General features: G+C 39.2%; 1 protein-coding gene across 1 annotated transcript; it reads left to right on the top strand.

The window, feature by feature from the left end:
• The first annotated feature begins 18265 nt into the window (after nt 1-18265).
• Nucleotides 18266-66171, top strand: pdlim4 (PDZ and LIM domain 4). Its single transcript, XM_042431881.1, has 7 exons — nt 18266-18521; nt 29000-29151; nt 41102-41186; nt 54471-54754; nt 56208-56365; nt 61489-61627; nt 63568-66171. Exons 1-7 carry the CDS (start codon nt 18420-18422, stop codon nt 63770-63772), a joined length of 1125 nt encoding a protein of 374 aa, XP_042287815.1. The 5' UTR covers nt 18266-18419; the 3' UTR covers nt 63773-66171.
• Nucleotides 66172-72089: the final 5918 nt, after the last annotated feature.

Genomic DNA, 72089 nt, shown 5'->3' with positions numbered 1-72089 from the left:
TGTAACTAAATTCAGATCAAATGGTGTAAAAATGTTATCTTAAAAAAAGTTTCTAATGCTGCTGCTGTTAGCACAATTTAGCCAAAGTAGCTAAAATTAGAGTGAAAAGTGTGAAAAGCTCAGTGTTTCTAGTGAGCTAGCATACAAAGTGCAGTAAACAGAAGTAATTTAAATCAAATCAATATTTGATGTGACCACACTTGGTACACGTGTGCACCGTTTTTCAAGGTACTCACCAAGTAGGTTTTTCGAGGCATCTTGAAGAACTTGTCACAGTTTTTCTCTGGATTTAGACTGTCTCAGTTGCCTCTCTCTCTCGATGTAAACCAAGATTAACTCGGAGATCAAGGCTCTGTAGGCACTCTGCCATCTGTTGCAGGATTCCTTGTTCTTCTTGTTACAGAAGATAGTTCTTTAAGATTGTAGTTGTATGTTTGGGATCTTGTCATGTGGTGGAATGAATTTGGGACAATCAGATGGTATTGTGTGAACAATCTAAACATCTTAAGTAAAACTTTTGCACAATACTGTGTGTGTGTGTGTGTGTGTGTGTGTGTGTGTGTGTGTGTGTGTGTGTGTGTGTGTGTGTGTGTGTATATATATATATATATATATATATATATATAAATAATGCATATTATTTACCAGTAACAGTAAAGAAAATGGGAATTATGTCTCAGAGAAATACTGTATATTTTTGTAACTTACATAAAGCATGTATTCTACTGCAACCAACCTGTTATGCAGGTATTTTTGTTGTAAATTGTGGATATGTTCAATGATTCATTCGAGTAAATGCTCTCACAGGAAACAACACCCTATCACTCTCGTGATATTTTTACTTTACCCCGTTTTTCAGGGGCGTAACATGCCCACTTCTGTTCAAGAAAGGTCTCCAAGTGGATAAGTTATATAAGGATAGAAATGATATTACTTGCATGCAGTCCCTTACATTTATATTTTGGTTCCGGGCGCTGCTTTACTCTCACTAATGTATATCACTCACAGCATTCTTCATGTATCTAAACGCTTTGTCCTCCTTTTCTCTGTTGTTGCAAATTTTAGACAAACATGTCAGTAACAAGGATCTGGATGCACCCATGGTTGGAGAATATGATTGAGTCCAACACCATCTCTGGTCTGAGTTGGGTGGACAAGGTGAGTGGCTTATTTCCTCCTAAATGGACTGGTACAAATGAATGTTATGTATGCCAGTATATTAAAATGAGTACAGAAAAAGAACCTTTCAATGTATATGTCGTGGGGATGGAGCACCTCATCATCAGATAGCAAAAACAAGATTTTTTGATGTTTAGTTGCTCCTTCGCTGACCTGACTGGCACAATATTTGCATGTTACTCTTAGAGTAGCTTGTTTTTAAGCGCCAGTTGGGATGGATTTTGGTTTTGTACATAAAAGTGCTGGGTCTGGAAAACATTTGGCAACTATTGCAGCCTTTTAAACCAAACACTTTCTAGCACTGTAAACACGTGAAAAATAGACACAAAGACTCATTTGTAACTTGCGCTTGGTCTCTATATCCCAGATATATTTTAATATACTTTATCTGAAGATGGGAAATGGGCAAAACATGTCAAAAACATACATACTGTGGTTCAAAATAAAAAAAGCTCATTCAGTGTGGGTGTTCTTTACTACAGTGGCTACTGCGACTGTACAATGCAAATCATATTTTTGCAGGACGTTACTGTTAACAGTAGCCTACGAGTTAGATACTCAGTTTGAATGGCAACCCCGTCTTGCAATATTTGACAACTTTTGCTCATTTTATTCTATGATAAATGTGCAGCCACCCTCACTCCAACTCAGTATTTCTTTTTTTATTTTTCAGGACAAAAAAACGTTCTCCATTCCCTGGAAGCATGTAGCTCATCACGGCTGGGAGATGGACAAGGACATTTGTCTGTTCAAACAATGGGCCATCCACACAGGTGAGCAAGTGTGAATACACACCTGAACTCTGCACATGAAGCAGAAAATTATTTTTGGGTGAAAAGTGTATGAAACTGAACAAAATGCATTCTGCAGGGAAATACGTTGAGGGCCAGACCTGTGACTTCAAGACCCGTCAGTGGAGATCGGGCCTGATAGTTCTCCAGGCATCTTTTCCCACAAATTTGAAGTTTCACCTGTAGACAGCTTGTATTTATATATTGCAGTATTCATTCCAAAATGTTATAACTTAAATTTAATAGCTCTAGATCACTAATTCAGATCAAGTAAACTGATCTTCATTTGTAAAAGTGTTTGGCTGCCTGTTTAAGAATGTCACTTCTTGAAATGTTTAGTATCTCAGGTGAGAACATCTGCTTATATACTTACTAGAGGTTTGCATTCTTCTTAAACATGCTGACCGTGGATTTGCTGCTTGATGACCTGCCGCAGTACACAACTTTGGGCTTAGACTTCACAAATCCCACAGACCACCTCTGGAACAGCTTTTACCAACAGATCACTTACAGGCTTTGAGCAGTCCAGGACAGGACGGGACAGTGCTCACTTTTGACTTTTAACTTCCTTCCTATCATCTGAGCCCCCTTCTCATTTAGTCACCCACCATCATACCTACAGTATACCCTCCCACATGTGTATTTGATGCTTAGTAGCATTCCGAAGAGATTTCTTCATCTCCCTTAATCTTTGCATGAATTTATGAAGAGAAGTTATGAAGTGCAAAAAAAGGAGCTCATATGCTGTTCATTATCTGTTTTTGGCTGGTTTAAGGCATTCTGATGCTTAGTTTTTTTCTTTTTTTTTTAACAGGATGATTTTTTTTAACAAGCAGATTTCAGGATGAGTGCAGAAATCTGCTTTTTTTTTTCTTTTCAGTCAGGGTATTTACATTACCATACTCCTCCTTCAGTGCACTCAACATTTGACAGTTAATGTGTAGTTTAGAATAACTCAACTTTAGAAATCTCTCAAATTTGGTGAAAGCTCTACTTCAAAACCTTATATGTAATTGCAACAGTATTCTGTACATAGTTGTTTTTGTTTGTGTGTTCTTTTATCAAATAAAAAAGTAAATTGTAAAAATGTGAATGAATTAGATTCTTTGTTATTAACACAAAGGGTTTTGAGTTTACATGTGCAGAGATGGATGACCTTAGTGCTCTGTTGTAATGAAAGCAGTGACTTTGATCAGATGTTAAAACTACATATTGTCAAAAATAAACCCTATAGTGTCCTTGAGCAAGGCACTAAACCGCTGATGCCTACTTTAACCAAAGAGGTCACATATTGAAAGAGGACTTCCACCCACTTGCAAAATAAGTGGCTGAAAAAGTCCAGTTAGGGTCACCAGTTAAGGTGACCTCCACCTATACATCATGTATTATGATCTGACGACACTGAAGCCAACACACTCTTCTTTCAGAGGTCTGGCCCCAAGTTGGTTTATAGCACAAACAACAGTCGCCACGTGGGAGAAGACTGAGGACCTTTAAAAACACAACCCTGGAGGCTGAGTCTCCAGAGGGTTACTTTTGGTCCAGAGAGGACCGTGGTAGTTGTGGACTTCATACCGCACAAGGACTGTAAACCTCCCTCCTGTCTGCTGTTTCACTAGTTCCCACAGCAATAAAAGATGTGAATGAGAAAGGCAGATTAGCAGACACTGCCTGGCTGAGATCTTTACTTTCTCTCTTTCACTGTTAGTAAGGGATGGATGATGCTCCATGACCGAGTTGGCTCTACTGCCTCGCTCCAGTGTTCATTATTAATGTTTTTATCCAGGTACATTGGTATTTAATTTCTATTTGATTTTCCAATTTTAATTTTTGCTTTCCCACATTATAAATATTTTTCTTTAATTGATTGATAATGTGAGAATTGTGAAGTCCTATAGTTCCATAAAGTAAGTGTGATTTAGGGCTACACGACTAAACTTGACTGACAGCTTGGCAGTTAAAAAGTTCCCAGTCGAGAAGCAGGTCAAATCATCCTCATTGTGTAAATTATGAGCCCACCAAATCCACAAAAACATAGTTTTGCGTGACCTTGGGTTTGTAGTGCTGCTGCTGCCTGTCAAATTACATTGACATCCAGTGCACTTTGTTCTCATTTGGAAAGGGTGGTTGACTGGTAACAGCACAGGGAGGCATAGAAAAATACACTCCCTCAGACATGTGCTGAAGCAATCAAGGAGCTGAGGGAGGATGGCAACCTTTCAAAGAGGAGCTTAGGCTGGGAGAGAGAGAGCGCAGGCCCCCAGGTCGTCTTCCCATTTCATACTAAATTGCACTTGATCACTTCAGGCCAAAAACCGCATGCATCCTAAGACCGCAGCCTGTTAAAGGAAGTGAAGCTGGTTCCTGGGAGAATGACATTGACAGACACAGAAGAGAAAGAGGAAGACAAAACCTGTAAACCGCGCCAATCAGATATGACAGTGTAGATTCAGTTAGATAGATTCCCGGTACTTTCTACAGTCTGAAGATAGGAATCCTTCAAAACAAAAATTGAAAGTAGCTTGTTTTGCTGTTGCTCAACTTGCCGGGAAATTCTTAAAACATCCAGACTAGACATGATGTCATTGGCATCAGCAGAACTGTCAACTAGCTTAAGAAATAACCCCCCAACTGCAAAACACCTGTAATTGAATTAGTCTTCAAGGTACAGGGAGTGAGGATTCAATTACATGATTATGTCTCAGTCGAAGAATGGTGACTGTAATGGGCCCACAGTGGCCCGATTGTTGAAGTTCAGCTACTGAGAGTGTTCAGTCTGTGTGGGCTTTTTGTTCTTTCATGTCTATTTCTGTCACTGATGTATGTATGAAGCACTTTTGTGATTAACCCATTTTGTAAAAAAAAAAAAAAAAAAAAAAGTTCATTGGAAATAAATTTGACTTGACTTGAGTTGACCTAAATTTGAGAAATTTCATCTCTTCTGGGGACTGGTGTAATGAAAACATGTTGTTACTCTTGGCAGGTGAGGATCCACCACAAAACCCAAACTCAGCTGACCCATTTTAGCTCCTGACCATGACTGACAAAATGCTGACCTATTCAATCGAAAGAAAGGAAATCCTGCGCAATCTGAACTCCATCCGATTTTTATTAACATCTTTTTTGTCTGATATAAATCAGTCAAACACTAAATCCGTGCCATAAAAACTTTGTTTCACTGAGGGATAAACTCAATGATGGACCCTGACAGGGGTATGCGGCATAAAAGAGAAGCAACACGCGATAGTCTGGAAGTCATTATGCAAAGAAGGTTAAACTCTCTCTCGCTTAGTCCCCCCTAAAGCCACTGAAGTCCCTGAAGCCCCCGGAAGGCTGTAAACACGTTCTGAGAGCATTCTTCAGGGATGTCTCAGAAATGTTCAGCTCCCCTCATCCAAACAATGCACACACACAAACACACACTCTGCAAACTCGTACAGCACATGCACACACACACTCTGAACCTTCTAAAATGTCTGAGTGCTTCAGTGAAGTGACATGATAATATACAGCTGGTAATAGTGAAAAGATAAGGGGATGAAGTAAATCTGTTTTTCATTCTGTTTGGGTGCTTTTCTGCTAAATACCTTGAAAGAAGAGTTCTAGACAGTAATTTTCTATAATTAATTTATTCCAAACACATTTTTGGAGCGGTCACTTCTGTTGAGAAACTGTAGTCGGACTATTCATCAAACAATTTTTTTCAGGTAAAACTGCAGTATTTGTGTTCTTCCAGGGATGACATAATGATACCATGCTCCTCTGAAAACAGTATATCACAAAAATGTCAAATTACCTTCAGAACTCGTAACTGAGGCATCAAAATAAAGGTAGGATGCCCAACTGTGCCTGGCAGAAATCATTTGTCCTTCTTGCAAAATGTAACACTGGACACTTTTTTTTTTTTTTTAAAGGTTAAGCCAATGATTCACCTTAAAGGTGTGTATGACATTTTTCATATTGCTGTTGAAGCCATTGGAGGAGTTAACCATCTTAACTGCAGCCTGGTTTAGTTCAGCTAATGCTTTTTGGGGCAAAAGAAGGAAGGCAGGTAAACAACCTTTCAAGAAATAAAATGAAACAAAAGCCAGACACCAGGCCATTTCCTGCAAGTGTGTGAGTGGGTGGTTGTAGAAGTTTGTATGAGTAGGTGGGGGTGCATGTGTATGTGTGTTTGTGTGTAATGTTTGGTAGGCCCTTTCATGTTTCTTTCTCATAAGCGCTGTTTGACATTCCTGTACAGGGCTAGACCAAAGTATTTTTAAAGGATAAGGGGAGAAACTGAGGGTGGCAACAGGAGGGATAGGGAATAGAAAAGAAAAAATAAAGCACTTTTTATGCAATCAAATTTATATCAACCTCTTTCACTTTAACTTTTGTCTTCCAAAACCTCACAAATGCTTTCTCTTTTCTTTTTAATGTTTTAGTTGGGAGGTTCTTAACAGGAAGCCAAAATGTCTTAGTTGTGACATTCTAGTCTGTCTAAACAAGAACTCCCAGAGTGTTTTAATTGTTTTGCTTGACAGTGTGTGTTGTCTCCTTGTTAGTGTGTGTGTGTGTGTGTGTGTGTGTGTGTGTCTGTGTTTGGTGATGGGGGTGTTTAACAGCAGCTGCTGACCAGTAGCTGTAATTCATCCCATGTTCCAGTGCTCCTCAGAGAGAAACAGTGATCTTACGATCTGGACACTGCCCCTGCTAAATGTACTGGTGACTGCACGTAAGTTAAAATCAGAGTTATTTAGGAGTCTTATGGGAAATGCTCGTACTTCAGCCTGGTCTCCACTCCAGGCCCAAAAAAGGTTAAGCCAGAGTTCAGTTACAAACTGTGTGTCACACAGACATGGACACATAACCACTAACAGCCACAAAAAAGTGATGCACTGAGCCAATTTAAACTGATTTATTGTCATTGTCAATATACATACTTTTTAACATTTGCAATTAAGTTTCTATGTCCATCTCATACAGGTCCAATTAAAAAACATAATTATACATTTCAGATCAATATCACTGCAAAACTGTAATCAGTTGCTCAACTGGATTTCATGCAAAACCATTTCCACAGATTACAGAGATAAAGTAGATAAAACAACATCAACATCACTGTAGTCCAGGTAAGACGAGTCTATAGCCAGCTGCTTGAAGCAGCTAAATGGAATTCAGCCATCATTCATTTTATTATTTACACCTTTGCTTTTCCTACTGAGACATCAGAATGTCTTCTGTAAACAAACAAACACTACTGAAATGTTTAACTTGATGATGGGGCTAGATGAAAAGTTGAGAGATCATCAAAGTTATTACAATTCATCCTGTTTGTCTTAGTCTATCCAATATTTGTCCAGATATCTTTTGATCAAAGTGGTTGACCGACCGACCAACTGCCATCCCCAAAGCAATGCTGATAGCGTGGCCCAAAATAAACAGAAAATATACTTTTTTTTAAAACCAAAAGTTCAATCAGGGTCCCTGGTCAGTCTTTAACAAATTGCTCAAGTGTAGAGGTTTCAGAAATTACATTTCCAAAGCAACAGAAACCAGTAATTAAATAATTCAAATGTTTACGTTTGAGGTCACGGTTGGATGATGAAGTTGATTCTATGCTATAGAATCCTCCTGTCATGACCAAGAACATCATGACTCACTTCTGTACTCCACGGCTGTAAGAATTGCTTCAGCTAGCTGGCCATTTATGTCTGTGCCCCAGGGGTAACACAACCCTTCTTTGTGTGTGTGTGTGTGTGTGTGTGTGTGTGTGTGTGTGGACACTGGCCTTGCCCTAACACTGAAGCAGTAGCATACCTCTGTGACTGTGAAAGTCTCTCTGTTAAGTCTACCATATAATTGCTTGTCTCAAATTCAGGACCAGACTTGTCAAACAAGCCCATTGACGCTGATGTTTTGCTTTGTTGTGTGTGCATTTGAAGTGCAGTTGTTTGGAGTAATCAGTTTGGGAGTGGGCCAACAAACTATACATTTCAAAACATCAAATTTGATGGTCATGAAATGTGAACTAAAGAGGAATCTTGGCTCAAATGACTTTAAAAGATGCAGGAATATTTGAGGCTTCAGGTAGCCGGGTGAATGATATACCAGATTTCCAAGGGTCAACACTAGCTCAAAGCTAACCCATCTGCTAATTGGGAATGCAAAATTCCCAAATCCTGGACAATTAAAACTAAATATCAAAGCAAAGCTAGCCTTTATTTGGACAAAACACAGCTGACACTCATTGGACCTCATTTGATCCAATCTAGGGTTAGAAGAGGTGATGTCAAAGGTGTCTAACAAAGACACTTTTTGTCAAAGATGTTGTATCAGGAACCATCTTAAAATGGGAGTTTCCTGAGGTATCTACTCCACGTCAGTGGGAGAAAGAGTGAGACATCTCCCCTCCCTCCATTGCCTCTCCAGTATTGATCAAGTATGGTAAAAACTGAATGAATTCTAATTTGCTGGAACTACAAGAACCGTTCACTTGGTGGGCCTTGGACCTCACTTAAGGTATCCCTAAGGTAAGTTACAAAGATTTCAAGTACTATAATATGGTTAAAAGAATACTGAATCTATTCCTTCCCCCTTGAATTAGATTAAGCAGGAACACAAAAGATCAAATTTCTCTCTTAACAAACTCTGAATCTGAATGTTTAAAAATAACATCTAAACTTGATCATCCTGCTAGAATCCCTCTTTGTTTCTGCACTCTCTTCAGCAGCATATTTCCTGGTATGGCTGAAATGAACTCTGATGGACTTATCAGGGACTTCCCCATCGGTTTATGATGTGTGTAATTTTTTATCTGCACTTCACAACACCTGTTCCTCTTTTGACGTCTCTGAGTCAAAGATATTGTTGTTTGGTGGTTTGTGCTCATCCTTTGAAGTACGGCAAAGTGAAACCTGAGGTTCACTGAGGTGGTTTTGAAAAGATTTAAAGCAGGGGAACACACTTTTTCACAGCAGAAAGAAAACACTCTTCCATTTATATGGCTTATTTTCTTTATTTTGAGGTAAACACTGCACAACACTGTGTGCTTCTGTACACACGTTACAAGCCTCCCTCTTTTACAGGCAAACGAGAATCCCCAGTATACACTACAAAGCTACAGAGTGAGTTTGGAACATTCCTATAACCAACATAGAAGTTTCCAATTACTAACCACAATTAGCAGACAGAGGGATCACAGAGCATTGAGCTTGTTAAATCCCTTAAGACCCATTTACTAGCAAGGATTATGAACAAACTGCTACTGTTAGCCTCACGCAGTGACACTTCTACAGTATGCAATCATAGACATAGCAAAACATAGCATAACAAAAAAGTCCTGCATTCAAAATTTTATTCAAAGGTTCATTCACAAAATGAATGGAAAATATAAAATGTATAACAATAAAATGTAATATTCTCTCAATTACCCATGAAGATATTTTCAGGTTTTATTTGTCCAGGTTTTGAGATGTTTGTCTCCGCATTTTTTTTGGTCAGAACCGAAAATTAATGGAATTTCATTTTTGTGCTAACAGCTTTGAAAATTACTGTGGACAGTTTTCATTGGAACTCTTTTCTTCCTCCCCAAAAATAGTCCCAACATAAACAGATGATGATTATTCAGACTAACAGGGACATTGATTCTTGAAAGAGATGCTAAACAAGCCTTTTATGAGAATGAAAGAATTAGCAGCATGGTGTCATTCATGTGTAAGATGCATGAATGTTGTATTTGGCTCAATTTGGATTGTTTAATGTTCAACCATGCATATTTCACTGGTATAGAGGTGAAAATAATCAAGTATTATACTAAAATTGTACTTTATTAAAGTAAATGAGATAATGCATTGTGTTACTTTCTACATCTGCTATGGTAGGTGAACACCATTGCATGATTTGTGTGATCAATATTGTACCAAAACTAACCATGATCTGATTTCCACTAAGTACTTTGGTTTGGTTTAATTTATAATTCATGCACTTGGCTTTAATACAGGATAACATGCAAACGTTTAATCAAAATACATAGAAAACATACATCCTAATGTTGTGATGACACAAGTTTGTTTATTTCACATTTGGGTCTTTGTTTTGATTACACTTATTATATGTTTTTGCTGTATAATATTTTATAAATTATATTTATGTTATATGTGTATGTATAATAGATGTGTATACAATTATACTCAACATTAGAAGGCATTCCACATGTTGATATAGACAGACAGGGCAGAGACAGTCCTGCCAGCTGGCATCAGTAGTAGCGGCCTTCAACCCTGTGGTATTGTGCATCAACTGTAAATACGAACAAAGCAGTGAATGTGCTGAACTCAGTTGTCAACAGCTGGCATGTGTACACGTGGGAAACATTTGTGTGTTCTTCACGGGTCAGAAACTTCCAGCACAGGACAAAGAATGCATTGTTACAGTGTTGATCTAGTGTAATATCTGTGTGTGGGGCATTTAGTAATGATTCGTTTAGATCTGAATCAAGATCAGATGATTCCACAGTTCGAAGCCTCGAGCATCATTTCCCTTCATTTCAGTTCTCTCTACCTCCACCAGCAAGGGTTCAGTTCCTGATATTAATTTGTTGGTTTTTTATTTTCCTCTGTAAAGCAAACAAAGATCAGTACTTTCAAATATTTTGTTCATGAGGCAGTCATCTTCCACATGGAACCACAATTTTAATCAATTATTTGTCTGGAACATGAACTCTAACAGCAAGATGTAAAATGTTATCACATTGTTGCTAGATTGTTACCAGAAAGCTACAATATTTAGGTAAATTAAACCTGAGCCAGTTGCACAAACACAGACTTAGATTAGACAAATAGCGGCAAACTTAAAGGATAGGTTCACAATTTTTCAAGTCTGTCTTGAAACAACAGTCGGGTGCCCATATGAACATTCAAACTGGTTTTGCTTGCTCTAATCATTCCTCCTGTTCATAATGACCATTTTAACATGGGGTTCTATGGGGATTGACTCGTTTTTGGGGCCAGCCTCAAGTGGCAATTTGAGGAACTGCAGTTTTTGCCACTTCCGCTTCATTTTTCAACCCCGGAGGTTGCTGCTTGTTTGGAGAACAATCAAGAAACTTCCATGTTCTCATGTGAACCTGGAGTCATCACAACTGCTAACTGTAATTGTGACCAATTTCAGCGGTTTCAGTGGTTCCGAGACAGTATGTCTCCCATGGTTGAAACAACAAACACGACATCCTCGAGTCTAACAATCTGTTGTGCAACCAGGATGATGGATGATTGATTCAATTTAACGGTGCCCACATGAATTCCTAATGCCACTCCTGTTTCTGTGGTCCTTTCCAGTGCATGCTCTTGTCACATGGATTGTTTACAAGAGAGTATAGTACTGCTTGAGTAGTGGTTTAAAGCCTAGTCACAGCATCATATTGGCTCATTCGGCTATAATGATTGGGGTGGTGTCAATTATGGTTTTTGTTTGTAACACTGGAGGGAAGTTATCTATAGCTCTTTTAGGTTTTGGGTGGACAGTTTGGTGGAAATGATTTGATGATTCATCCTGGTAAGTTTAATAAGATTATCCATGTGTGAGAGAAAGAGAGACAGAGAGAAAGAGAAAGATAGAAAGGGCGGAGAGTCGTGAGAAAAAAAGGAATACATACACAAGTACCAGTCTAGATGCATTCCTGGTGCATCAAGATGCATCCTGGACAGAGTGAATGGCATATTGAGATGACATGCTGCAACATTTCTTTGAGCATTTTTAATCTGAAGTTAATGTTCTATTTCTAGCTTTTCCAGACAGAGGTCTGCCTTTATCTTGGATTGTTTTGCAATTTCAGTCAGATACTTAGTAGGAAAAGACCTTACTGACAGTTATAGTGTGGGAACATGACAAAAATTCTAATTCAACAATTCTTTTCTGTACTACTACTCATGAATCAATCACTTTGTGTTCAGGCACCAAATCATATATAATAATCTCATTAAACACAATCATATTAAAATATTTTGTCATTTAACTCATCCAACTAGGCACTTAGCCTCTCTTATGTTCATGTCAGCACACTGCTATATATATATATTCTTGTTGGATTGTCTGCCAGTATGTCATATTAATGGGCTACACTTGAAGATCCATTCACATCTGTCTGTTACTCCAATGACAGTAATGCCTGAGCAGCACATTAAATATTCATTGCTAGCATCTGGTCAATGTACATGTGTTTCTGTGTGTGAGCCCAGGAAACAGAACTAACAGCTAAAACTAACAGCAGAAACAACTTAAACTATCACTTTTTTGGGGGGGGGTTATAACATTTAAATTTTATCAAGCCGTGAAGTCATGTATAATTAAGGACGTGGCTGCATTGAGTGACAGGTTGCTAACTGTTAGGTGGCTTGTTTCAGCAGGCAGGCTTCATTCGGCCCACCTCAGCCCTACCTCTTTGCCCATTTTGGATTAGCCGCGAGTTAGACAGAATCAGGCACTGCCAAGATGGTGATGTCCGAAGCCGCCCACTTTGAGCTTCAAAACTGCTCTTCAGAAACCAATAGATGATGTCACAGTGGCTACGTCCATATTTTTTACAGTCTTTGGTAATATCTACAGATATGTCTACAACATTCAAGTATCTCTTGGCAGCAACCAGCACCATCTTGATTCTTCCGCTGTATTTCAGCAGCACAATTTAGGACCGTGACAATGAATGCCAAAAATCTTTTCGTTTCCTTGCAGATATTCTGATCAGCTCCATTCCTTTTCTGCTCTGGTTCTGCCACCATCTTGTTGTTTCTGTCCATTCTCTTAGTAGCTTCAGCATACGACAATCCCTTTTCTGTTCTCATCTTATTCACTTTCCTGTACTTGATTCTTTTTGGACACTGTGCTGATCCCATATCGTGATTTCCTTCTCAGTGCAGGCACTTAACTTGCTCTTTCGCACTTTACACATCTCCACATTACAGTTGTCCTCCCCACACCTCCCACATCTTCTGACTCCTCTACATACTGCAGCAACATGTCCATATTCTTGACTACAGAAACATCTGAGAGTAGCTCTCTCATATGGCCTCACCCTGTAACACACATAATCAAGGTACACTCAAAACTTAAACACATAAAATTACTGTCCTCTTTCTCCCTTTCTTGGAATCGAGTCATTCCCACAAGAAACTGTGAACGGTTGTCTGTCATGGCTACCACCAACTCCTATCAGTGATGATAAGCTCTGCCAATGGTGCCTCCTCAAATCCCTGATTGAACGGTTGGTTGTTTTTCATCTTGGTATGAACAATGTGTCTTACTCTCAAAAAAGAAAAAGCTCCCCTGCGCCTCCTCATGAAAACAAATAGCATAGTAGTTAGTATTGGCAGGTCTGTGCTGAACATAAAAACGTAATACGACTCTTGACTTTGTTTTCTGTGTTGTGATTAGATTTTAATGTTGCATGGAAAATTCAAGTCACATTGAAAACCAATTCATTTCTTATTTGTTATTAAATACAAAAAGCTAACAATATTTCCCTTTTGAGCTTTGTTTTTTATCTAATTTTGTTTTGTTTTGTTTTTATGTAGGCATGTCAAATCTCTCATCCATAAGTGGGAGCTACTCAGTACAAACACATTAACTCATCGCCATTTAGCAGTTTGACTTGGAAAATTTATGGGTTAGTGGTCTGATTTAGGAGGAACTGTGAAAGAAGGTTGTATATACTCTTCAAATAATGATAAGGATTTTCTTTTAGATATTTCCTCCAATATCGATTGTTCTTCTCTATCAGTTATTTATAATCACATCAACTTGCCAATATTAAGTATATAAGTCTGCAGCATTCTTATGATAGCTTTGGGCCTGTGGTCGTCTTATGCTATGAAATCATCTGTTTTTCATTTCTGACTCAGCAATATTGCAACCACATGAATTAAGCTTCACGATTTCCCTACAACTATTTGCTTCCCCATGGGGTGCTTAAGGCATAGCACTGTAAGTGGCACCATTGTTTCTTTTTTTTGTTTGTTTAAAGATCTTTATTGAATTTCACAAAGATGTTACCAGTCAAGATCTACATCTGCTGATATATTTGCCTACAGCAGACTTCTGTGCCTGACTTAAATTTGTTGTAGTGATTCCAAACTATAGGCAAATGATTGCAACGGCCTAATGAGATTCTGGTATTAAAATGATAAATGTGTGTTTTTAATTACAAACTCAACTTGCAAACAAACCTGCATGAGTTGATTTTTTGGCCACCTGGGGGCAGTACAACAAGCTGTACACAACACTGACATGTTAATGGCTTTTTGTGGAAAATGTGTTAGCACCACTTGCTTATTTACACATATGACATGTAGCAACATTAGGAGTCCTGTGTTTCTGGCCACCTGATGAATAAGTCCAATATTCGCTCTGATGTTTTGGTCTTGAAATATCCAGTGAAATATCCGGCTCATTAGCTGTTATATGCTCCGCTATATTCTATGTTCAGCTACTTGCTAACTTTATCTCTTTGTTTTGTGTTGGGAAGGTAGGTACAGCAGGTTTACCAGAGCTTTTTTTGCTGAAAACAGCTGACTGCTGCTGTAAACAGGGTTGATGAAAGCGGTTGAGACTGAGCCAAACACTGAAGTTGCAGGTCGTAAAACCAAAACAATGAGCTGAGAGAGGCTAAAATGTTCCCCTGAGCTGAGGGTAACTGCAAAGTCAGGTGATTGTTATCTGTGGATTTGTCACTATGAGCAACATTACACATATGTCAGATAAAATCCATTTATAATGTGAAAACAATATTGGTTAGTGCTGCTTTATTTTTTGTTGAAAACTTAAACCTCAGTGTTAATGTTGCTTTCTGGACAAAGATATTCAGCATGTTTATTACCCAAGTTGAACTGCTACACCATATATCAAATATTAAACTCTGATCTTTGGTTTTCAGAGTTTTTAGGTGTGTATACTGTCATATATACTGTTAATATAGTTGTCTTTTTTTACTGCAACCATTGTATAATTCTTGTACTAAGTAAATTTGGAACGTGTCTGGTGCACCAGTTAGGAATCTCCTATGCAATATTATATTTGAAAGATTTTAAAGACCTTTAGGCCCATGATAAATGTTAAAAACTCATGGTATTCTGTCACGATTCCTGCCTCGGTCCTGTTTGTGTTTCCCTTGCCCTTTCTGCCTCTGTCCCTGCCTTTAGCCCCACACTCTGCTCTCTTGGCTTTGCCATTCTCCACCTGTCCACCAGATGCCCCCGGACTTTTCCTGCCTGGTTCCCACACCCACCTGCTCATCTGTTGCCACCCCTCAATTGCCTTCACCTGCTGCTCATTACCCCATCAGTCCCAGTACTTTATATACAGGCACTCTGTTTTCCATTCACTATCAGTTTGTCAATATTGCTTTGTTGTACACTTGTGTTCCAGCCAGCCTGTATCCTGTTCCTATTCCTGTTCCTGAGGTTTAGACCTTCCGCTTGTTTGTGACCTGCCTGCCTGTCTTGCCCCTTGTTGACTTGTTTGCCTGTTTTGGACTTACTTCCTGATACTGATCTGTAAGCCTGTCTTTTGGATTTCGTTTATTAAAGCCCTTTTCATTCTACCTGTCTGCCTTGGTGTCTGCAGTTGGGTCCCCCTCCCATTAGCCCTGTACACAGACTAGTGACAGTATTCTATTAAAAATATATTTGTCAGTATAATTCTTGCTCCGTTACTGAGCACTGTCTCCCAACAGTTATAATTGTTAGACTTTATTTACTACCAGTGGAGGAGCTAAGGAATCAAAGTTTGTGCAACAGCTTAACTGACATCATTCTCCCAGACAGCAAAGGTAATCCAGATGAAGCTCATAATTACAGCACTGCTGGTCTTACCTGTTTCCCTTCAGGTCCTTTTTGGCTTTATAACACAGAGGCAAAATCAGAGAGTAAATTGATTTGTAGAGATTTAAAAGGACTTAGGTGCTGCCGAGGGTATGTCGAATGATGACCATCCAGGGAAAAAGAACAGAGGGATGGGAGCTCTCTGTAGTTTGAGTTAGATTTATTGGGAGCAGGCTTTGAAGAGAACGCATATCCGAAATGTCAACCCGCTGATCTGCTCAATAAATCTCCAGTGCAGACACCAGTCTTCTCATCCCTTTTTGTTCTTTGTTAGTCATCCTTTAGAGTATTCTGGGAAAAGGTATTTTTCAAGGGCAGTCTGTAAATACAGTTTTGTAACACCTGCTGCAACATGATTGTTGGCTTTGTTTCCATGTCCATACAAATTACTGTATAGGTATTTTTTTGTTTTGTCTTGTTTTGGTGTACCTTTTGAGCTTCTATTGTGAAAAACTGATTAAGTATGAAGTGAAGCATGACAGTATTATAATGAGACAAGAAAGTTTTAAAGCTCCCGGTGTTAACATACACTCACATATGTATATTTTGAATGTGTTTTTTTATGTTTTCAACTTTTGCAGTACATACTCAAAGTCTTATGTCTCTTTGTCTTTTTCTGAATCCAAACTCCTGAGAGGATGTTTGTAGGTTTGTGTACACTGAACTGATTTAAAATTATCTGGCTCATATTCTTTCTTCAGTGTGTTTTCTATTGTTAAACAATGAGACAGCTTGCATCAATTCCTACTTTCTCAACATGCTTTATTGCATCACAGCAGTTGATTGTGCAAAGTTTATACAAGACTACAAAAACATTGTCACTCATGATGCAAGGACAATTATAGCTACCTGATGTTGAGATCCAGTTGGTTTGACATGACAGTGCCACTTGTTACACAGTGACTGGGATAGGTTAGTGTCTGAATCAAATTGACTCAGACCTCCAGACAGAGCTCCGCATGCCTGCAGTTGTCTGAAAGACAGATTCCCAGGAATGTCTATGAGATCATTCTCTCTGCAGTAGAAAAATCGTACTCTAGCTCACTGACTCACTCTGTAATTGGCTGGGGAAATGAAAGAATCAAGACATGGGGGCAGACAGGATACTAGGATATCCACTGACAAATGGGAGAGGTCTTTTCTGCCAGTGATGCATCCAAATTACAGCAAAGCATCTTCGCTGTTAAAGATGATACTCAAGCCTTACAGCTTTTTGTTTAAGACCCTGATCAGTGAGTTATTGACAGACTTACATTTTAAGTGCCTGTCCGGATTATCCTATAAGGACCTGAGGGCCAGCATATTATTCCCTATTTACAAATTAATTCATATGTATAAAAAGCAAACTACAGGCACTTGTGTATGAAGCAATGTTGAAGTTATAATACAAGCTTTTATATAGCTTTATTCATTAGATAATTCAAATACTGATCTACCAGTATGAAGCCATTCATGACACTTCAAAGCAGAAGAGAATACATTAATTTAACTTTTTACTTGGAATGTCATTTCATACACATGCTAACAATATAGAAAACAAGGATTATTAATGTTGTTCATGGTTTCTGGTACTGTTAAAGCCTTGTTTTGTTGACAGAAGTACTGTAACACTGGCGTTTTCATTTACATATTGTTTCTCAATCAATAATTATATCAATTATCAGTTGACAACCAAAAAAGGCATTTTTTTTCATAGAAGTCGAACTTCCTCTTGCATTTGTTACTCTATCTGTAACTTAAAGATTAAAATCTGTGTAGAACATTAAAAATAGGCTAATTAATAATTGCCAACTACTTCAAATAACCAAGTGAAGTCAGTGATGATTAAAGGATTTCCATTGTAGATCTGCAACTAACAATTATTTTCATTATTGATTGATCTGTTGATTATTTTCTCGATAAATCAATTAGTGTTTGGTCTATAAAGTGCTTAAAAAGGGTAAATAATGTCGACCACTGTCTCCAAAAGCCCAAGATGATGTCCTTAATTGTCTTCTTTTGTCACCACCAACAGTCCACAACTAAGATAGATATATTGTTTACTATCATAGAAGAGTAAAGGAACCAGAAAATATTCACATTTGTGTGGCTGGAATCAGATATTTGCGATTCCTTTTCTGACGATTGACTGACTGATTAATTGCAGCTATATTCAATAATGGGAGCCTACAGCAAGGAATAAAATGCTTAACGAGGAACTGAAAGGAAAACCAGAAGAAGTCATAACCCACATTTATAGCCCACCTGCTGTGTTGAACAATAAGCAGATTTTCGTGTCTCCTTCTCCCTCACAGTTCACATGTCTTTGTTGTCGCAGCTCCGTCCCCTCCCACTCTGCACAGCCCGGGTGAAGGCGGGTAGGACAGCCCGTCATCCCCACGTCAGAGGCAACTTCGTTATTTAAACTTGAATCAAGTGGGAGTAAAGTTTTCACAGCCGGGACAGTGTTGCCTAGCAGCTAGGCAGAGGACTTTGGATAGTTCACGTTGCCCCCCTTTTTTTTTAAAAAAAAAAACCCGTGTATCGAGAAACCGCGGACATTTCCCCCTCTCATTCTGCCTGACATCTGTCCGTTCCCCTTTCGCAGTCTAAAATGCCAAACATGCCCCAGACCGTGACACTAAAGGGACCCTCACCTTGGGGTTTTCGTCTGGTGGGAGGACGGGATTTCAGCACACCGTTAACCATCTCCAGGGTAGGTAACAACTTTGCTGTTTCGACGTGTGTATCCATTCATTGAAAAGTACGCACCGCCGGAGGGAGTCAGCATCTCAGGGCAGAGTTTTTTTTTAAATCTTTATGTGAACGACTTTTTTGCCATTTCCAGGCCACTTATAGGCTACTAGATGACAGACAGTGACTGGCCGGTGCAAAGGATGTGGGGAAAAGCTGGAAGTGAGTGAAGCTGGAATTGTTGCCCGAGCAGCCTAATTAATCTTAAATAAGAGGTCGCCGACGTCTAATTATAAGTGTATGAACAGGAGCTCCACTCTAAAAGCTGCCAGATGGTGCCGTCTAATTCCTGGCAGCAGAAGTCGCCTGTACAATTTATTGAGTCATTACATTTGGCCAACCATCAATTAGGCTATATGGCTTTCAAGATCACAATATGGTGATTTTTTTAAGAGTATTTCATTATTAGTGTTATAGCTTAACTATAACAACATAAACATAAGGACTCCCTTAAAGAGGGGATGGTTCATGTCCATAAGGTTATCCGTAATTGTGAAATAAGTTTAATTCTTAATGTATAAATGATGCCATTTAAACTTATTTTTCCAAATTTTGACTGTAAGTGATCCCAGATGGTTGTGAGACAGGCTGTAAAATGATGCTGGAGTTTTGGATTATGATAATGATTATTGTTGCCGTATTATTATATGTGTTATTGAATTATTGTCAATAATATTGATGAAAGTAGTAGTAGAAGTAGTGGCAGCGGTATTCATAAACCTTCATGAACTTTCCTGACCCTCAGAATATGGGTCAAGAGTCAGTGTGCTGGCAGTGGATCTGGCAGTAGCCAATAGTTCATCCCGGCCAGGGTAAACACATCCCGCTTCTGCTGCAGGGCTTGCAGAAAGGGGGCTGAGGGGGGAGGGGGGTGGGCGCTGACATTTGTTTTTCATCAGAGCTCATTGGTGCTGCTGAGGGATTCCAGGTGTTGTGCTCAGCTGTATCACCAGCCCCAAACTGACCCTTTAACTACAGGGCCCTGGCACTTCAAACTAGAGGGGTAATTTTTAGATTTACGGCGGGCGATTAACGAAGTTGAGAGAAGCAGAATAACCCCTGAAGATCACCTGAAGTACTCTCTGTTTTTAAACCTACCACTTTATCCCTCAAAAGAATTGTGATGCAATGATGAGGCAAACTCTGACTCACAGTGTTGAAGTCATGAGCCTTGACACTGGTACATCTGTTGACAAGATGACAAGTTTGTGGTTTCTACATCTATGATTCACTCTTTAATTTGGTACCTTCGTGTCCCCAAACACTTTGAAAGGCAGCTGAAATTTGCACCTTTAAAAAAACTACAGAAATCTTCTTTTTGGTGGCTCAGATATCATTGGTGAATCCAGCTCTCTGTGGACTGAGGGCTCACTTTATGCTTGAGGTTCATGTTTCAGTTAGTCTCTCTGTGTGCATGGAGTAGAGTTTCCAACAGAGACCATGCCCAAGACCAGAATTCATTGGTCAAAAAGGGAAAAAATACTCTGCAGCCTTTTGCAGTCCTTTTTTGTTCATGCTGACTTGCTTAAAATGCTGCAGCTTCAGGGGATCTCAGGCTTTGTGATGCACATCATTCTTATTACTTTAATCATTTGTACAGCAGGCAAGTCATGGTTTCAATAAAACTGATTTCACAGCTCCTAAATTTCACCAGCTCAATCTTTGCATACTTGCATAACTGCCTATATGAACATCACGGTATGTGCAGGTCAAGTTTTTTATTTATTGTGAACATTTTGTAACTTTCTTCTGGTGACATCACTGAAATTAATTACAGGTTACATAGTAGAAAAGGTGGCAATAAAAAACAGCCTTCATGTGGAATAACTGCTTGCAAGAAGAGAGTTTAACTCCAACATGTTGGCCACCTGAAAATTATAGAAAGAAGCAGCTGGTAAGATGCAAGCATTTAGCAAAATATCTTATATCAGAGGCATAAATACACAGTCTCTTGGCAGCAAGTCCAAGCATTACATTGCCTCCTGCGGCCTCTTTTTTGCTCTCTACCAGCTATTACAGAGCAGTTCAATGTCCAATTGATGTCACATGCTCCAAAACATCAGCTGGCGATAGCAAATGTGTTGCAGAACTCAATAATTGTTTTATCCTGGTGTGTTTTATGTTGGAGTTTACATCAGCCTATAAATCAAAATTAATTTCAAGGACGTGCTAAAAACACAGAGACGGTGGGAAAGGAATCCTTTCGCCTCACCTCATGGGAGCTTGTTGCATTCTGAGGTTGAAGCAAGATGTTATTCATTGCTGCAGATATTCTGGAATATCTCCTAAACTCGCTATTTATCACATGCTTGCTTCATTCTTGCTGTACAGTGCATGCCCAAGACGGCAATTACAATGTGCGGAATGGTGACACAGAAAGAGTTACATGTAGGGAGAGGAAGAGTGTGTTTATGAGAGTGAGTTTCAGACAAGAATAGTTTATGTCTTACAGTGTCCAGAATACCTCTTTTGGGGGCACTTTAGTTTCATGTAAACCTCGTATGAGCCAGAAAAGTCCGAAGGGTGTAGCAGTGTCTACTACCCTTTAATTTTAGTCAAGAGAAGTTTAAAGAAATGCTGAACCCTGTTGTTTTTAAGTTTTACAGTATTTTACACAATCATACCTCTACTTTGCATGATTGACAGATTCCCTCCCTCTCTTCCTCCATGTCTTTCTGCAAATATAAAAGAGAATACCATGAAACACCTGCACATGGAGAGAGTGAAAGCTGTAAATACCAGAAAACAAGTTCTGATGGCAGCAGCTGGTTCTTTGCTTAAGGTAATAACGTCCCAGGATAAGCTCATTAGTCCCCTGCCAGCCCATTAGGACATGAGTCAGTTAAAGGCGCATCTACTTGACTCTGGAAATATGTGCCCTGATACTGTGCATGGCGTGTTAGGTTGTTAAATGGCTGTTTGTGCATGAGACGGAACGAGTAGCAGTGAAAGAGAAATATCATAAAATCGCTGATGCAGCTGCGGAGTTATTTAGAGAGGATGCGTTGAATATGGCAGCTGTGGTATAAGCCCTTTGGTAAACTGATGTGAAACCAACGTCCAGGCAGAAGGTGACGCAAGACGCTTTTCAGTCCTGCCAACTAGTGAACGGTCCTCTGCTGGACAGGAATTCCCAACTGAGTGTTGGATAAATAATGACCCGAGTGGTGCACAGAATCACCGTCCAGCTTCACCTTCTGACACCTTTATGTTGTGTATCCTTTGTGGTCTGACTTGTTAATGCAAGATGCTGTCTGCTTTCAGACAACTGTTGATGCATTTAGGGGTCCATCTCAGTTTCCCAAAGCCCAAGGCAATGCTTTCATATTGCTTGTCCAAAACCCCAAATATTCAGTTGAATATGATATACAGTAGAACAGAGAAAACCCACAAATACTCACATTGGAGAACATGGAACCAAAGAGATTTTGGCCTTTTTGCTTGAGAAATGAATCACAAGATTAAATACCTGTCAAAGTTGTTGTTGAGTGGTTTTCTGTCTATCAACATATTGATTCGTCATCTATCATATTAGCTTTAGTCAGTGGAAAAAATGGAACCCCTTTGGACATCTCTGATGAACTTTGTAATATACACAAAACTGATGTATCTGGTTCATTAAAAAACAATCTTGGATAAATCCAGAACACAAAATTTTAATATGAAATACAATTCTAACATTGTAGGTATGAATTCAAGTCAGTGCCTGCCAGAAAAACCAGATAAACCCAGCAGAACATGTAGGATTGTTCTTCGTTAAAATTCCTGTTAGCATTTTAATGAAGCAATCTTTTTAGCTCATTGTATATAATGAATTAACTTACATTATCGTGCTGTTGTCTCAATGGCTGGATTTTATTCCCATCTGAGTCTAAACTCAGACAGAATGAAACATTACAAGATAAACTGGAACTGGTTACTTTCTGTTTTTTGTGGTGTTGATGAATTTAAGGAAGTAATGAGACAAAAGGAAAGAGAAAGCCAGTCATGAATGCATGAATTAAAAAGACATAACTTAGATTTTATTAGCGGTTAAACATCCTATGGACTCAGTGTCCTTTGTAACCTTTAATCTCTTGGTGTATGTCTGTCCGTCTCTCCGCCACATACCAGAGACAGGACATGTGACCTAAAGCCACATGAGATGTTTCTCTGACACTGCTGGTTATAATTGTCAGCTTCAGGTTGTTCTGTGGCATCTCTTTTCTCCAGGCTAGAATTATAAATGCTACAAGCTGCATCTCCACAACAAGTCGAGCAAAAGATAACAGATGGTACTCTCGAAGAATTTCCTGTTGTCAGTGACGCCATGGAGTTCCTGAACCAGAAGGGCGGGAGAACAATGCGAGTCTTAGGGTTGTTGCTGAGCTTCTCCGGGTCATCTGGTTATCTGATATATGAAATTGACTCTTTGTGATTGGTGCTAATATGAAAATGTGTCAGCAGTGCTGTTAAGATGACGGTAACGGAGAGATCTCTGGTCTTTAACACCAAAAAGTCAGAAAAAACATCATAATAGAGTACAGTAATTACAGTATTACAGACAAATTTGCTTCAATATGACCTGGGCCATGAAGAAAATGTCAAGTTCTTACACTTTGTTGTATATTTATTTACTGTATTATATACAGTTTGTCTCCCTCACGGTGTAAAGGGAGTTTTTAGTAATGTGCTTTCCTTTGTCAGTCTTTCTCAGGTTGTTGTTTTGCAGCAAATACATCAAAATGTATTTGCTGCAAGGACTGCCACGTATCAAAAACATGATTCTTGTGATGCTCTTATGATAATGTGCAACATACTGAACATGCTGAGAAAGACATAAAACAAGTCTTCAGGGAAAGTTGATCCCAATTCAGTGCAAAAACTGGTCAGAATGATAATTGGATTACAGATCAGATTTACAGGGATTGTCTCATACTTATTGGTGACTAATATTGCTGAATAACATCATGGTCATGCTAGACAGTGTGCATTACAGGCTGTAGTGGTGTTCAAGTGACTCTCCGATTTGTTTGTGTTCTCATTAAAACCTAACCCCACATATTTGGTCATCATCTGCAGCTTTGCTTGTTACTCTTGGCACATTTAGTCTCTTTGTTTCAGCATGATAATCACGCACCAGTCAGAACCTCACACCCCGAGGTATGTAATGGCTTTTACAAAGTGTCACCAAGGTCATAACCATGGTTCCTATCGCAGGTCCAACAAAGCAAACAAAGGCGTTTGACACATTGCCAGGAATTATTCTCTCCGTCGCTGAGACGTGCAAATCAGTGCTCCCACCCAGCAAAATTGTCCCTGAGGAATCCACACATAAAGAAAACATTTTAAATTGATCTTTGTCGAAAGATTTTTGGATGTCTGGTTCATACAACTTTTCAACCAAATTTGGTCCGCTTTTAACATGGATGTTTACATATCTTCTGACTTGCAAATCACCAAATTCGTACATACTGGGCATGAAAACACAGTGACTATGGGTCACCATGCTCTCTGACCACTGCTGTATATATATGGTTATGGAGGAGGTTGTATGTGTTTGTGTTTGTGTGTGTGTGTGTGTGCACATCCAGAAGAAAGAAGCAGGAAGAAAATTTTAATTCCCTTGAAATGAATAAATTAATGATAATTTATTCTGCAACTACAAGAATTTCTACTAATGTAGGAATGACTCTACTGATTTTGAAAGTGTCCAAACAGAAATGTCAACATGTATAAAACAGAAAATGCAGAAAATGTCAAAGAGGGAGTATTGGATTCTCAGCTTGGATCAAATATGTGCTTTACATACCACTGTCGGAGAAAAGAAAATCCTCAAAAGGTCAACTTTTCAGTAGTTAAGAAAAGCTCTGTTCATTTTATGGCTTAGATCTCGAGACAAGACACAAACACTGATGACATGAAAGAATACTTTCCCTCAGGGCTGGCGTCATACTCGAGTGAAATCGTTGTAGCTTTTTCACTCGTTCACTTGTGTATGCGTGCATTCATACACTTACAGTACATAAAAACATTCACTTTCATTGCCCTGTCCTCTGACTTTCTGTTTCACTCTGGAGCACACAGAAAAACACAAGAACCCACAGTGTGACCACACTCCAGCACACACTCATGAGGCCTCCGCGTGCCACATGATGACTCGGTGCAACATGAGGCTGTCATTTTCTAACCAATCTATCTGTTAGTAATTAACTGTGTCATTGTTTATGGAGCGGCCAGTTATGGAAACACTGACTGTTTAGATCACCCAACAACTAGCACAGTTGCTTTCTGCAGCATCAATGCTGCCCCAAATCCTGTCATCATGGGACATCATGGCTGCTTGGGCAATCAACACACACCACCTGTTTGATGCCTACAAACATTAGGCGAACTTATTGCAATTTAAAAAAATGATTTTACTTTCATAGATTAAAGGTCATTTTGTTATTCTCAGTCACTGATTAATATAACGTAATGCAGATTAAATCAATTTGACTGAAGGCTAAATAGTTTTTCATTAAGATTCCTCTGTGTTTTGATTCCTCTTCCTGTTAGCAGTAAGATCAGTATGTGTGGAATAAATAAAAGAAACCCTGTGTATTTCAGCAGTTCTAACCACCATAATTATTATGTAATAGATTACAGACTCACTTATAAACCTGACTTTTGCCATTTGAACAGCCATTTCCCGAAATGAAAATAAATATTCCTTTTGTTGTCGTTTTTAACAAATTCCATGAGCGTCTGCTGGAACAAAAAGTAGGTTTACTGAGTGAAAATAAAATTAAATTCACACCATATGATAGTAAGTTACTATTTCTAGCAAAGTTATATTTTTTTGTGGAATTTATTGTCTTTTTCTGCCCCTTCCACTTTTCATCACACACAACAGCTTTGGTTCCATCCGCTGTTTGAGCCAAGATAACTTTTTTTATTAGTTGCACTCACACACCCAGTTTGTTTTCACAGGACTGTCACTTCTCGTTTTTGAGTTAGATAATTTTATTCTTTTTTCTGCCAACAAATGAAACAAGTAGAAGTTGATCACACTTAGCTTTTGTTACAGTGGTTTCATGTAAGTAAGAACACAAAAATAAAAAGTTCAGTATAAAAAAAGAATGTTGGTATTGCCCTCAAAGCCACTTGCGTAGGCCATAATGTAAAGACCTAATTAGATAATTGCATTCATCTTTAAGACTGCGTAGATTTAAGTCATTACATCACTTTACTGTACATCCGCAACATAAATATAGCATGTTATGATTACGTCTAAACCACGTAACTCTACACCCTCCTTACATTTCCTTACAGAGCGGAATGTATGTCCTCTAGTGACAACGTTAGTCATGCCATTGTGGCACTTGGCATACCACTGTGTGAGTGTGTGTGTTTGTGTGTGTGTGCGGTTCACTAGTATTCATGGCCTGACCCTGAGGTGATATTACTCACTCTGTGTGTGTGTGTGTGTGTGTGTGTTGGGGGTTCCTGAACCTTGGTCCACTATGACACAGCCCAGGCACAAACCCAAGACACACACACACAAACATTTAAAATGCATTCTCACCAGGGAGGTCGTGCTAAATGACGTGGGTAAACTATAACCTCCAGTTAGTGATTGTCAACAGATGCACTGAAACAAACTAGTGTAAGTCACGTTTCCTTTAAAAAAAACAAAAACCTCATTTGTGCCTTTGCTTATGTGAAAGACTCAATCTTTAAAAATGTATTCAGTTGTGTAGTTTATATCAGATTTCTGCAAATGCGGTTGATGTTTAGGTGAGTTTCCTTGAGAGTCCTACACACAAACATATACACACTTCCCACAATGCCTCTGACCTCTCAGTTTACCGGAACTGAGTCAGGGACAGAGGGGCAGTCAGAGGTTGTAAATTAGGAATTCCACATCTGAACCACACGACTCAGCTATTAGTGTTTCATGGAGCGTGAACATGTGTTCCTTTGCTCTTAAAATGCTCTTCCCAGTTAGCGAGTGTGCTTCTATTACACAAGCAGCCCCACTCGCTCTCTCTCTCTCTCTCTCTATCCCTCACAGACTGGGCCTACTTTTAGCCAATCACATCCAAATTTGTCTTGGATGAGATTGCAAATATCTGTGAGTGAAGTAAGTGTTATTTCAACACAAGGTTCCACTGTTCTTAATGCACAGCTGTCAAGGTAATAGGCATTACAAGACGTTGAGAGGTCAGGCAGTGAGCGCTCTGGTATGGAGATAAATGAGCTCATAGAGAGGTATCCACTTAAAAACCTGGACGACAGGACAAGGATTAATTGCTGACACTTGACATACAAGGGGATCATTAACTGGAAAATCCTCCTAAATCTTCTGTTTTATGTGTATTTTGGATACAGGTAGTAATTTTAGCTTTCAGACATGTTACAAAGTGCTGGAATCTGAACACCTACAGTACCTGGCTTACATTTGTTTTTAAAAAAAGCATCTCAGTTTGATTAAAATAACATTTTTGTTTATTTTTTGGTAATTTTTGCCTATATTAGATGAACCGAGAGAGAGATGCAACAAAGGCCCCAAGCCAAAGTTCACATATTGATGAGAGGTGGCAAACATTATGTGTCATTAGAAACTGCATTTGAATCATTTATATTTGAATTCATTTGAATTTCTCAATTTGAATAAAAGCATTAAAAAACTGAATTTGAATCATATAATTTGAATTTGTACTGTTTAACTTGAATAATTGCATTGAAAAACTGAATAGCATATTCTGACATTGAATTTATTAGTTTGGAGCTGAATTCCAATAAATTTGGAACTGAATATAATTAAATGAAATTGAATTCATGGGCTCTGAAACTGTATTTGATCCTAACTGAAAATTCAACTCTCTCTATATTTCCACATTTAGTTCTCGCAACTCAAATTCAGTTCTTGCAATTCAGTTTCAGTTTACTGAGACACACATCTGGTCATTGAGGATGCGCAACTGAATGCAGATTCACAGATTCATATGTATTATACATTTATACAAACCTGTGAATCGAGCTCTTGGTCATTCTTCAGCATGCTGAAAACTGATGGTGTTCAGTATCATCCAGAGAACTGAAGGGAATTCTTGTGCAATTTCAAAAATTTTCTCCGAAAAAGCAAGACATAAAACTACTGTTTTTACATAGAATGGGGAAAAACTTAATGCTTTCTAAATATCTAGCTCCCATTGGTCATTGATATCGTTGAGAGAAAATAGCCATTACAGTATGTGAAAAGGAACTCTGTGAATCTGGACTCGATTGCTCTTCCTCAACAACAAACAATATAATTCAAACAATATAAAAATGTCAAAGAGCATTGCTCAGAATTCTTCCAAAAACAGTGTGCAATTGCACCCAGCTGTAGAAAATCTCCTCGCATTCAGTGGTTGGAAAAATACAGTCAAACTAATCGTCATACATGTCATAGCCTGACAGCACATGCAGCACACAAAAAAGACGAGAAACATGATGACAATTGTTCGCATTTCATAATGTTTTTGTTTCGTTGCTAGTAAAGCATTTTCTTCTACAGCTTGCTGCCATATGACGATGACTGCTTTACTGTGGATGTCTTGGTTTGATGACGGAGGATTTGATTGGTAGTTTCTTCTTATTTATGCCCACCAAAACCGTATGACCAGTAAGAAGCAGGCCTAGAAATAGCAGGGACATCTGTGTGTGTGTGTGTGTGTGTGTGTGTGCGTAATAATGGAAAATTATTATCATATGTCATTTAGTGTGTCTGCGAAGGTGAAACGTACCCACTGGGATACTCGCCCTCCCCCTTTTTTTCCTCTGTATACCTCACCCGTCTGCCTCCCTGTGTGGCTCAAATGTCCACAGACCAGCCTGTTTCTGGACTCTCACAGAGAGAAAACTGCTCACCGTCCAACAGCTGAAAGATAATAAGCAAAATTACAGTGATGTGGACATGGGCTCTAAAAGATCCAAACGGTCAAAGTGACAAATAGAAAAAGAAAAATGTTAATCGATATATTGAGCAGATGCTTGCAAATGAATCTAACTTTACATGGTGACAGTTGTTAAGGTTCAAGGTTCAAATGCAAACTCTGTTCAAAACAGCTTATTTAATGCAGCTGAAATCAGGGTTTAGTCTGATGCAGTTGCTGAATGATCATGAATAAGTATAAAAATGTTCCATGTCTTTCCAAATATTTCACGACCTCCAAAACTCTTAGTGGCCTCTTGCTTCTCAGTGGCACTGTTGCTGGCTGTAGAAAGTGTAAACTTAGAGTGCTGCCTAAGGCAATATTACATAAATCAAAAGAGAGCTGCTTTTGTTGAATTTGGCCTCCGTGTTGACACTCCCAAACTAAAACTCTTTTTCTGTCTTTTCTTTTGGTCTTTCTTCCTTAATGACAGTTTGACACCACTTATAACAACCCTTTCTTCTCTTTTCCTGTTTGTGTGTGTGAATGTTATCTTCAGGTAACACCAGGCAGCAAGGCAGCCCTAGGTGACCTGTGTCCGGGCGACACCATCCTGGCTATCAACAGTGACAGCACGGAGCACATGACCCACATGGAGGCTCAAAACAAGATCAAAACCTGCAATCAGCAACTCACACTCAGCATCATCAGGTATGGAAATGTGAGACTGCCCTCACAAGAGAGAACTGCAGCTTCGGCCATTTGGTCAAACCCATAAAACAACCTACAGAATGTTCAGATTTTCCTGACAAGGAAGCTTTTGTGGTTATGCAAATAATGACTCTCGGTAGCAAAATAGCTTGTTGTTGTTATAGCACCACAAAACCACTAATGGAGGAGGTTGGTGCGAATCATTGGGCATATGAAGTCTTACTTTTACACCGGAGACCTTGATTTTCATCCAGTTTCCTACCAACAGCATTACTTTCTTTTAATAATGTTCTTTTAGTTGCCTTAACAACACCTAACCTGAACCATAGATGTGGCAGATCAGAAACAACATTTTGGAGGGCACTGACAATTAATCTTGGATTTGTTGGGACACATACACAAACACACACACACACACACACACACAAAGGGTTAAGTGTACATGTTTATACTCAAAATGTTACACATACTGTTTGAGATATGGGTATCTGAGATGATTTGCTAACTACATCATTAGAATGTCACTTAATCGCTTACAGACTTATGGGCGCTTGTTTCTCGTGACAAACTGTGTATTCTGCCCATTTTCCATAGAGGATGACCGATAGGAATTATGACGTTGAGAATAATTAGATTTCAGGAAATGATGAACATTAGTCACTTGGTAATCAGTCATCACTGCTTTGACCCTCAGCAGAGGCTCCTTATGGTTTTTGCTCTGACGCTCATTAAGTGAATTGAGTTGAAAAAGCTGACTGATTTTTATGACTAAGGTCATTTAGTGCCTCTAGTCCATGAACACATATTGTTTCTATTTCTGGTTGGTCTGCTCAGCTTGGCACAGTCGAGTCATACGGACAGATGACAGCTTTACAACAGTTTAAATGATCGACTCTCTGCTCCTATAGTGCGCTGTCAAAGTCAATGAGGCTTATGCATACAGTGAGTCACACTGTGGCCTTTAGAAATGGACTTCACAGGTCAATATTGTGCATTTTACCAGTTCATGAGGTGGAAAATTATCTTCCACTCTTCTGGTGCATCATTTTTAGAACTGGTATGTGATGACGGATGATTTGGCCTTAAAAGGAGGACAGGAGCAATGCGTTTCTGTTAACATAGCAGAACGGAAATTATCCGTCTAAAGAGTAAATGACAGAGAGAGAGGGAGGGCGATGGGGGATAACCAAGGAAAAAATTAAATGTCAGTTGATTCCCACATTTCTATTAGACGGTTTCTTAGGGTTGCCAGAGTACTGGAAAGTGCAGAGTGAATCTGGCAACCTCTGAATCCCATCCTCTCAGATGAAGAGCACTGTGTGGTTTCAACCTCAGTTACAAGTGACAACTGCCAACTGGTGCTTCAGCCGTCTCCTTTTAGGGCAGTAAACAACACAGCTTCTCTCTCATAATGGTTTGGAACATAACGTTGACTTGCAGATGCAGTGGAAATAAGAATCGCTTGCGGAGTAATCGGACCCGTCAGATAAGCAAAGATTCACACATGCAGGAAGTCTAAATTCAGACAGAGAAGCACTTTTTTCTCTCTAACTCTGTACTGTATTTGTGTTTTATAGTATGCACTCTTGCATGCAACAGCACCCTCCCCCCTCCCATCCCGTAGTAGAAACGCTCCATCCATATGTCAAGCTGAGCGACTGAGCGTTAAGTGGGTTGTCCACATAGGGATAGTAAATTTATTTAAAGATGCATAAAGTAGTATTCAGGGCAAAGTCTGGGGGGACTCCTCTACAGCTGCCGGATGCACAAAAAGGGCACCCCCACACTTAAATACTTGTATCCTAATGTTCCCAAATTCTGCTTAATTTTCCCCTTAAATAGTCAAAGTAGTTTTACACAGATTTCAGCGTGATACAAAGCAGGAGCACTTAAGAGTGATTGATACGCAGCTTTTATTTAGCTTCACAGTTATTCCTCATCTCCATGTTTCTATCTATTAATAGAGACTGATAAGTTCAAATCCAAGATGCCATTTTTTATGGTGACATCCAGATGGAAAATGGAAGATTTCCTTGCAGTTTTAGCAGGCATACAGTATTTGGTGTATTTGGAAACCCTGGGATCTTGACCCGAATCTCAACTAATGTTCTGACGCTTGCCAAAAAGGCTTTGGGTGGGGTTAAAGAGGTTAAACTCATTTTGGTCAGTGACATAGTGTCCTTACCTCATTCTTGATGTTTAAAACCTCTATATATATATTTATATGTATTTTGTCAATCAAAATTCATTTAATAGGCCTAACTTAAAATGCTAGTGAGTTAAATGTGAGTAGGCAAAATTTAAAACAAGCTATAAATGACTTTTCAATCATGTAACTACCTTTTTTAGTTGAAAATGCAAGCAACTTGATGCATGTTCATATAACAACACAGCAGAGCTGGTATGTGACCTTTCCTGAGTATATTGGTAAAATAATTACAGTGTGAACTGCCCTGCTGCTTGACAGGAGGAGGGAGGGTAAACTGGGCTGTAAAGTATACCCCCGCAGCCCCCGTAAGCAGGGGGGCCCCACGGTCCAAACAGCCCCCCCCCCCACCTGTCAACAACTTATGATAAGAATTTTTACAATTACACAGGGTGTACATCATAATATTATGCCAATATTGGCTCTTTTTCAGAGATAATATTGGCGTAAAAATGAAACAAATATTTCTAAATATCTTTGCTGGTCCAAAGTTTTCTTTGTTATATAAGTCATAGACTTTTGGTCCAATTGATACGTTAGGTGGCAAATTCGAATTAGTACAACTCAGTGACATCACCATAGTCAGAAAACAGAGCCACTTTGATAATGAAATGAAAATACCAAAGCGGTGCCCAAAAACAGAAAAATACAGAAAAATGCTGAATTTACTGCCAAACTGTGAAAATTATTTTTGGAACAGTAAATCCTGTCAGCTGTGAAGGTTTCGGGGGGGGTAACACCTTAGGTGAGCCTGGTCAGGTAAGGGTAATGCATTGTTGCTAACTTCGGGGCTAACCTCCTTTGATAGATGAGTATTTTCTTGGTCTTGAGGAGCTGCAGCATTTATTAACTGACAACTTACTGCTAAACTTTTCCTCTGCTGCGCTCACATCGCCGTCACTTTTTGCCGCTTACTCTCTGCACTTAACCACTCACTATGCTATGCTACAATCACACATATTATGCACTGCCCTATGCCTCAACGGAGCTACGCTACTCTTACCTTTCACGTAGATGTCCTTTGAAGAATGAAGGATGACTCAATACAACTCCACAGTAACACAGGATATTATTCTGCTCGCACAGTGTGCGAGTGAACATCATTAGTAACGCTTTGATATTAATGATGGTGTGAAATTTTAGCAGCAGCGCTGACAATTTTGCAGTGGCGGTGCGCCTCTGCTGGATGAATATAGGGGAAACACTGGATGCTGTAGTCCTATTGCTACGATGAACGTGTATTCACAATTTACGTAATCTTTGTTGCTCTGTTTGAGAACCTGATATAAAATAAAAATAATTTGGCCTTTAAAGAAAAGCTTGTTCTATTTATCTTCACAGTAAAGTTGTGTAACAATCAGAGTTGAGTGGGCAGGTGGGCTTTTTACAACAACTTTGATAATGAAATCCTGCACTCTGCGACAATGAGTAATGAGGAGGAGTCAAACACGGAGTACCCTGGACAGCTCCCACAATTATGGCCATCGCAGGATCAGCACCTTGTCAGCGGTTGTGACACTTTATAGTTTGTAATGTTAAAAAGCTCCAACAGTTTAAAATTTACAATTAACTCCATAATATGTGTCCAGTGTTCTTAAGTGGTCTGTTAAATTTCGTTGTGAGTTTGAAATGATAAGTATCCTCACTTTGAAAGATGTTAAAATTTGCCTGCTCTGTGCTGCAGGAAAGGGGCCCACTCAGGGTTAGCTGAGGGGGGACCTCACATGTTTACGTAACAGTAAGGCATGCCTGAGAGACAGGCATGCACCTTTGGCTCCAATGCATTGAGCTGAAACGACCTGCTGGTGAAGGGGATGGAAGATAGAGCAACAGGGATTCAAGAAAGAGAACATTTTAAAAATGGACATGAAGGTTTGGACTTATTCTGTAAAAAAAAGATATGATAGAAAATAATTAGAAGTGTTGAAAGACACAGGGGATGGCTGTCAGAAAGTAAGAAATATGAGAAAGAGAAAATGAGACAGGTAACAATGGTAGACAAAGAGAAAGAGAGAGATCAGAGGAGGGAAGTTGAAGCCAAGTAGACGAGCGGTGTATCAAGAGAGACCAAGTGAGAAATCCACATGGGCACTTTCTTTGCTTTGAATGCTGTTTTACAGCCAACATTTTCTGCTTTGTGCATTGCTGGAAATTCAATTACACAGACAAAGCAGTGAATCAGCTTTGTGAGTCTCTCTCCCTCACATAGAGGACATATAGTGCCACGAGTTTTGAAAGAATCTTTGAATATTCTCCTTGGTTATTATGGAGAAAGGAGATGAAGGGACTTCATTTTTACACATTCTCCAAGTTATTATATAAAGACTGTATATGGGCAAAGCATTTCTTTTCAACCTAGAGTTGATTAAAGCATTACATTTAGTATATTAAACACCCATGTATGGTAGGTTTTCCCCCAAGAAAAATGCTGCACAGGATGACGTGTTAATAAACAGCAACGGTCACTATGACTAAGCAGACAAATAAAATAGAGTCATCTACATACTGTAATCCCAAATTGGTCAACAGCAAAAAAAAAGAGGTCACTGTTTTGGCCACAGTGAAAGCTGCTGATTTAATCACCAAAATAAAACACAAATGTTAAATAGTAAAATGGATAAATGGAAAAGTCACAATAGAAAGGCAAATGTTGAGGGATCAGAATATTCAAAATCTGGAAAAGCTACTCAGAAATTCAATGAGCCGTTAAAAAACAGTGGTTCGGTTATACAGCCTTCATCTGCTGCCACATGGTAATGTATTTTCTGGTTGGTGACTAAAGTCCAAGCCCTGTTATTACTTATCCAGACAATGGAAGATGTCATGTTCATGTGTAACAGATGAGCACTTGTATTATTTACTGAAGGACATGTGAAATATGGGGTATTCAGCTTATTGAAAATACTAGTCTGATGTGGGTTACAGGAATAACTGAAGGATCTTTAATTACAACCAAAAATGGGAGTGACTTGGAGAACTCATGCTGAGCTGACACACTAGAAAATAATATTTTAGATGACAACAGTCCCTAGCCCCCATTAAACGACTACACCATAAACTACTCCAACAGTCACAGAGTCAAAGAGAAACAGTAGACCTGTAATTTTGTGTTGCTGCCGATGGACAAATATATGAGTCTACACGTCTGCTGTGAGCCAAAATTACAGTACGTTGGAAGCATGTGAGCTTGAGGTCTTGTGTAACGCAAGAATGTTTCTTTGTAATGTCTCCGCATTTATTACTTTCATAACCCCCATTTTTCATAACCCCTATTATGGAGCATTTTTAAGAGCGTTCTGTATCAGGGAGGGTTTCTGGTTAGGTGTCCCGGGAAGCTCATGAAAGCTGAATACGAAAATAAAGAGGCTTTGTGAAAATTGGGTTGGCAGCTGCAGTTGTTTGTGTGGAACACTGTCACTAATGGATCATTCAATGCTCATATTTTTAAATGTCATAATCTGCTTTCCAGAATTTATTTTTTGGTTGTGATTAACTGCTTTGTCTTGTCTACTTGGACTTCAGATAGTGATTTCTTACATTTTCCAAAATATGTTAAGACCTGGAGTTTTATGATTTACATGTAATCAAAACACATCTTGTAAGTGCATTACATCCTGACACTGAGGAGACTACAAACTCTGTTGCAGTTCAATATGATATCTTCCTGTAAAAATCTATAAGCAAAAAAGAAAATTAAGAAGGAAAGAAGGTACAGTAAGAGAAGGACAAGGAAATAGGAAAAAAAAGTAGACTGCGGTCAAAACTTTACCACAGCTTTCCATTTTCCATCTCTACTGATGCAGGCCTGTCAACGCTCCGCTGTGAGGTGAAACACCCTTGCTAAATTTTCTGTTAGTTCCTGGCATCGGTGATCAAACGGAGCTGTGTCGTCTTGCTGGCGGAGGAAAAATGGCTGCCACCTCTTCCACACACATTTTCCAAATTCACTATAATGTCACAGGACCTGGACAGACACACACAGGGCCGATATTGCAGTGTGTCATGTCTGCTTCACTCGAGCTGTATATCCTCAGACCTAAACAGAGTCTGTGAATACATGAACCAGCTGTGGAGGAAAACTTCTGCTCCAGCTCTTGAAATGCCTCCACTCTTCCATTTCCATTTCATTCTCTTTCTTTGACTTTCTCATCCCTGACTTCCCTTTTCCCTGACTTCTATATCTGCCTTCTCCCTCTCCAAACCTAAATCCTACTCTACTCATTCACTCTTTCTTCTTCTTTTTATATCTTCTCTTCTTCTTTCTCTCCTCCATCTCTTCCACCCTGCTTTCACCTCCCTGCAGTTTTCCTTCCTTCTGCCAGAGAAAGCCATGTGGTTGCAGAGGCCTGAGAGGCAGATGGCGGTTGGGATGTGTGTCAGGCTGTTCGGAAAGAGTCCTGCTGGGGTGGCAAGTTTAATGTGTTGAGAAATGAGTCATGAAGCCTGGGCTGTGTGTGTTTCTCTGAGTGCGTGTCTTGTTTGTGTATTTCAAAAAAAAAAAGAAACTTGTGAAGTAAGGACACCCCGCTGCCCTTCAATTTTACTTACTGTAGAAAAGAAAATTTAGGATTAGGTCCGGAATGAAGCTTGTAATACAGGTGGTTTAGAGGTTTAAGGATCACCCTGATACAGAAACTTTCAGAAACAAAATCCTTATGAGTCAGAATAATCCACAGTCTTCCCTAATAGTTTTCATTGGAGCAACTTTCTGCTGAATTAATTAATTCATTTGCTTCCATTTTATCAGAGTTGCAGCAGAAGATTGAAAAGTAGATATTCTCAAAACCTCGGTACAGAAAACCAAAGCACTAACCATCAGTTTAAAAAGAAAAGTTTTTTTTTTTTGTGAATTTTGTGAACTGAACCTTTAAGTGCAAGGAATGAATGACATCAGTGTAAGGAGCAAATTACAAATGTATGTGTTTCATTTTGTATTTCTGTACTTGTAGTTTGTTTTTCTTTACCACAAGTTGACTGGAAACCTTGGAAGAATGTTACAACAGCAGTGGTTAAAGGGGACATAACATGCTTTTTGTGGTTTTCCGTTATTTTTATGCTGCTATGTTGTTGGATGTCTATGTTAAACATGGTCAAAGTTCCAAAACATGAAGTGAACGTATGTAAAAATATTCCTTGTAAGTCAAAAGCCCAGCCTGCTCTGAACACTTTATAATGCAATTGTAGCCTCTACTTTATCCTTGTGGTGACATCAGAATGTTTGCACATGCTCACAAATGGTCGTCTGTTCAGCAGCCTTTGTTGCTAATGTTGTTTCATGGGTTGTTCACGTTGTCCCGTCTCATATTTCGGATCGGATTTAGGCACAGACATGTTTCAAAGTTTCCATTTAGAGTTAAGAATGAGAAAAAGAAATTAAATCTCACTACTACTCTTTGTTTACGTAGCTTCTGGAAGTTAACTAACCACAGTGGGCTTATTGGGAGCTGGGTCTTAAAGAGACAGGAGCTAAAACAGCCTGTTTAGGACAGAGGCTGAACTGAGGGGCTGCATTAAGAGCCAGTATGAGATAATTAGAAGGAGTTTTTTGAACTTTAAATCATGCAAAAATATTCCAGTAAAGCCCCAGACTATAAATAAAGACCTGGAAATGTTCATGATACATTGCCTTTAAGTAAAGTATATGTCAAAAGGTTCACCTGCTTACCTTTTTGTTTCTGAGCTTTTAACCACATCTCACAGTCTTCATCAGTGAATGGAACTGACTCTGGTGTCATTACGTGACCACAGTGTGAAACATCAAGTTGATGTATATTGGGCGTTTCACACATTTTCAGGTGAGAGGTTTTGCAGAATAGTTTTAGGTTAAGGTAGGGGTTAAGATTAAACATGTAGTAGGGAGGGTTAAGACTAGAATCAGGGGTTTCGGTTAAGTCTAATGAGTGCATATCTGACCCCTGCTGAGGGAAGAAATACAAATCTGATCATGATTAGGAGAGGAAAATCAAACACAAACACAGGGCAAATGATTCATAAGGAATCACAAAAAACCGGCAGAGAAAATGACAGAGTCAGACCGCTCCGATGGAGGATTTGCCCCTGCTGTCTCGCTTTGACTCTACGACCTGTGACTCACAGCTGAGGAATTATGCACGAGGCTGCATGGGACCAAAGGAACACAGGACTCCAGCTGGGACAATGAAAAAAAAAAACGCCAAAGGAACCAACTCACACACATGCCTCTCCATTACCAGCACTGCTGCCTTCTCCTCCTTCATCCCTTCATCTCTTCATTCCTCTCACGCTCTCCCAAGGTCTCTTTTTTGTGGTTGTTATTAACGCAACATCAATAGAGTTTCAGAGGCTGTGCTGCAGAAGAAGGAGGAGGGTGGGGGCACCACAAAGCTCCCTCCCTGCTTCCCTCTTGGGTTGATCTTGTCATCACCCAGATGCAGATTTTTCCAAGTGACCCCCTCAGGTCTGCTGACAAGACCACCATAATTGCTCTTTTAAAGGATCATCTCCATCTACTCACAGAGGAGAAAACATTTAACCTCATCTCACGTTACCAAATAACATAGGAACCACTCGTGTGGTGTCTGATGAATGATAGGGCTGAAAACCAGCCTTGTCTTTTTTCAGATGGGTTTGACAGAGCGAGGCTACGAGGGAAGACTCTCGGTGAACCCTGAAATGTTCCGTGATAAGCCACATCTTAATTTGAGGGCACTTAGTTTTCAGCCGTCTGTCTCACGCTCCTCCTTGAACATGGTGATCCTGTGCAGCCAAAGTAAACTCCTCCACCGCTCCAAAAACCAGATCACCCCAATCAGGAAATTAAACCTGGCAGGGGGAGGTCAGGCAAGGGAAAATATGACCAAAGGAAAGAATAGGAAAGTCGTCTTGATGACCTGAGAATTTCTTTCTCTGATGTGCTTTTTCTATGTGTTGTCTTGTCTTTTTTTCTCTCTTTTTGTCTCTGATCCATCCATATTCAGAAGTCTTCTGTGGCTAACTTTTATAGCCTTGCTCTTTCCGTTTATAATTCTTACAAAACTTTTATGGCTTTTGCTGTCAATAATTTCAGATTTTTGCTTGTAAATGTGCCTCATGAATGAAGACTATCAAACAAATCGTGGCGATTTGAAAACAAAAACCAAGCAACTTAATATATTAGTTACCAAAATGATAACATGTGGACTCTCCATATTTCAGAAATAAGCTCCTCATGTGTTGCCCCTTTACACTCTTTTCTTTCTCTTTCACTTTTCTTTCCATTTCTCTGTATTCCATCTTGTTTGACATTGATGTATACAGTTAAAAGCAACCTGGTGTGTTGAAAGCAAAGACAACACTTTAGGAATGAACCTGGGACTATTCACCCCTTTCCTATTTATCATTTTGAATCCGTATTGAGAGACAGAGCACACAGATCTGCTGTGACGATCCGTCTTCTCAGAGCACTCCTCGACGTAGCAGCTAGACAGAGGAGGTAGCAATGAAGACAAGATAATGTCACTCAGTCTGCAACTGGATTTTAATAGAAAACATCTAGGTCTGTATAACCTCACAGATCATTGTGATCTGGTTTATAAATCATCAAATTTGAAAAAGGTATTTGCAGACTAGGAAGGGATTTACTTCTCATGGTAGAGTCATCCTCGGATCAGAGAAAGAAACAAAACAAACAAAGAAGAAAAGAAGTGAATCAGGGAGAGAAAGAAGAAAGAAAAGTTACAGAGATTATCAACAGATTGATGAATGCGTAGCAGCAGTTTGTCTGATGTGGACAGTAGGATCCTGATCCTTCCCAGACATCCTGAGTAATCCCTCACACATTGACTCAATACTAGAAGATCAACTAACAGAAAATAACAATATAGTTCATTGTCCTGGTATGCAGCAGATTGTTTCTGTCTGCTGTGGCCAGTTATGTTACATTACATTTCAGATGTTTTGAAAGAGTTTCAATTCTGGAAGAAATATTAAAGCTAGAACATGTGTATTGCTCAATATTTGAAATGTGGCATTACATCCAGTTGGAGGCATGATGCCTCATAATTCAAAGGGGAATAGTTTTTCAAATTTCAAGTATGCAAAGGACATCTCTGTTCCAACTGACCTTCAGTAAAATGAGCACAACAGTATAATGCTGCAAATCCCAAGTTGGTCTGTCTCTGTTTCCTCTCACGCCTCTGCATTCACATCTTCATTATTATGGATGGACGATAAATTCCATGTTTCTGTCTTGCAATTCCAAAATGTCAATTCAAATAGGCCACTTCAGACTGAACTTTCACTCTTTTCAATGGGCTGTTTGTGTGGTAACCATCGAAACCAAACAATCTGAAAACATGAAGGCTTTCTGTCCCAGGATTGTGAAGGAATTGGCGGAGGGGAGCGATAGGGGGGGGGGGGGGTCATCCTACGCAGTAGCTGTTGCTCGTCCACCAGACACTCGGCGCCTCATAAGAGCGTCCTTGATAGCAACACCTCCGTGGTTCATTTCTGAAGCATTGCCTCAGCTCAACCAACGCCGTGCCAGCTGCAGCCTGATGACCTCACCTCTTTAGACGTCAAGTCTCCCCACTGTGGGGCTGACAAATGCACTCACGCGCGCACAGTCATCATTTTCACGTCTATGTAGATGATGGTGTGAATAAATGGAGGGTAGGTCAGTGAAGAGAAGCACACACACACTCACACAAAAACACATGCTGTCCTTTAGTTACTCCGTGTGATGTCCCAGTGTTACCCTTTTAGATGTTGGATGGATTCCCATTTAGCAGCCAACACCATGGCAACAAAAACCTGCCAGCCCAATGAAGCAAAGAATCCCTTTGATCTTTTTTTTTTATATCTTCTCCTTCATTTTTCTTCTTTTATATCTTTTTCAACATATGACTTGAAAGTGAAACATTATGCCAAGTGATACTGTTAGGGATGAATCAGGGATGTTTTATTAGCCTGAGGAATAAATGGGACCTTTGCATTTTATTTTCTGCCTTTTTAAAGGATGAAATACAGTTTGTGGACCCCAGCTTATGCATGCACAGTAGGCCCCTACAACGGTGCTGTAAATAATGTATTTTATCATGGCTGCCAGTCAGTAAGTCATATTCTCTCTTGTAAGTAAATACAACTGGAGTCAATTAGTGGTAATCCAAACAGTGGGGGAGTGCTCAGATATCAGGTATTCAGTTATCACTTCTTTTGAAAAATCCATGGCCATCCCAAAATGCATTCTGTTCTTCCAAAAACCGGTTAGCTCATATGGTGGAGTTATGATGTGATGATGACTTCTTCGTACCAGTGGGAGGAAGCCAGAACGTAGCTTTGTTCCATTCCTAATGTAAAAACCTGCCAAATGTGTAAATCCATATCCACACACACATACATAGCACTCACTCATGCAAAGCTACCAGTGCAGTGTATGATTTGTTAACTGCAGCTATGTGAGTGTTTTGGCACATAGAGGGGATGTGCACCACTAATATTAGACAGCAGTTAGTGGGATATCATGTGATGCTAAAGTCATCATCTTCCCCAGTTTACAGTCATTTTAAGAGTATTAAAATAAATAGCGTCTTTACTTTCACTCTTTTCTGTTTCTTTTCAAACATTCACACTTGGAAATAATTACACTTAATACACTGGAACTTCTGTCAGCAGAGAAAAATTCATACTTCTCAGCAGAAATGACTGCATGTTTCAACACTCGGGTGCTTGATGACACAAGATTTACCTGACTCCCTCTCTCTTTCTCTCATGGGTGTTGTCTTTCAGGTCGGGATCAGGAGACAGAGTGTGGTCGCCAACAGTTAGTGAAGATGGCAAGACAAGCCCTTACATGGAGCCTGACTCACACCAGGTAACCACTGTTTACTCAAGATTTACCAAAGCACAAGTCACAGGGAGTTTTTTTTTTTTAGATTGACATTCACACCCACTGGGATGCTGTCAGAACAGCTTGAACTTCTAATTCTGCCAACACAGAGTTTCACAGTTAGTATTTTTGGTCAGGCTTGGTTTGAAAAATACTTTTAAAATTACTCACCAGCCCACAAATGAAAGCAAGAACTGATGAGTGAAATCAGATGGTGAAGCCTTTGGTTGGCTCTAGGACCTCCATGTTATATAATTGTCTGTCTTTAGCCTAATGGTGAGACAGGTAGGTCACATATATCAAAAAACAATAATAACACTGGGCTAATGTAACTAATCTTAGTTTCCATACCTAATGTCTTTTGATTATGTTGATGTGAACATGTGTGATGATATGAATTTAAGTAGCTAAAAGATAGATGGATGGAGGGAAATAAAGTTAAAATGTAGACAATGGCATACTAAAATTCTACACCGAAAAACAGGATAATTATCACAAAAAAATATGATTAACATTACATAATGATGAGACTTTCATGTACACAATCAGCACAGTATTAGTCAAAACTCAATTTGCACTGAAATCCATGAAATTGGAGTAAAGGCCAGTATAAAATGGATGTACAGTAAGCTCATGCAGTACATTGTCAATTAACAATGACATATGGTATGTCATATCCTGTTTAAGGGTCCTTGATCAAACATTTATAATTTCAAAATTCTTCTTCTTTTCCTCACCACTAGTGGTGTTTAGACATGCAGATATATCCACCAATGGATATCGCCCCCCCAGCACAATGAAGGTTAATAGAATTTCATTAATACATCTCAGAGTATTGAAAATGACATTTGAAAACCCCAACAGAAATGTTCTACTCCAAAAATAACGTCCCGATTACCCAGGATAATCTTCACACCTCAGTCCCAAAACTGTCTGTGGAGATTTCACAACCAGACCACATAAAAATTAAATTATCTCTGTGGCTTGATGCCGGTGGGGTAATGCTGCGTTCATGTCACATGGGATAGATGGGAAAAATGGGACACATTTCCCATGTTTACGACTTGCGAGCATTGTATACACTCATCATACAGTGAGTGTGTAAATTGTGTAGTTACAGATAATCTGACAGTTGGGAGAAACAGCCTCTATTAGTCATATTTCTGGCTGTTTTTGAACAGATTAAAGCAGGTGTGGACAAACTGTCTAAACCATTTCAGTCTATTTGCAAATTTTATGTGTGTATTTGTGTGTAATGTCAGATTTAATTACCTTGAACCATTGACAATGGTGGTTATGTAGCCATTTTGGCACCCGTTTTGTTGATACTTTTGAAAGTGTTTCTGACAAATGAGAGATATCGTAGCTGTCAGAAATTCCCAATGACTCCAACTCGGAATTACAGGTCGGAGCTTAATGTGAATGGCTTTTCCCACTCAGCTGTTCGTAATTACGGTTTGAACGACATAATTTGATCTGGCCTTAAAAGAGCTGGCTCAAAAAGCTTAAAAGAGCCAGCTTTACTGTTATATGATGTGTATTTTACGGTAGACATGACATGGACGAGCACTTCTATGAACCTCCTCAATAGCTGACCCAGCAGTGTAGTTCTTTGGTCAGATTTATGTTAAAATGAGTTAATTCTGGCACCTAGTACTTTGAAATCTACTGCTTTGGATTAGGATCCTTTGCTACCTACCACATCAGCCACAAGAGAGGATAATTCACATCTGGGGCCATAACTTAAAAGTAGAGTTCGCTGGGTGTGAGACCCAAGTCTTCCCAATCTGTTTATATCATAAACAGGATCCATGGAAACAGGCACAACACTAGATCTGTAAATTGCATGTTCACTGTCATTCACATGATTATAAATGAGATAATGCGTCCCACTGTTCACTGGAAGGGTTTTGAAATAGTGTCTTGATTGTTCTCCAGTTGTACGAGCTGCCAAAAGGATATTCAAGGCATGATGAACTCTAGCAGATGATCTTTTCCAAGTTTTCCGGTGCTGGCAGGCCAACAGGTTTCTAAGCATGGAGTGAATAAGAGGTGTGTGTGTGTGTGTGTGTGCACTCACACATATGCTGTGAGTATGGAGATTGTGTGACTGAAACGGACAGACAATGAGCATATTGTAGCTCAGACATGTGAGAGCTGTCCATTTGTCAAGTATTGGTTATTGTCGTGGTAGTTTTAAGACTGAGTCGAGACTGATCTGTGTGTCTCAGCCCTAGCTGTGGCAGCAGCAGGGTATCCTTGTCTAAAAAGGGTGGAACAATCACACAAAGAGCGGAAGCGAAATCTATCTGTCCACTCATCAATGGGAGCTTAACACCTTAGAGGAAAGTATTGTTTTCAGTGGTGGAGACAAAAGTGAAAGGAGCCTTAGTGTGTAATGTGATTCATCAGGGTTGCTTGTGGTCGTGGGATCAGAATTCTCATCAGATGATTTCTCTTTCCAGTAATAAGGGTGTAAGCAGCTTCCTGTGGGACTATTACTCTGAAATAACCTGACAGTATATTGATGTTTTAGGCTGATACATTTTGTGTTATAAACCCAAATTAAGCTTTCCAGTCAAAAATGTGCTTTGCTTCTTGTTACTTGACTTGGATGTTTGACATGCACTGTACAGAATGTTTTATGTGCAGAGTTTGACAGTAGAAGGCTGTTTTCACAGTTATCTGCTGAAAGTGGAAAGTTTCTCTGAGCTCACCTCATATTTTGTGACATCACAACTAGTTTGGAGCCAAACGTGTTCCATCTTGAAGTCTCCAGGGCTGAGAATGGACTTTTCAGTGAAGTTGGACGCATCTTTTACCTAGCAGCAAACTTATATTTGGATAGCCATAGATTCTGGATTTTGAGGGAGATGAGGAAGGATTTCATTTTAAGGATTTTAATGAGGTAATTGAGCTTTTTTGTGAATCATTTAAATATCAGACACAAATTATTATTAAAAGCAGAATATTTTTATGTATCTTAAAACATATCTGGAGGGGATTGTTGCCTACATTGTATTGTATTTTACACCATGGCAACAGAAATTACTGGTTTCTGATTGGCTGTCAGGTGACCATTAAAACTGTATAACAGAGCATATCAAACAGAGATTCTATAGTTTAACCACTGTTAAGAGTCAGTGCACAAGGTGTATCTGTGGGTAAACCTCAATTATTTATTGGTCTGTTTTTTTTCTTTTTTTTATATTAATTAATTTTATCTTCTGGCTAAATTTTACAATGCTTCAGTTTGATGCTGCATTACCAGAAAATAGCTCACTGAAACAGACCTAACCATACAATTACTAGCTACAAATAAGCTTCAAAAATGGATGCTGATTTGAACACAGCTTACTGTGTTTTCCTTTGGTAAGTGACCATGGTGGTATAGACTCAGAGGTATCCTGATACATATATAAAAATAATGGACTAATGATGGAAAAATAAAATAACTGACAATCAAGAAGAAAGTTTCCCTGTTTTGTGTGTTGGTGCAATATTTTATGAATGGATGAACCTGCAGATATTAATACTGGACAGTAAATGCGCTGCAACAGTCTTTATCTCACAATCTCAGCTCCAGAAAGGATCTTGCTTTGATTAACATGAGGAAATACCCAAACTGACCGAGAGGAACCATCAGCCAAAACAGTCTATACAAACACAGACACGCATGACAGGAGGGCTTTGCATGTGGGTAATACGAGAGTAGCAAATCTACCTCTCTCGTGCTCTTTTCTCTCCGACTCTCCCCCCTTTGCCTCCCTCTGTATCTCTGTAACATCTTATCCAGTCCTTCCTCTCTCCCTCACTAAAGTCTAAAAATGTTCCCTGGCGTCTCATTTAATGAAGTGAACCTGGACGGCTGGAAACCACCAAGTCAGGGCCACTTTAGCGTCACGCTGAGGTGGATTCTTCTTAGCATGAGAAGAGAAAACATCCGCTCCCTGGGGTCACATAAAAGACCATGGCTCTCTCTTTGTTTCCTGCTGTATTCAGATACAGCTGGAAGGGGTACTCTGACATATAACAATGCAGATTGTTCCTCAGACACATTGGAAACAATATACACACCGGAGCCTGTCTCACACTGGCCGAACAAATCCAAACTGTACTGTGTGATATCATTGGCCCACAGTTAGTCTGTAACAATAACAATGATGAGCCAATTTGGACAACATGAGCAAAAATTAACTGAATCGAATTGCTGGATGGGAAGGACAGCACGTTTTCTGATTGTGCTGGAAAAGTTTTGAAGCAATATGTCTGTCAATGGCTTGACTGGCAACAGAATGTTTGCTCCTTAGGACTGCAGCTGAAGCAGTACCCTTAATACAGTATCAGGATGAAAACTGAAAACAAAGACGCCACACCAAGACACTTCAGCTTACTGTAAAACTTATTCTCCTGTGGAAAATCATGCCACATTTTTCCGGCGTATGCACACAAATTCATTGGTGTCTGCACACTGCAGATTGACTCCATTGACTAAGAATGAGACAAAAAAAGAGACAAATCCTATGATGGCATCCTTTAGGACATTCTGCATTTAGCATCTCCCTTTTTATTCATAGACTGCTTGTTTTTGATCAGCTGGCTATGCTGGAAATTCCAGTCTCACTTGTGGGAATTAGCTACTGAGCAGGAAGTGACACATGGAAGCTATGAGGTGTTTCCTTTCACGTTGGGAACATTGGAGCTTCTCATAAAAGTCGATGAGGAAATACTGTATTTTTGGATAAAAGTAAGTGTATGACTCTATACTGTTTATGTTCCTGTTTTTGCAGAGTGTTTCTTTTCACTTTGGGGAATTTGATGGGACTGAATGATGTGTTTCCAAAGAACTGTGCTCATGTTTTGGCAGGACTGCCCGCAGACTACCGGATGTCATACACAACTCCTTGAAGCCAAAATAATTTGATAAAGAGGTGTGGTGAGGATGAGATAATGATGAGGTGTCATAAGTAGAACAGCATGAAGTGCATTGTGTAGCTTTGACAACCAAATTTTGACTGAAGCTCCACTGTGTTTTTCATGGGAATCAGATGTTAAGGCAATATATCATCAAGCTGAAAGAAGTGTATTGAATTATGAGTATCACTGAATGAATCAATAGCATGGAAGTTCTGCTCATGACTGAAAGAGCTGCTCTACACTACCTGCTGTGAGAGGTTTTTTTATGCCGTCATTCAGTTGCTATAATTTGCTCTTGACCTTATTTGAGACAACCTGATAGTTAGTCTTGTATTTTCATCAGCAGTCTTCAAATGTAAGCAATCCAATACTCAAATCATCATTATCACTTACATCAGGTTTCAAGAGATGTCGGTAGAACCTTTTTTTCACAGGCCTCTTCATTTTATACTAATTTGTAGGTACTGAATGGTTCATTTTTAGGACATTTTACGGAAAGGTACAATTTGGTACAAATTATAAGAAAAATGGAAAAAAGTGAAGTTTCCATTTCAGTTTGCTCTTGTAATTTGGTTGTAAATGGGAAATGAGTTTTTGAGAAATAAGCTAATATGCCAATGCAAAGTATTTTCTGAGTCTAGTTTATTACAAATTTTTAGCAAATTAACAACTACGAACCCAAATATGATGAGTGGGTACTTACCAACTAAGCCAACACTTTTGTTCCATTTTTTCTTATAGTTTGCACCCAATTGCACCACCCTTTCTGTAAAATGTCTTAGAAATCCACTGTTAATCACCTGCAACACATAAACATTACATAAATATGTAAAATAAATAGTTACCGAGATGTCCAATGGCCTTAGAAAAGATATCGATTAAACATATCTCGGCAAAATTCCATTCTTTTTGGCCTTGATTTGGTTTCACACTGGCAGTTTTGAGTGCAGTGCATGCAAAAATAACTTCCAAATCTCATCACATATCTTCAGTTGGAACCTTTTTCCAACAAGAAAGTCGGTTTTTGAGAGAAAATGCCTCTCTATCTTGTTAATGGTTTTCTCATCTTACATCTGTGCCTTAGGCTTTCAGTTTTCACTTATACTCTTGGAAAAGTTTTATACACCGGTAAAGCAATACCATCAGTTACTGACATTTTCAGGTTTTCAAAATTCCTTCCCTTAAATTACACTGTGGCAGCTTCAAGTAGGTGGGAATGGCTTATTGGCCAATGCTAAAGTCAAACAGTAATTTTTGGCGAGTAATATCAGAATGCCATTCATGGATTCCTGGCTGCTACCCTATTATTAAAGTGATAGCTGTTGTGGCCGAGCACTATGTCCCTGTGGAAAGAATGAGGCTTCACAATGCGGAAGCTGAGAAGTCTGGATCACACGTCACAGAGACTTCCAGGCTCAGCCAGGAACTGGCAGCTGAAGGCGAAGTCTCCAGGCTAACATTGATAGGAGCTGACAGATAGAGTCCTTGCATGACTTACAGACCGTAATTCCTTCACAGCTTGGAAGTGAACTTTACTTGAGAAAAAAAAAGTTTGTATGATATGAATTTGTTTTATGAATGGAACAAGGCTGTTTCTTTCTGGTATCTATCAAAACACAGAAAAATACAAGATGGTAAAAAGTTAGCTGTAAAATGAATTCACCAAATATATATATTTATGCTATAAATGATGACTTAGGCCAGTTAGTGATAGATTTTATTTTTTCCAAAGTGGATTATCATTTACACAATTAAGTCCCTGAATAACTTTGAACGATATGCGTCACTAAAGGGTTTAGAGTGTTCTCATGGGTTGCCAAAATGTGTTTACTGGGTCCACTGGTTCTTAATCCCTTGCCAGGAAATCTCAGACCAATGGAGCATTGCTGGAAAGTCTTTTTAACAGCTCTACATTCATTCACACAGCAGGCCTTTTAGATCACAGACCTGTGACCTCACTTATTTGGTTGTTTGTGTTCACTAATCAGCCAGTAATCCCTAAAAATGTCCAAATCAGTCTTTGGGTTTTCCTAAAAGAGCCTTCCCTGCTCTGCTAGGCTGTCAGCATGCTGGGGAGTGGATGAGGTCAATGAGAGCTGCTGGGATGAGAGGGTCCAGAGAGACTGAAGCCGTCCACACTTATTCATATGTAAAAGATTTAGAATAACATTCTTTCTCAGTTTTTTCAATAATTAAAGGAAAATTCCTATGTTTAAACCTCTGTCAATCCATCGATGTTCTGCTGCTTTTCTCAGGTTAAGCAATACAGAAGGTTGTATTTTGAACTGCAGGGCTGCATAAAGGTTCAGTATAAGATTTTTAACTGTAAATCATGCAAAGATATTTCAGTAGAGCCCCCGATTAAAACTATAGACCTGGAAATGTGCATAATATGTCCCCTTTAATGTGTTTTTTGGAAGAGATAAGAAGGTCAAATGTAAAAACTGTCTACTATGGTTTTTCAGACCTATTCTTGCTCACTCTTTACGAACAGTTTACCATAATTCAGCAGTTTTACACTGCAGTACACAAATATAATGGACATTTTGTTTTCACTTTCAAAAAATTGTTTCAGAAAGTAGTAACTTCCAGTTACTTTTGTTGTCCACTCGGCTGGAAAGTTGTGTATATACAGTCTACAATGTTGTTGCATCCGAGTGTCTTTTTAGAACTAATATGGTTAATATTATTCATGTCTTGTACAGTTGTGTCATCATTTAAAATGCTTTAGCATTTCCCTACCAAGTAATGCACAATCAGCAGTGGTAGCTCATCTTTTGCTCTACTTCATACTATGATGCCAACTTTAACCCAGGTGGCTTTCACTACACCGTGTATTTAGTCCAAATCAAATAAACTCTCTTCATTGCTCTAAAATGAAATTGCTGTCACCTGGAACTTACAGGCTGTATAATGCTATAATTGCTTGCATCAGGATTAAATTTAACCCGGTGGTGACTTGGCAAAATATGTGTGGAAATAAAAGTTAATAGCTTTATTTAATAGAGGAAATTGATAAAATGCATCACATCTTCATACAACCCTGGATTCCATGGCTACATTCATCCCCCCCAAAGCTTTTCTTCTCTCTCAGACAGGCTCATGGCCAGAGCCCCTAAAAAAATTGTACTGTTTTCCTGTCTTCCTGCCCCTCCACCTCAGCCCTCCATCACCTCCTCTCTAGCCCGTCTGTCTCTCCTCTCAGTGAGGCACCCAGGGCCAGGCCCAGGGAGCCATAAAGGGCTGGTTTATGTTTGGTTAGTGGTGCAAAGCACCATGTGAAAAGCTTAATTTCGAAGGTCCAGGGGGATTAATCCATGCAGGAGGCAGAAGAGAAGGAGGTGGTGTGTTATCATGAATTTGTGTATGTGTGTCCGGTGAGGCAGGCAGACTGAGGTGTGGGTCCTTAGTTAAAGACAGGCATATGATTTCAATTAAGGTCCACCTTTTTCTCCTCCTCCTCCTCCTCCTCTTCACCCCCTCCTCCGCTCATCTGTCTACCCTTCTTTGGCTAAACTGTGGATGTGGGCTGAGATGCCAGAGCTGAAACTGCAGTCTTCTCCCATTTAAGACCTTATTAATCAGTGAAACTTTTAGTCAGGTTGATGAATGGAGGAACCTGGCTCTTGGTTAAATGCACCTCAGTTAAACATAACACAGAGTACAAGTGCTTGAATGCCTACCATCCATGCAAAAACAAACTTTCTTTCTTTCTTTCTTTCTTTCTTTCTTTCTTTCTTTCTTTCTTTCTTTGTCCTTTTTGTATCTTTCTTTCTTTCTTTCTTTCCTTTTTTGGCACATAAACACACTCATACATGGTCAGTCATCCTGAACCATTAGCCATGCTTGGTTACCATTGTAAAACAGGTCAGTGAAATCAGATGGCAGTCTGAGTTTATGAGCATAGAGCGGTAGACAACGCTGGTTCTCATAAATAGTTACTGTGTTTGAATTTCTTTCTGGTTCTTTCTCTTTTCTCTATTTTCCCCTTTCAAAGTTTCTCTTCCTATGAGCCAGGAGGAGTGCAGTTAAGATTTGGGAGAAAATGAAAGAGTAGCCATTCTCAAGAGAGAGAAATTAGGAAACAGATGATCTCACAGATGGCCTTTTCAACAATCTTGTTATGCTGAGTTTCTGTTCGAGATAGACTGAAGCTGCTCATATTAACTTTAAACTGTTTTGACTACATTGGGAAAACAAGATAAGGTTACCAGGGGACTTGGGGTGATAAGGCATTCACCAGATTAACGTGGCTGTCACCTTGAGACAAAGTCTTCATTAAACTTATATGTAGTCCAGACGTGAAAGGTAGAATAAATCTTTTTAATGAGACAGTTGGCTTACAGCTGATTTTTGTACTAAAAAAAAACCCAGCCACCAAAACTTCAGAGCAACCTGAAAGCACTTACAGGTCCTTAATGTTACCAAACTGGCATTTTTATAAGAGAACCACCAGATGTGCTGCCTTATAAATCTGCCATCCACCCAAAGTAAATATCTGTGCAACAGGCATGCTAGACCAGAGAGGAAAGAGCGTGAAGAGAAAGAAAGAGAAAAAGATTGTTTGGTGAAGGGGGTTCAGTTCACTTGAAACAGAAGTAGTCACACCATATCAGGTTGGAGTGTGAGCATGAAAATGGGTAAAAAAGTAGTAGCTGCTGACAACAATGACAGACATCAAAAGAAGTACTCAAGTGCAGTATTTAAAGGGAAAATTCCAACTTTTACACTTGCGTTTTCATTATACTGACTCATGTACCACAGTTAGAGAATTCTTTCTTCTGATTTCTTGGGGAAGCGAAGGAATTGATCATTCTGCTTCTTGTAGAATTTATTTTTCCCTGTCTGCTTACAACCTTATCTCCTGAAACTTACCTTATCACACAGAAGTTATATGGAAGTGGCCAGGGTCGATGGGGAGCGTACAAAGTGCAGGAGTTTGACACCAGACTGAAGTTCATGTACTGTATCCAGAGTGTGTTAGGTTGAGACAGCTTAAACACTTTTTAAAGATCATGGTTTTGTTAAATATTGAAACAAGACTCACTGCTTCAAATCAGCGTTGACTTCTTCGATATCTAAGAGCACGATCTTTCCCTGACAAAAAACAAGTGCCAAAATATAAATCGTGCTTTTGCTGAGACAAGCAAAATCCCAAACACACTTCTCTCTTCTGCGCCAGCATCCACCTGTAGGCTCTGAGTTTACATTCACCATAAGAGGGAGGGAAGGAAGTTATTAGTGTTACTCCCCGCTTCCTGCTGTGCTGTGCTGAGCTTGGTTTTTTCCTTTTTGGGAGCAACAAGGTCACAACCGAGACGCTAAATATCAATGCTGTACATATTCCAATTTTTAGAAGGCAGGGTTGCTGGTTGTTCTATGTTTGAGGGAAATTGGAAGTCAAGAAAGAACTCCTTGTTTTCTTTTGTGTTTTTTTTTTTTTTAATAAAAGCATAATCACATTACTTTTGCTCATGTATGCACCCACAGAACATCAAAGTCATCCTAAAATGCCTGCTTTGTTGCCTTTCCTCACGTACAGTATAAAATTTTCTCGATTTGATTTCTTCAGGGTTATTCTCCTATCCTGTCAGTACTGGATTGGAATTTTTTTGTCCTTTATATTTCTTTTAAGTATTTCACCACATGATTTAGCTTGAGATTAGCTGTCCTCCTTCACATGCCATGTTTGTACAAATTACGAGCCATAAATGTAATGTCTTTAGTGTCACTCCACTGCAGGAGCATGTATGTAACACAATACACTCGCAGAGATTTTCTTCCACTTGCCTCCCGTATTCTCAGAACACAGACATGAATCAGCTTGCCTGACAACGATACAGTTATTGTAGTGATTGTTATCTGCAGATTTAGCCCTTGTCCAAATATAAAAAATAAAAAATGAATTCTCATTAAGACTAAAAAGACATGTAGAGACAACGATTTTGTTCTGAAGATCTTCCCCCTTCCACTTCTTGGCCTATTCTCAGGAAATTGAAAGACGTAAGATTAATTGAGCAAGTGAAATAAAAGAAAACAGGTCAACTGAAATTAAAATGCCTGAAGAAATTACAGAAATATTATTTTGGAGCAGAGAGGGAGGTGTTTTGTTGGTGGGTAAAGTGGTGAGATAATTATTAAAATGGCATCACAGGTTCAAACAAACATGTGCATCTGCCACATCTTTATCTGACCTTGCACTGCTCCCATGTTGATGGTATGTAATCAGTAATACGTCAATATCATTCATCAGAAGATTTGATCTCCAGAGAATTGTCCTCATTTATCAAGTAAAAAATATTTTCCTAGAGCATTTCTATGTACTGCCAAGCAAAATAGAGGCCACAGTGGAATCTAAAGGAACGTTTTGGAAGCATTTTCAGTGTAAAATTCCAGTTCTGCATTGCTAAGTCAGGAAATGCTCAGTAATATCAACCAGACAATATCTGGAGCACCAGTAATTTTATCAAATGTCATTGTTCCTTGAAAATAGGAATAATAACTGTGTGTTTCACAATGTAGAGAGTGAGGCAATCATTTATTAAATTCACATGAGGTCCACCATCTGCGCAAATAGGGTTAAAGATAACAAGTAGAATCTGGTTTGGCCCTGTGGTGAGAACCAGGCTTCAGAGTGTCTGGTTTGTTGGAGAGGGAATCATAGAGAGCTGGGTGTTTCTGACATCCAGCCCAAACAGGGTTTGGCTCAGGAGGTTGAAGCTGGATTGAGCTCTGATTCCCCTGCTTGTTTCTCTGAATTTTAACCATGAATGGATATCTGCTAACATTTTGTTCAGAGGGTTTCTAGATTCATCCATCTTTGTTGTCCGAGGTTTCGGGGAGAGTAGAAAGAGGTGGTTTTAAATTTCTTGAAAGTCATCTGTCTGCAGGAAGCAGGGCAATGACAGGGTCTTGAGAGCGCTTTTCCAAATTCAAGATGTGAGCTTGTTGGTGTAGAGGAGAGGTCTCCAGTATGCTGAAAAGTGCTGATTACAGAAGACGTGTGTGTGTGTGTGTGTGTGTGTGTGTGTGTGTGTGTGTGTGTGTGTGTGTGTGTGTGTGTGTGTGTGTGTGTGTGTGTGGTCCAGGTGAAGACTGAGGACAGGATGACATCCAGCAGACCCATCTGTTGAAATGACAGGGGTCCTGTCTGGAGAGGCTGTGAACCTCCACCCCCTGTGGCTTAGGCACTTTAAACCATCCCGAAACACACAACCACACACACACTGTCACACACATGCATTCTCATTCCAGTGGCTCATAGTTACAACAGTCTGACGGGGAAGGATGACTTGTGTCTGCTTTCCCATCCTGCTGCATTGCTTAACTTGTAAACAAGTCACTTAGTTTCAGCTGAAATGTTTATAGTCCAAAGTTATGATAATGTGCAGCCAAAGTCAAAACTGCTGGCTATCTCTGAAATTCAAAGCACTAAAACACTATCAGAGGTGGTGACATCATCACAAGCCAAGCAATAAAACTTTATCTGTAAAGCTCAGTCTCTGAGACAGACGAGCCCGGCTAGCAAAGAGCGTTATCAGTGAAGCATGCTGATAGCACTGCGCCTAAAGAGGTAAACACTGAGAGGCTCGGTGATGTCACCGCAGAGTTTGTGCAAATGCATAAAAAGGCCGTTGACCTCAGCATGAACACACTCACTGAGTCTACAGTGGTGTCAGTGTAGGTGTCTGTGCATCTGTCCTGCATTAGTCCCGCATATTTTTCCAAACAGTTCCAGCAGAGCAATGTATATGTGGCAAGAGTGTAGAAAGTCAAAAAGATAATAATTTAATCTTTCGGAGTATCCGTCAGCTACTATAAACTCCTCAATTCATAGGAGAGGGAGTAAGGAAAGAAAAAGAAAAAACATTTTTTCATATTTACACCACAAAAGTTAATTTGTTTTGACAGAAACATCTGCAGGAAATCTAATGCAAGCTCCTTCTTAATAAGCCTTACTATTAAAGAGGGAAAAGCAGAAATGAAGTAGAAAAGGCTTCTCTCTCAAACCTCACTGCTGCAAAGCCTCATTTGCAAACAACCACTATTTTCGCCTCTGAAGAATTGTGGTTTTTTAGTTGGTGCACCACTGGGCTTGTTTTCTCATCGCTGTCCTGTTTTTACTCTCATTTCCAGAGCCAAAACATAATGGTACATCCTATAATGGGTCCTTTTTTCCTCCTTCAAACATTAGTCATTCTTTCTCTTATGTGACATGCTCTTTCTCTTTTAACATTGCATCTGTTGGTGCATAGATTTCAAATCACGAAAAGCAGATATTTTCATGTGATGCTGTCTTTTAGTGCGTCATGTTTGTTAAATATGTCTCTTTTTTTTCTTCTCTCTTTGTAGAATTTCCGTCCCATCACCAGCGGATATGGCGGTTACAGCCGTAAACCTTCATACACCCCTGAACCCCAGTCGCCACCAGTTCCCCAGTCACCTCAGGCTCCTCAGCCTACTCACCTGAATAACGGACACTCCAGACCAAACAACGGCCACAGCTATGGGTACGGGAACGGAACCGGGCACGCTCAGTACAACAACCCGGCAGGACTTTACGCTCATAACGGCAGCAATGGAGACAGATCCCTGCCAAGCAAGATGGGAGGCCTCAGCCTCAGCGCCACACACAGGTGAGGTGATCGGTGTGTGCTGCGCAGTAACATAAACAAATGTGTCCTAAATCTGATCATGACTGACAGTTTTGTAAATTATTATCATTAGATTATTTTCAGTCCCCCACTTTAAAAGTTACAGCAAATAATGACTTTTTCTAATATTTTTTTTGTGAAAATCTGTAAAAACAGTGAATCACCACACAGTAGTTGCAGCAGAAACTGTTGCGGCATATCAGCTTGCAAAATATCCCTCCGTGACTTTTCCTAGAACAGCCTCATTGCACACAGGTATCAACCTTTCTATTATTTAAGCCTCACCATATAAGATTTTATGTAAAAAAATACGCATACAGTATATTTTAATACTCCATAGATACATTAAACACACCAAATGCATCCATGTGTTGACACTCACAGTAACAGATGCTCACACAGAAACAGACAGTCAAACACACTTTGGACGTCTCTTGACACACCTGCACAGATGGCCGTGTGGAAAAGCCATTTGTTGTGTTGCATCCCCTCAAGCGGGTTATAAATGTGTGTGTTTAGTCTCCCAATGTACATTGTCTCCACTACGCCCCTGGACTGGACTTTTAATCCTGACTAGGTTCACACACACACACACACACACACACACAGACAAGGACAGAGTTAAACACCATCTTAACACTGCTAATTGCCCACCGCCAGTCACTTTCTCTTACACACTGATTACACAGTTCCGCCATGTCTCTCTCGCTCAGTCTCGCTTTCACTAGCTCAGGCTGTCTCTCTCACAGACAAACACACATACGCAAACACACACAGGCAGTGAAGCGCTTCTTTCAGACTCCTGGAGAGGAGTCTGGAGACAAACATGCAGTTAAGTGTGTCAGGATCTGAATACATCTGTCAGCAGCCCTGCTCATCTTCCAGTGGTTTGAGTATTTGAATGTAGCAAATGAACGTGATCCATCCTGTTAGGTTTGGGAATAACTTGATGGATGGATGAACGCGCAGAACCGGAGCACAGAGCTGTTGTGATTAAGACTTCATGCGTTTGGAATCACATGTAGAGTCTACAGTCTACAACTCTATTTTCCCCTCTGTGTGTCCATCTCTGCTGTCCCAACAAAAGAAAAAAAAAATCTGTGTCTGTTTAAACAAAAGAAAAAAGGTTCAGCATTACTTTCTTCAGCTGTTTTTCTGTCAAGTTTCCCATTTTCCAGTTGGTGGTCTGGTACTTCTTTCATTCTTGCTTTGGTCACATCATGGCACCACCTGGTAAAAAAACACTGTGGCTAAATAGGATACCACAAAAAGACAAACTCAGTGTTTACACATGTTTCCTTGGATCTTTTACAAGGGACTTTTTGTTGTCATGACTGGTTACTAAAGGAAATTAATGGTTTTTGTCACATGTCATTTTAGCCATCGTTAATCACATTACAATGCAATAATATCTTTGCTCTATTGTCTCCCCCAGCCCAGAGCCTCCCATGCAGTCCCCTGTGGGCCGTAATGGTTTCGACACACAGTCAGATGTCTACAAGATGCTGCAGGACTACGAGGAGCCCGTCTCTGAACCCAAACAGTCTGGCTCCTTCAAATACCTTCAGGGAATCCTGGAGGCTGAGGATGGAGGTAAGGATTTCTTTCTCTCTGTGTGGATGTGTTTGTGTGTGAATACTTATGTGTGTTACGATGGATAAAACAGCATGTAGTTCCACTGAATCATTTTTTTAGTGTCATGGTACCCTTCCAAGGAACAGAAAATGTACACCAAAAGGTATAAAGAGGTAAAAGCTAGAATCTAAATAATGGCCACAAATTTGTCTGTATTGTTTTCATTATTTGTATCATTACCAGCAATAATTCACATGTTTTATATGGACAGAATGAGCTTGGTTTTCTTTCCATTATTATTATGACCGGCTTGCATAATCCGTCATATACTAAAACATATTTTTGGTGATATCTGAGTCAATGCTGGTACTGTTTTTGCAAAACTTTAAGGAGCTTTCTCCTTCTGTGTGCGTGTGTAACTGTTGCTTTTTGACTGCATTTTGAGAGATGACATTTTTTGCTGCTGTGGTTTTGTGTTGATAATGTTACACTAAACGACCTTGTAAAATAGATACTTGGCTGCCTTCACTGTCAGCAGACTGTAACACTGTTGAGCAGTTATAAAATGAGACAGTTATAATGTGGCAAGATGCCTGCGAGCATCCATGCGATTCTCATAACTGTATTGTAAATTCACATTGTTTGTATGCATCTGAAAGAAATTTCCATGTAAATATTTCCTCCTGTGCAAATTAAGCTTGTGATTCCAACCAAAGAGAACGTCTTGCTTTGCTCAGGTGGCGCTTCTCTCTGCCTGTCTGACTGGCATAGTTTTCCTTTTATAGAAAGACAGCAGAGACGGCAAGGTTAGGGGATAGAGAGAGGAAGACAGAGAGAGAGAAAACAAGGGACGGAGAGAACAGGAGAAAGATGAAGTGCTTTAAATAGCTCATGCACGGATGAACAGGGGAGGGAAGTTTTGGTAAGGCAATTTACTGCAAAAACAACTTCACAAAGGACAATAAAGTGAGAAATATGGTTTTCCTGTCTGCCTTCTGACCGTTCAGCATTCCAGCTTTCTGAGGAGGAGTCATGTGATGCTGACAGCAGCAGAGCAGAGAGCGAGTGCTCAGAAATAATAACTTCTCTTCAGAATCCTTGTTTACCACTAAAGCTGTTGTGAAAGTTGGAATTATAAGCCAAGTTTTAGCGTGTTGAAGCGGAAATAGCCCAGAACTCAGAGAAGTGGGGTTATGACCTGTTAGCATGGATAGTTAATGATGAATGTTTCTCTAAAACTCAACTACAACAAATAATATTGAAGTATCCTTGAGAAAAATCCCCAAACCTTTATTACTGAAGTGAAAGAATGTGGCTGGAGAGTTACCAGCTGTGAGTGTATGAATCTGCGGGGTCAAATTCAGCATGCATACTCATGAACCTTTTCCATAGGTAAATACAGTTATAATATATGTATATTGTCATACAGTCAATGTGAACCCCACCTTCAAAGATTTATCAGCTCTGAGAGAGTTTACATACTCTGGTTTGACTGATGTGGGTTTGAATGCCAGTACTGGTACAGATGTTTTTGTTAGAGAACCTAATGATAGCTAATACTTGGTACTGATTTGAAAGTTTTCATGCAGTAAAACAACAAAAACTTATTTTTAAAATCTTATTTTAACATATTTTTACCTTTGCTTATGGAAAAATAGAAAATAGGTTGAAGCATTATGAAGAAAAAACCTTAACCTTTCCTCTCCTTGTTTAATAGTTAATACAATATTTCAAGCAAGGCCAAAAAAGATGTTAGAGTAATATGTATATAAAGATGCAGATAACCATGTTGATTTTTTTCCCCTGGAGAATATTATTATCCCAGAGCAAAAGGAAAGTTTATCACATCTCTTTGATGTGAGAGCTGGCAGGATAATCCACAGCACAAGGAACAACACTGACTGCTCCTGCAGTGAGGCTTGGAGCAGAGCCAGACCATACTGTTTCCTTAATTTAGCACTTACCGTAACACCCAAAGCAATGACAAAGAGGGAGAGCTAAAGAAAGAGAAAGAGAGGTGGCAAAACAGATGCTAAAGGAGGTTGGAGGGAGAGAGATTGTGACACTGCTGATGGATTAAACAGATTAAAAGGGAACTGTGTTTGTCTGCTGTCAGTGATCTTTCAGCGTGGGGGACCAACAGGTTGATTGACAGGCTAATCCCCCGATGAAACAGGGAGACACTTTGGGTTTATTTTGGGATTATTTTAAAAGCTACCTGTCCCTCTGTTGGTGGTTGGTGGTGTCATCTGATCTGTGTGGGAGTGTGAAATCCTGCCACAAATGTCACTAAAGTCTGTTCCTTTGTTATTGGTTTTTTAATGGCTTGATAAAGATGAGACAAGTCAAATTAACACAGGTACAGGTTAAAGTCAAATCATCCTGTTATTGAATGCATACCTCGCTGTCAGGCTTTTAAATCACTGTACTTGGTCTCCTTTTGAAGGCGAAAGCCCCTGTAGAGGCCATGTTGACTTTCAGGGGCTTTTAAAGTTCAAGCAAACAAGAGTGTCAGTTTACCCAGAATTCCACAGTCTCTGCCATGATTGGATAGCAATGTGGATGCAAGAAGGGTGGAGTGACTGATAAATACTGCTGTTAAGTTAACACATGTGAAGCAATATCACTTATAATGGATAGGTAACAGAAAGTTGTACGTTTGAAAATATTAGGATCTTTTTTTTCTAGGTGTTAGAGTATTTATTAGTTATATGCTAACAAACGAACAAATTAAAATTGTCTCCTTTTGAATGTTAAATATGAGGCGAATCAAAGGGGAAGACAGACGTGAGATGTGTTTCTTCAGCAGTCAGAAAAAGAAATAAACACGATGTCAGTGACCTCTCGGAAACTCCGTCCATTCCCTGACCTCCAAGATTGTTTGTTTAAAGGAAATTTGGAAAAATATCATATTCTGTACAGACTGACTGCCCCTTACGTTGTTTATATCCAGAAAAGTGACTTTCCATTACCTTGGGTATTTTTTTAGCAGAAAGCTCATCACAACAGCGATGAATGATGGCCGCAAAGCCCAGTTACAGTACATAGAAAGAACTCAGGAGAAAACCAGGCTGTGTGTTTTCTCAGAGGATACCCCTGTGAACTAAGACATCCATCAGCATCTCTGCTATGCAGAGAGGGAAATGTTATACTTGGCAAATTCAATTATTGATTGCCTCCTGTTGTAACATGTAAACATGGAATGGTCAAATACTGTGAGATCTGTTATTTTTAGGTCACATTGCCTAGAAACTATGTGTGAAGTTAAACTGATTCATATCAGTAGATCAACATAAAACTGGTTTGGACATCTTGATAAGAATTTCCTGTAGCCGTGACAAGATTATTTTCATTATCATTTAGTAATTTCTAATTTCCATACTCTTTAAAATGCTACAGTGATGTGAAGCAAACAAAAATCTTGGTTTTAGGAAGCTGCAACAAATAAATATTTGGTTTTACTTGAAAATAATGAATTACTTGATTATCAAGCATGTAATTAATATTTTTGTCAATCAACTATCATGTCAGCACTTTCTACCATATTTTTGACATATTTTCCATGTTTTTTTTCCTCTCTGACTGCATGTGTGGCCTCAGAGATTGTAAATGTGTCTTTGTGATACATTTCAGCTATTCACTGTATCTGTTTTTCAAGTATCTCTCTTGTTACATTGACCCCTTTTACACCCCATGGATAAGTTCAAACCTACTGCATGTGCACTATGGTCAGTAAGAAATCATTTTCTGACTTCCTTAAAAATTTGTAGATGCAATATCCCACAATAACTGTCTAAAACAATATTGCAGCTGTTTATTTATCTTTTGGATTTCCTTTGCCTTAAATTCCCTCCGGCTTCACACTCTGTGCTTGACAGGTTTGAGTTAGGATGGGGGCTTACGTGGGCGTGTGACCGTACAGTATGTCTGGTTGATATTAGTCACAGTGTAGGACACACATTGTGCCACGAATGTTGCGTGGGGTGAGATACAGTATGTGTTGGAATCGGTCAACTTGTCAATGTCTGTCAAATAAAATATGGTGTCTGTCGGCAATGAAATACGCAGGGTCCATGTATTCTGGCTATTTAAAAATGTAGAAGCAAGACTAAACAAGCACTCATTCATTCTGCCTTCTGTGTCTATTCCCGACTATGGTCTTAAGACTTTTATTAGTCAACCTTCCCCTCTGTGAGAAAGTCACGAGAGTGCTGCACATAAAAGATGTTCCATTAGAGTGCATCATTAGGTAATAGAGACATTAATCCCAGAAATAACGTACCCAGCTAATGGCAGGTCTTAATCACAACCTTGAGCAGTCAGAGTCAACTGTTACTGGGAAATTGAAAGTGCTTTGAGTCAGGTGCCAGATATGCGAGGTAATTAGACTGTGGTTAGTGGCAGTGATAGGTGGCCTGTTGGCCCGAATAGCCTCTGCTGGCACATCATCAGTGAAGGAAAGTCACAAACTGCAGTTCATGGCCATGCCCCCACCGATCTATTCTGGTGCACTTGGAGGAGCTTCAGATACCCAGGATAAAATATGCCTCTTTCATGCATTCCAGTCAAGCATAACTAAACGCTTGATGGTTGGCATTGATCGCTCTTAATAAAAATGCCATTCATGGGAAGGCAGCAAACTCTGTCTACCATCATGATTTATAGCTCATGTGTTAGTTTTTACAAACAGCCATTGTTTGTGCAATTGTAACAACATGAATGTGCATTATATATGAAATTAAATTAGTTAAATAGCATTTGATTGAGTTGTTGTCTTGATGTAGGTACAGAACTGTTTCTCTCGGCCAAAAAATAGATATGTGTTGAATTTGAAAGTAAATGTTCAAGAAGTGTTTGTTTTACCAGATGTTTAACAAAAAATGCATCTAACTGTTTTTGTCAGTAAGATTAATGTCATGTTATAACTCACCTTATATTGGCAGCAGATATCATGTGATTGCAGCATATTGATGTAAAGTTACCAGAGGCCCACAGCGAAGGTGTTCATGTTATGTCAGCACCGTGAATTATCAGAGCATATTGTACATGTATAGTGCGAATGCTTCTCTGGCCTGTGAATGGATTATGGTGTAGTTTCCAAAGTCTCTGTGTTTATTCTGTGCTTATTTTCTTATTTCTAGGTGTTTCCCCAACAGAGAGAATGAGAAACTTAAAGTCTCCGGTCAGGTCTCCAATCCCCAAGCTCGGAAGCCCCATCCCCAGCCCTATGTCTGGTCTCCAGAAACTACCCCAGTGCACACGCTGCTGTAATGGTATTGTGTAAGTATTGTACACATGTTGGTTTTAATTTTTAAGTAAAAAACAATAAGTGTCTGTGAAGATTTGCTCTCATCCAGGTCATGGTTGACTTAGCCTTTCTGGATATAGATACCAAAAAGTGAATAACACAAGTTAAGTCTGGAATTGGGTCATACAGTTATAAGTCAGACACTCCTGTTAGAAGTCTGTGATTTCTTTTTGAGTCTATTAAACACAGACCATTCAATATATCTAAAATGTTTTCTTTATATTTTATATTCCTATTTAATATACCCCCATCAATTTAAGACGTCCATTTTTATTGCAAAAAGTAGCTTGCATAACTTGAATCTATACCAGTGACCAAATTGTGCATCTTAATGGTCAAAAATAATGGTTCCTCAGGTCTACAATTACACATTACTGAAAATACACTAAATATAAATGATTTATTCTCAGATTTGCAATTTTATTCCCCATCTGGAAGTTAGATTTCTCCCTCCTGTTTTATCACCCCGTCTGTAGTCATAAAGTTTAAAAGTTGAACTGTGTGAGGTGAGTCAAGGTTCTTCCCTGACTCTGAAACAAAGAGTCAAGGAAGAACCTTGTCACACAGGTGGACCTGCACCAACAGGCCTTTCACAGGTACTCGGGGAAAATCTATTCCCATTTATCATTTTAATGATTAAACCAAGCCATCCTCCACACCCTTTTCCCACGCACACATGCTGTATACACATATTCTTACCTGCACACATACACATAGGAGCATATACCGTCAACATAAGTGCTTACCCACACGCACATAGCTCTCTGTCAAAGAAACCACATGCACCGGTAATCCCCCCTCTATAAAAGCAGCTGCAGGTAGGCAGTGATGTCATGGACTTACATTACTCGTTAACAAGAGAGCATTGTAGGTGCTTGCATGGCACAATAAGCCTGTTATGACCTGGGAGCATTTTACAGCCTTTTAAACAAGTACAGAGCACTGTGTCAAGAGTTTATCCTGCATGTCGTGTGGTTAAGATGCAGAAAGAGGTTAAAAAAAGAAGCAGGATTATGACTGAATGGTCGCTGGACCGAATCCACAATCCAAAAAGGAAAGTCTTATAGGGAGCAGTGAATGAACAACGCCCTTAACAACTGCTGTCATTGTGTGACTGATTAAAGCAATAAAATTCCAAATCAACCTGTTTTGATCAGTAGCCAGCCAGCAGAATAAACATGATCTATTCAGCCTCCAGGTATGACAGAATAAATGTGATAAACACAGTATAAATATGGTGAGACATATTCAAATCCTTGCTTGGTTACAGGTGTTATAAAGTGCTTATTTGCATAGATAACATGAAGCTCAATAAACAACTGTGAGCCAGTCAAAAGCAATTCATCATCATTATTTATTTCCTTTTAAAGTGTTCTGTCTGCTGTGATGATGGCACCTTCCTAAAAAAAACTGCTTGCAGTTTCCCTTGTAAGGCACTCTGCATTTTGCTCATCACTGCATCATTTTCCAATCACTCAGTACAATCATTCAGTATGAGGGTGTGTTCTTCCTCATACTGAATATTTCCTCATTCTTCCTTACCTCATACTTCTTCCACTGTCAGTGAAAATACAACTCAGATTTACACTCCAGATCTGGCGCAAAACATATCAAAAAGAAACCACAAGATGAAGAAGAAAAAATAGAAATCTGTCACCCCTAATATGATCTGTGTCACTATCAACAACCAAAGCCTGGATATTAAGGAAGGGATGAAGGACAAGAGACCTTCAAAAATAAGTCTTAACAGGATCAAACAAAACCCTCTACAGGGGATCAAAGGGGAAAGTCTCTCTTTTTGTCTTGCTGGATTGTTTTTCATTTTTCCTGTTATTTCTAGATTGGCTACATAACTCTAAAGCCTTCAAAAATCTAATACTCTCTCCCTTCATCTTTTCATCTCTTCCTCCAGTGGCACCATTGTGAAGGCCCGGGACAAGCTCTACCACCCCGAGTGCTTTGTGTGCGATGACTGCAGCGTCAACCTCAAGCAGAGAGGGTACTTCTTCATCGAGGACAATCTGTACTGTGAGACCCACGCCAAGGCACGTGTCCAGCCCCCAGAGGGCTACGACGTTGTTGCTGTTTACCCCAACTCCAAGGTGGAGCTTGTCTGAGATGGAGATGGAGCTGGCTATACTGTAATATAACTGGGAAACCAAAATATGGGAGAATGGGGCTACTGAGTATCCTAGCCAAGATTTATCAGGCTCTGTCAAGCAGGAATCCTGATCTTGGATCAATTTTTTGGTTGCAGAGTCGTATGAAATGTGTGTTTCAGTGATCTCAGATCAGAATTTCTACACTGGCAGGCTTGATTATTGCTATGTATATTGAGCATATTGAAATATGTTGAAATAATAAGAGTTGGATCTGATGAGAATTCCAAAACTCCAATCCGTTAAAACACTGACATTGTACACTATGTCCTGACCTGACAGCCCTCATCTCTCAATCAGTGCGTTTACATTGAATGTAGATACAAGCAAATTACTGAACTAGTTAAGGTAATATCCAGGAAATTTGTTCATATGAACCTTCTTATCTACACATCACAATCACCACATATCACCAGAATATTCCTTGCACATGTAATAACAAAGAAAAAAGACATGCACAGATGGCAAAAGTCAGCAGAAAATTGAATGAGATGTTTGTGCAGTGTGAAATAATTATACCAGCATACTCCAGCTATCTGCTTTTCTAACAATCTGAATCAAATTCAATGTTGCATGACAACTCTCACTCAAGCCTTAAAATGACTAGAAAACCAGTGTGAATGATGTGGGTAATCACAAAAGATTGTTGAGTTGATTAGTGTGTTTGCTGTGAAGAACTGTGCAGAGGAGTTAGTGGGTTTTTTTTCTGACTTTGCAATTAGCTTTTATAGCAAGAGTTTCCCATGCAGCACATCACACCACAAAATGTCAGTCTGTTTTACAAAGCATTTAAGGTATGTATTGTTCAAGTTTTGATTAAGAGGTTTAAAGGTTTAATTGTCTCTTTAACTATGTTACAGTTTCACATTATACTCCTGTTGCTTCTGGACTTTTGCATTTGCAATTTTACATATATGCAGTTTACTTTTCAGACTTTAAGACATAGTTTTTTTAGGCTTTCTATGTTGCAAAACTGGGGAACATCTCTGTTTTTCTGCTCACTTCTCAGTTTTGTAAAACATTAAGCAATAATTCATTATATACAGTTCTCTAACAGATATAATTGTGAGTGTTGGAATGCCAGTGTGCTTTGGTGAAGAGGTTTACTGAACTTTAACATATAGTAAATGCCTCCATATGCAACTATGCAAGCACCACCTGCTGAAATGTAAACAAAACCCTGCAGAACACATCCTTAAAGTTCCATGAGATACACTAGAACTTTTTTTTTATAAACAACTAATTGCAAGAAATGAGACTTAAATGATGAAATAACTTCTAGTCTAATGCAGGCATGATACACATTCACATAAGACCCTTAACTAAAGTTCAGCACCTGACTGAGAGAGGAATTTCAACTATCACTCATGTTCACACTGAAGAATTCCTGTTCATAAAGTCAACAGCACGGAGTTCACTGGGTCTGTTTATTAAAAACACTCCAAGTTGACACCAATAGGCTCTTTGCTCCCTGTGACAACTTTTAAAAATGGTTATGTGCATTTGAGACAGGAGACACGGCCATAGAAAACCTCTGGAAACTTGTAAACTGGGACTCCACAGCCTACAACATGTGGGAGCAATATTCACTTTGTTTAGTTTTTTGGATCCACTACACAGATACATTTCTTTGGAAGAGAGAAAGACACAAGTTGGAAGTACCTTATGCATAGTTGTATTCCCTTCCTACTATTAATTCAGATTTCTGGTCACAACCAAGTCTGTGATGCAAATGAAATATATTTCTACATAAGCAGAAAAGGAGGGAGTAAGTGAGAGAGAGCAATGGGGGGAACAGCATGTATTTTCATTTCTTGACAGAAATTCTTTCTTCAACGGGAAAGGAGCATGTCGTTATGAGTGTAACATGTGGCCATCAGTCTTGGCTTATTGTGAATAGTGAAGTAAACTGATTGTAGAGGAGTGGTCTTATTCTTAATTTTAGAAATGTTTTTAACAAAACTACTTTTGTAATTTGAAATGAGAAACTGAATTTTGCAGTGCTTTGATGATATCCATCTTTTTTTTGTTGTTTTTTTAGATATGAACAGTAATGCGTAGCTGCTGGTATGCCATCTATACTAGTTATCTTGTAAATTATGTGAAAAATTATATTGCTACCACATAGTTTTTTTTGGTATTGTACATATTTCTTTCATTGTGATTGCCTTAACATATATAACATGTCCCTTATGTGCTTTTGCATACCCTGTGTCTTTGAACGATTTCCATGCTCTTTGACACAAATCTTCTTCTTGTGTTTAACTTATTGCTTTACCAACACATGTTTTTGTTCTCAATCTTCTTGTTTGCTATTTTTTCAGGATCTAAATAAAATGAGAAGTGCATTACTATGAGAGGATTGTTCACATTCTTCACAGGTCTTAACTGCAGGATTTCCCCACAAAAGATTTCATGAGTTGCACTGTGAAAAACACAAGGGATTCAATTTGTCTTAGTTTTATACCCCATGTTCTGACACGTCAGTTTCTCCATAACACACATTTTAAGACCACCAGGCTGCAATATGTGGGTCTTGCAACCAAAATCCCCAGTCATTCACTTCACACAGGCACTTAAATCTCAGCATAAAATTGTTTTTGTGTCACAAAACCAATTTTATTGCCCATGAGAAGAAGTGTGTTCTTTCAGTTTAGGTCAGCAGCTACCCTGCTGAAACTGTTGTACACTTAGAAATCGTAGTCTGAGGTATTACACACAAAGCCTGTTTCTGGACAGAGTGTAAACTAAACCAGGAGTAGGCCTTAATTTAGAATAGTTCATCCTTGTTTACAAAGTTACTCTCTGAAACACATCTTATATAGTTTTCACAGTAATAACTTCTTGACTGTGTAGTCCAGGATAGAGTTAAATTAGATTTGTTTCAGCCATCTGTTTTAGTCCTCATTTGTAAGAATATGCGCAGACAGCAGTGGCCTGGGATGCATAGAAATCCTGGATGGCATCATAAGAAGCTCAAGATATAATGGAATCTGAGGAGTAAAAACTGACAAAACAGTATAGACTTGGGACAGAACATGTAGAAAAGGTCATATGCTTTCCTTTTAATGACAACAATGCAAGTCCTAACTCCAGTAGTGGAATAATCACTGCAATTTCTTTTAAGTCCTGTCCTGTCAAGGAGTACTTGCCCAGCCAGCGGTTTTTCTGAAATTCACATAATCCATTCATTTCTACTTGCAGACAGCATTCATTGAAGTTAATCCGGCATCGTTGGAGGTTTAATTAAGCCCCCATTTAGTCCTGGTATCTCTATTCTTTTATTAATTCAATAATTTAAGCCTAGGTTTAACCTAAGACTACTACAAACCATATCAGAGAAAGCCATTTTGAGTTACCCTTGTTTAAAAGGCCACTTTAGACTAGAACTAGTCTTAATGCCTGTCTGGGAAACGGGCCATGGCAATTTTGTATTCTCATACTTTGTAGCAATGCTTTATGGCACTGCAAATGTGTTGATTTCCATCATAGTTCTGGCTTTTCACGTTTGTGTATGTGCATCAGCACCAGAGCATCATTATAGTAAATCTATAATGCATGCAGTTGCAGTTGCAGTGCATGGCACAGATTCAAGGGAACTCTTGTAATCGAAACCAGGAGGTAAGAGGCGACCTCATACCCAATTAAATGACGTTGTGCTTTCAATAATAGCTCATTCAACAACTGCAGTAAAGGCGTCCAGATTTTGAGAAAGAGGCGGGGGAGAAAGGGAGAGGCTTTAAATCAGGGTGAGAGAAAGTGTCACAGGAAAAGAAAAAGAAGGAAAGAGAGAGAAGTAAACAAAGTGCTGGTGTCTGGACCAACAGATATTCCTCTGTAGAGCTTTGTGCAATCAGCATTACTCACATTTGTTAATGTTCCCCACATTATGCTATAAGTCCTTAATGCAACGTAATGCACTTGAGTTAAATCAAAATAATATATATTTGTGTCTATGCCAGACTTCTGAAAAGTGTATTTTCTTCATGGAAGAAATGGAAGTCAGCACACTTTAGACATACAGCCACCTCAGAATGAAAGAGCTGGAAATGGCACATCATCCATTGTATTTCAGTTTACTTTTTCTCAAGTAAATATGAAATTACCAATCTGGTGTGGAAACCCCTCACAAAACAGCACTTAACAGACCCACACAGTGAATTATATAAGGCAGTTATAAATACTGAGAGAGAAGCTGAGACCTTGCTACATGGAAAGAATTTTGCTTCTCTCACATCTATAAACATTCAGTCCATTTTAAAGATAAACACTTCAACTTCCTCAGAACCAGGGAGCTCGCTTTGCTCTGCATACTGCAGCATCACTTCTTAACCAGCTCACATCTCTGAGCACTGGCTTAGCAGTTTTCTTCAACTTACTTCCAGGGTCACATTCTTCATGTTGACCTGCACGGAGAGCTAAATAGGTTAACATCTCTTTTATGTTTACATTCATGTATTGTCTGATTTGACCAGGGGATTAAAAAATATATCATAATATATAATAAATATGCAACCGAAGAATCAAATTCATTCAGTCAGAATTTTACAAAGTTTGTTGACAAATCAGATCAGGCTTAATAGCTTTACACAGTTTAGAATATCTTGTGAAAACCTAGCCAATCCTAAGAAATAAAAATGTATCCAATTTAAGTTTATACTTTTGCAGGCTTCACACATTGTTGTACTTAAATCCATCTCCAATTAAAAGTTCTTAAGACAGAAGTAAAAGGTACACAACCTCACAGCACTGGCTGTGTGGTTAAGAGGCTTGTTTTCTTCCCTTTGGTAAGAATGCTGACACTGTTAATGCTGCTCCAAGACTTGTTCTGGGTGCCTGACAGTTCTTTCTGCTGATATAGCTAACCATCATGCGGGACCCACTGCTTACACCAAGTGGTTGTTTCTCATTCTCATCACTTTCTCTCCTACTTTCTTTCATTCAGCTACCTCCTTGTCGTCCCCCTACTTTCTTTCTTTGCATCCTCAACAATGTCACACAGAACAAAAATATATAACTATATTACCAGATATTATTATCTCACTTTAATCTGTGCACCTCTCCTCCATACTTATGGAGCATACTGCACATTCCATGTTTCTGGGGCCATAAGGTACCAACCTGTTGCCTGTGACAGCCGTGATTTGTAGAGTCTCACTGGATGAGTGCCAGCGATACCTTGGTATATGAGACTGTACAGTATATACAGCAGAGCAGCATTCTAGCCATTCCTCCTCAGCTGTAAATTGAAAACATGTACCATAACTCAAAAACCTATAGTTTAAGCACCACAAGCAACACGCGAAACTGTAATATATTACAGTAAAGGTTCTTGCAAGTTATAATATGGAGCTCTGCTAGAAGAGTGTTTGGTCGATGATGAAAGAGCCGAGAGAAAGAGCCTGTTTATCTTCATAATAACATTGGCATTTTGTGCATATTAAAGGGCCGGCAGTTTTGTAACCAAGTTCCAGTCTAATGGCTGGTGTAACTGAAGCAGTAATGCGTTTGATTTTGATTTGATGACCTAACATGATGCCAAAGAAGTTACTGTGCACATAGTGGACAGCAGGAGAATAAAAAACATATCCTTGCTGTATGCTATGAACCTGTAGCTCACAAAAGTCTCTCTTAAATGAGAAATCTTCTGCCAAAATCATTTCCTGGTCTCTCATGGTGCTTTTTTTTAGTAGTAGTATTTATATTCTGCAGTACATGTCTGCAGGGATTTGTGTTTTGTTTATATATACAGTTGTACATGTGTGTATATTCTATTTATTCAGTGGGGACAAAATCTACACACAGAGACTGAAAGGTGCACAGTTTGTCTATATACAGTACCCACATGGTTTGTTTTCAGGGATTTTCGTGTATGTTCCTAAAAGCCCCCTGATCCTCTGAATGTTTTGGTTTGGCCTTGTGAAGGGATGAAGCTTCCATTGAGTTTTTTGCTTTGATTCTCATTAAAAGGGGATTCAGAAAGAGACAGTCACTAATCTTGAGACATGTCACAGGATGACCTCAGAGTCGCTTGGCTCTCAGATGAGCAATAAATTCTTGTGAGGAAAATCAGAAGGTGGACCTGAATAGATTGGTGGGTATAAAACAGCACTGAGGCTGCCAGAATGAGGGGCTCATGGTCTGTAAAATCTGTACAATGTGAGAGAAATTAGTTTCTCTGAAAGGGATATTGTGCAGGAGACAAGTGGAAACATAGCATAAGCTGAAAGTAACCTGAGCTTTGCCAGGGCAGTTATTTTCAAACCCAATTGTTAGTCTGATGTAGCAAGATATCTTAAAATCATGTTGACAGATCTCAATAAAATGTGGTGGAATGTAAGATCATGGGCCAAGGAACAAGCTATTTACTTTTGAACACTTTTCTCACGGACTACCAAACTCACTTGGATCAAAAACAACCTTGCATATGTATTTTATGAGCATCTATCACTATTTTTATGCAGTTCCAAATACAGATTCAACTTATCTAAATATTTTTCAACTATTAAAATAGAGTAATGACATATTTATGTTATTTGACAGAGAAATACCCTCTCTGGGTAATGTCTAGTTTAGGTTAGCTGCCTAACTTGTCAAGTAAAAAAGCCTGACCCCACCCTGAACTATAACTGCTTACACTGAAAGGTTTCACATGGAAACAGTGCAAAATGCACGTCCGTTGCGCTGTAAAGACATTAAATATGCTCAGATATTGTGTCGGATATGTCATTTGTGTTTCAGTACGTCACAATTTCATCAGACCGTGGCAGAATCAGAAGCTAAGGTTGCACTGACAAGAAATGACTTAAATATGATGGTCATGGAAGAGAGTTATATACCTATGTCAAATTTTATTTTACACTAAATATTTATTCATGATAGCATTGGCAAAGATGTACAGAATTATGAGTAACACAGAAAAGGAATTCCCTCTGAGGTATTTTGCTTACTCTAAGCGTATATTTTGCCAAAGTGGCTATTATCCAGTCACAGAGAAGAGCTTGCTACAGTATCTATTAGTTTTTCAGACATATGCAACATATCTCAACCCTCTCAAGTCTGTTTAAATAAAAGTGGATATAAAAACCAAACAGGCGAGTCATTCTTTAGAGGGATGTCTGCTTTTAACAAAACCTGGCTCGGAATGAGGTGCAGTGAACTGAAAGTGATGACAGACCGGAGCAGGCGATGGATTCTGGTGTAAACTTCATCAAATGTGTGTGTCTAAAGAAGAAGAAACAAAAAAGAAAACAAAAAACAATACCATTATTTCTTTGCTTTAAGACTTTGCTTGTTTAGCCAATGTGATTTTGGATCAAATATTACAGCATTACCTTGTCACTCTGAATTTATGAAGGTTTTTCAGGTCTGGTGTGTTTTCTGAATTTAACGAGAGATGTGGTTTTAAAACTGAAAATTCTATAAAGATTCAGTTCAAAATGAGTAATATAACAGGAACACATTAAATATGTGATGAAAAATCACACATTTACAAAATTTTAAAATAAATAGTGACATGTGGACTTAATAAAACACTATAACCCTACTCTCAGAGGAGTCACCACTATTCCTAAGCACTATTTCTATGTGAGAGTTTTTGTTAAACTATTCACTTGCACCAGTTTGCCAGCTGCTGCTCTTTGTCAGCAATGGTCAGCATACATTTTCTCAACAAATTTGCAACAAATTTTGAACTATGGATGTCAAATTTTCGGCTGTACCTTAAATTAAATTATGGACCAGATTGATCTATGCTCTACACCTCTCCAATGGAGTGGAGGTTCTTCTAAGAAATCTGGTCTGGTCGAGGTTCTTAATTTAAGACATATGCAAAGTAAGAAACATAGGGACAGGAAACAGGAAAGCCCAATGAAGCTGACCCAATCCCAACAGGCCAAACAAAACAGTAAACTGTTGTCTTCAAATTTAAAGAAATCTCTTCATCCAACTCATTGCACAACCACTTTTTACTTCCTTTTCTTCTCTTCATTATACTGTCTGTACTTTTTAACACTCTTTTTACTGACACAACTGAAGCACACACACATTCCCACACACACTTCTTTGCATACCCCCTTTCTACCCTGACAATACCTTTAAAAGAAGCAGCTGCATGTTTCAGTGGTACCATAGTGACTGTATGAAAAGTTCCACAGTGGCAGGCACTATAGGACAAACACTGCAGGATACAAGTGCCAGCTCTCACCCTCCCTAACTCCTCATTTCTCTTTCTCCCTTCCCTGTGTGCCTTTCATCCTTTCCAGACATCTTTAAC

The sequence above is a fragment of the Thunnus maccoyii genome, chromosome 13 (assembly GCF_910596095.1).
Source record: "Thunnus maccoyii chromosome 13, fThuMac1.1, whole genome shotgun sequence".
Classification (NCBI taxonomy): Eukaryota; Metazoa; Chordata; class Actinopteri; order Scombriformes; family Scombridae; genus Thunnus; species Thunnus maccoyii.
The sequence above is the reverse complement of the archived record's forward strand: the minus strand, read 5'-3'. Positions and strand labels throughout refer to the sequence as shown.

Bases quoted from the DNA above. Each gene is read 5' to 3' on its own strand.
- pdlim4 (XM_042431881.1), top strand. From the start codon at position 18,420: ATGCCAAACATGCCCCAGACCGTGACACTAAAGGGACCCTCACCTTGG. The intron at 18,522-28,999 runs GTAGGTAACAAC...TGTTATCTTCAG, and splicing joins CACCGTTAACCATCTCCAGG to GTAACACCAGGCAGCAAGGC. The intron at 41,187-54,470 runs GTAACCACTGTT...CTCTCTTTGTAG, and splicing joins TGGAGCCTGACTCACACCAG to AATTTCCGTCCCATCACCAG.